The 65,058-nt window shown below is 36.0% G+C and overlaps 3 protein-coding genes across 7 annotated transcripts in view; all 3 read left to right on the forward strand.

The window, feature by feature from the left end:
• The window catches only part of LOC114167221, a 5,480-nt gene extending 5,199 nt beyond the window's left edge, over positions 1 to 281 (forward strand). The window contains exon 8 of the mRNA XM_028052245.1: positions 125 to 281. Within this exon, the coding sequence (XP_027908046.1) occupies positions 125 to 196 (72 nt within the window). The 3' untranslated portion in view covers positions 197 to 281. The remainder of the gene's footprint in view (positions 1 to 124) is intronic.
• A 32,190-nt stretch (positions 282 to 32,471) lies between these two features.
• On the forward strand, positions 32,472 to 36,318 carry LOC114171542 (probable transmembrane ascorbate ferrireductase 4). Its single transcript, XM_028056493.1, has 4 exons — positions 32,472 to 32,717; positions 32,802 to 32,853; positions 32,928 to 33,124; positions 35,849 to 36,318. The coding sequence occupies exons 1-4, from the start codon at positions 32,565 to 32,567 to the stop codon at positions 36,170 to 36,172; spliced, it is 726 nt and encodes a 241-aa protein (XP_027912294.1). The 5' UTR covers positions 32,472 to 32,564; the 3' UTR covers positions 36,173 to 36,318.
• Positions 36,319 to 52,764: 16,446 nt separating this feature from the next.
• On the forward strand, positions 52,765 to 58,264 carry LOC114173733. Of its 5 annotated transcripts, XR_003602553.1 has the most exons (12): positions 52,765 to 53,214; positions 53,280 to 53,363; positions 53,467 to 53,637; positions 54,123 to 54,211; positions 54,768 to 54,856; positions 54,968 to 55,071; positions 55,160 to 55,262; positions 55,336 to 55,411; positions 55,516 to 55,621; positions 56,073 to 56,604; positions 56,809 to 56,916; positions 57,658 to 58,264. XR_003602553.1 is itself a non-coding variant. In XM_028058302.1 (11 exons), exons 1-11 carry the CDS (start codon positions 53,010 to 53,012, stop codon positions 57,749 to 57,751), a joined length of 1,653 nt encoding a protein of 550 aa, XP_027914103.1. In that variant the 5' UTR covers positions 52,766 to 53,009; the 3' UTR covers positions 57,752 to 58,264. The 5 variants fall into 5 exon arrangements, 4 of the variants coding, with proteins under 4 accessions (XP_027914103.1, XP_027914104.1, XP_027914105.1 ...); XM_028058302.1 differs by lacking the exon at positions 56,809 to 56,916 and having other exon boundaries at positions 52,766 to 53,214; XM_028058303.1 differs by lacking the exon at positions 56,809 to 56,916 and having other exon boundaries at positions 52,766 to 53,214; positions 54,126 to 54,211.
• The last annotated feature ends 6,794 nt before the right edge of the window (positions 58,265 to 65,058 follow it).

Below are 65,058 nucleotides of genomic sequence, written 5' to 3' on the forward strand. Positions count from 1 at the left end.
AATAATCATGATTTTTGTGCAGGTCAATGATCTAGTAATAAACTATTTTAGTATATGCATGTTGATTTCATGATTTGAGGTTGACGTCCTTCTTGCAGCTAATATTTATCTTTTATAATTTCAGCAAACCGGTGATGCAAATGAGCCTGAGTCTTCTATGGGTACAAGAGGATCATCAGGTGGTAGCAACATTTAGGGTGTTGATGATGCTTTTTAGGATGAAACTATTTTAGTGTATTATGAACTTTGAGTAAGTATGGATTAAGTTGTAATTGTTTCAATTTAAATTGCTTTTATGTTAATATGTTGATTTTGAGAATCAAAAGTTCTAATGATATATATTTGAGCACTTTGGTTGAAGTATTTGATTGAAGTTTACAAAAAATATTGTTGATGTAAAAATATAAGTACCTCAAATTCTAATTACAAACAAAATATTGTTTTTTTATGAGATTTGAATAACGCAATAATAAATCTACAAATTAAATAATACAAACGAAACAGGTTAAAACTTTTACAGTATAATCCTCAAATTGAGGAGGGTATTAACCCCCACAAAAAAATTAAAAATAGGAATTTTGGAATTTTGGAATCAAATAGGTTTATGGAAATAAAGGAGGTTTTAAACCTCCAGAAAATAATAGTCATGAATAGGAGAGGTTATAACCCTCCATTAAAAAACTTCCACAAAATAAACTTGATACCAGGGGTTGTAGAAAACCTCCACAAATAACTTGTGGGGAACCTATCTATGGAGGTTTGAAAAACCCCTGCAAATTATTTTGTGGAGGGTAAAAACCCCCGCTAAACGAAATTAAAACCTCCGCAATTTAGGTTTTTTTTTGTAGTGTCTACTTCCCCTTACTTGGAACTCTAATGCTAATAAAATTTCGGAAGACCCCTTCCTGCTCTAGCCTTCTTCCTACGAAGTTTCTCTATGCTCAGAAAATTTTTGAACACAATTACCAAGCAAATGTACAACCGACAAGCCAATTCATGTTTCTTAGCATTTTATGTGCACAAGGCTTTATAATTTGGTATCTCACAACCATGCATGCATGCATGCAAAAAAAAAGTTTACACACTAATAGCATACACAAGACTCAAACCCACATCCTCCAACACCAATCCACACGCTCAACTACTTGAGCTACCATTGCTCATTATTAAATATCTCCACATGAATTACTATAAAGATCCCTTCAGTTTAATTTATATTAAAAAAAATTATTTTATTTATTTAATTTTCCCGAGTCTAACACACAAGGGTTAGTTGTAATGTATTCTTAACTCTTTGTGAATTACACTATTCAATATAATTTTTTTCCATCACTCTTGTGTTCTATTCTTGTTTTAATTGCATATTCTAGATTGATCGCATATGTGGGAGTACTTGTTGATTGAAAGATTGTTTGGGAAACCTGATTAGGATAGAACAATTAATAGATTTCACATGCTAGACATAGATATGGAACATTTAGTCATTCATATCATCATAAACTTGATCATTAATGAAAACTTATAGTAAAAATTGCTAGATATAGAGTTTTTATTATTCAAGTTTAGACTTGTCGGTAAGAAATTAAGGCTTGTTAGAAAAGGTGTGAATGCTAGAGAAGGAAGTAGAAGTATATTGTTTGGTGTTTCTGCTTTGCATTGAAAACTCAATCCCAATTAAGCTTTTATCATATATTTTATAAAATCAAATTAATTGTTTTTATTGTGTGAATTTTATTGTTCTTTTAGTTTTAAACTTATTTCTCATTCATCAATATATATGTTTCCTTGCTTGAAAATTCTTAACGTTCATTAGTAAATAAACATAATTTTCTTAAACCACATTAGTCCTTAGGAAATGATACTTGGAATTTCCACTTTATTACTTGTGTGATTTGGCAACTTGCCAATCCCGTAACAAGTTTTTGCCTCGTTGTTGGGGACTTGTGATCAAACACAAGGCTATTTGGGCATTTGTGTCTCTTTTAGATTTTGTTATGTGTTTTATTTTCTTGTGTTTTCTTTAATGTAGTTGGTCTATAGATGTTTATGATTTCTATTGATTTGGTTTGTGCTTAATGCTTGTCTCAGGGTATGCCTTAGAGCATGATTTAGTTGTTGGAAGGTCCTAGACATGGGATTTCAGTAGCCTAACTAATCAAATCAAACCAAATATTGCAATTCACCATAAATGAGTTTGTGTGTTTGGCCCCCATTGTTCTAGTTCTTAATGCAAATTTTGATGCATGCTTAGTCCAAGGGATTTGGTAAGGTATGTCAGACTTTGATAAGCATTATAAGAGATATATGTCTGTCTAATTTTATAGAACAAGGAAGGTAGTATTCATCATAAATGAGAGTACAAAGTAGTTTTGCAACAAGAGACATTTGAGTGAGGTCGCTTGGGAAATCTTTTTAATCCTTGTACATATTAGAATTATTGTTTGGTTGGTTTGCTTATGTTTTCCAATTTTCTTTCATTATTTTTATATTTTCACTTATTTCTTTGTTATTTTTATAAATTCTCAATTCTCAAATTTTCGTTTATATAAAAATTGGAATAACCTGTTTGTTTGAGTATCTTTTGTGTTCTTGTGAATGCAAGGTATTGATGAAAATGAAGGTAAGGCATAAAGAAGCATATATGGTATTGGTTCATAATGAATACCAGGTGTCAAGCTAAAAGACGTCAAACAAATGCTTGTTGGGAGGCAACCTAGTATTCTTAGCAATTTTTTCCTTTAAAATATGTTTTTATCAACATCAATTGTTAGGTGAATCATCTCGCCCAACGACTATATGGTCATGCATTTTCATTGGCTAGGCGAGTCTGTGTTAAGACTCTAGCAAGTGTACCAGGTCGCACAAGTAGTAACCGGTAAGACTAGGATATCGTTTCCGAAGAGACTCGTGTAATACTAATCAGTAGTGCAATTAATAACTAATTTAAACTAAAGAATGATTCCATAATTTTGAGTTTCATGTATGAAAGTAAATGTGTGAATAATTGATTAAAGATGAACTTTGGAAGTTAAAGGCACTTAGTGAATGGAAGAGATTAGAAATGATATGAATTGATATTGTCGGGGCTAGAATTCATCTACTTCGCTCTCATGCAAATACAATTTTACATCTTCTACATCAATATGCTAATGTTAACCCACAAATCTACTCAAACTCTAATTCCTTAGTGGAATGAGCCTAAATTTTCTTATTAAGAGTCAATCCCTTGAACTATTAATAACCAAATCTGCTTTATGCACTAGGGTTTAAGACAACCAATGGGTCAAGCCTCATTCCTAGATACAAGCTTCATTGAGTTTTCTTGTTACAATTCAAGGTTTCAAAAGATATTTTCACACCCAATGAACCAAATATCATGCAATGGATGACCAAATCAATGCAAGCATTAAGTGAAGAAATAAGAAGACTAACATTTAATGAAAGAGGCATATATATAATCAAAACATTTGCATTTACACAAGAGTTTTGTGGCTACATCTAACCCCAACAAAAAATGGGTTTAGCTCTTCATTGTCATGGAGAGTTGAGGCTTACAAATGGAAAAATGAAAGAGAAAGGAGATACAAAGAGGGAGAAGGAGTTGTTTCGACAAGCCCTAATAGACCTCCAAGCTCTCCAAAATATGTTCTTCGTGCCTCCCACATCCAAAGATGCCTTCTCCTCGAGCAAACTAGAAGAAATAGGTTAAATTTTGCCACATCATCAAAGGTGCCGCTTAATGCGAGAAGAATGGCGCTAAACCTTGACTTCTAGCACTCAGTGCTAAATGCAAGGTTCAGATCTTCAATTTTGGTTTTTTTCTTCTTTCTTATCTTGTTGACAATTTTTTCGTTTTAAGACAAAAGCTTCCTATCATTAAATTGGACACAAAAATGGGGATTAATGGTATAATTAGATCTATGTAACCCATATTGTATTTATTCACAAAAGCAAAGTAAAAGTGAGGATTAAGTGGGTTAAAGCTCAAGAGGAGTTGATTCTGTTAATAAAAGATAGCTAAGATAATGGTAAAACTCTACATTATCAGTCTGTTCTCTCAACAACTACTTGGCCATGCATTTTCACTCGTTAGGCGAGTCTGCTCGCCCAGCGAACACATCAATGCTCGCTTAATGAATTCTTTTTAGTTTGTGTGTGAACATGCTTAATTATTAAATTCTCTTTGAACTTGTTCTAATCATGTCCTCAAAATATATGAATTGATTGTTTGGATGGTCAACTCAGTTAGAATGTGTTTTAGCAATGATTTTCTAGTCTCATAATTGTGCATATAGTTAAGATAACTTGTGATATACATTCATTTTGAGATAGTTTGATATTTTTTATATTTAGTCAATCCAAGATTAGTGTGAGAGTATGACCAAATTTTTGGACATTTGGCTATGGAAATAATTAAGTGTTGAAAGCATATGAGTGTTGTGAGCTTGGGAGTATAGATTTGTAAGGAAAACAGTTATTGCCATGAAATTGATTTTTGCTTGATTCTTGTTAATATAACCACATAATTGGTTAGAAAGGATAAAGACATTTGTTTGATATGTTTAAGCTACTTAGCCAAGTTTGCTAACCCTAATATATGTTAATTGTATATTGTTACCTTTTTTCATGTAATAAATTTTTTGTTTGGTTTGAAAGATGAAGAAGGGGAATTTGGTCGCCTGTTTAGACATTAAGTCCCTATGTATAAGAAGAATCACATATAACCTTTGGCCATAATTAGGGATAATAAAAATATTCATATTTATGGATATTCGTGTAAATTATTACAAGTAGTGGATAATGGATAAATTAGTATCCCCTTATTAACATGTTGGAGGCATGTATTATACTATTTGTATCTGCGGGTATCCATTACCAGTTAAAAATTAAAATTACAAATTTTTCCTAAAGATTTTCTCATTGCAATTAAGTTTTTAGGTCATGTGAGTATCTTTCTCTACCATTGCTCAATTAGGTTTCCACACATTACAATTTTATCTTTAGATCTCGATTCTCACTCTTTTGAATCTGGGCGCAGTTTAATCCCTGCAAGTTCATCAACTGAATAATCATCTTTGGGATTGCATTCTTGATCCCAAGGTTAGACTTACGAATATTTTTTAAATGAGTACTCGACAAGTAACAAGGTTGCTAATGGGAAATATTTTTAGTGTGAGTTAGGTAGCGGGTAGGCAGTATTCATACCCAACCTGACAAGTTGTCATCCCTAGCCACAATTCTGAAAAAAAATGAATTTATCTTTATCTTTATCTTTATTATAATTTAACCGTGTATTTAGATTCAAATATTCACAATTTATAAGATATTCAAATATATTGTATTTAAATTGATTTTAATTTTAGTTATTTTATTTTTCAAATGTTTTATTTCGATAAAGCAATTTCAATTTATTGAATTTTAATTTTCTTGTTTGGATAAAATATTTCAATTTAGCAAGGTCAAACTCATGCAAAGTTGGGATTGGGTTAGTCCATGTCAAAATCAAGCAAAGCCCAAGTTAAGTCGATTCAATTTGGAACTAAATTAAGCCAAGTACGTCCATGCCTTGGCTAAGCTGCATTGGCTTACACCCGTATCGAGCTAAATTTGCACAAGTCCAAGTAGATATAAGTTGGCTCGGGCCCAGGTCGAGATAAGTTAGCCCGAACTAAGATCAAGTCAAGAATATCCAAAACCAAGTTGAGTCGATTCGGGCCTAGGTCGAACTGAGTCAATCTAAGCCTTAGTCAAACCAAGTTTTCCTGGTTCCAAGTCGAGCCAAGTTGGGCTAGGCCCAGGTAAATCCTAATTTGGTCAAGTTAGGTCGAGTCGAGTCTACCCACTTCAAGTCAAGTTGAGTCAACCTAAACCTCGTCAAGTTAAGTTGAGTCGAGTCGACCTAGGGCCTAGTCGAGTTGAATCACCATAGACCAACTTAGGGTAGATCCACATTCATTCAAGTTGGACCAAATCACATTCAACCGAGTTAGACTAGGCTAAGGTAGTCCCTAATCTAATCAAGATCAGTTTGGGCCTAACCCAATCAAGACCATGTCAAGTTAAGCCTAGGTTAACCCAAGTCGGTTTATCCTCAATTGAATTGAGCCAACCCAGGCTGGCGAAGCCGAGTTGGCTTGAGTCCAGGTCAAGCCAAGTTGACCCTAGCATAGGTCGAGTTGAGTCAACCCGATCCTAAGTCAAGTTGAGTTATCGAGTTGAGATGAGATCACATTTAGTCAAATCGAGTTAGCGCTATGTCAAGTAAAGTTCAATTGGATATAGGTTGGGTCTAGTTAGATCCAAGTGGGACCATGAAAAATTGGGCCAAATTTGACCAAGTTGAGTTGGGTTTGTGTTAGTCTTACGTCATATCAAGTAGAGCTTACTTGAATCGAAGTCAATTTGGATTGACCCCAATCCAGGTTAACCCAAACTAAAAATATAAAAATATGATTTTGAGAATATAAAGAATTTCAAATTTTTAATATTATGGTGAAATTTGGAATTATTTAATTTGATGTAATCTAATTACTCTAATGAAATTCTAGAATTTCAACTTCTTTCAAAATTCTTTATCCAAACAATATATTTTGTTGTAAATCACTTCAAATTCTCTAACAAAAATTAATTACCCTTTTAAAATGATTTATCCAAACATCCTATAAAATATGCTTGAGGAAAAAAGGGCACCCAACCGAAACCGAAATGTTCGAGAGAAAGAAAAGTTGAATGGTTGAGTATTTTCGAATTTGGGTAGTTATGAATAAATTAATGTGAATAAAAATGGGTATTAATGGTTGACTGCAGATTTTACATTAAAATTTTGTTTAAATTCGACTCGTCCCGGTATACATATTTTATTGTTATAATTTTTATATATGAAACCGTAAGTGTTGTTATTTTACATATGATGAAACCTTGTCTGTGCAATTGCCACAGTTTTATTTTTCACACACAACAAACTCTAACTTTTGCAAACACAACTTTTTCTTCGCTTTGTTACACTATAACTCTTTTCATTATTGTTTCAGGAATAGGGACTAAGCACCTACTAAGAATCACTTCAATTTTACTTCTTTCTCCTTTATGCTTCTTCTCCAAGTAATCTGTTGTAACCTCGTCAAACAATCTTCCTCCTCGTTTGATCGGTTGAACAAAAGATCGGGTACCTGTCTAAAAGGCTCTGATGCTTAAGTCAGTTGATGGACCGATCGGCGGATAATCGTAACTGCTGTAATAAATGCGAATTAAAGATCCTTACCAACCTACCTCTAGGCCCTATTTATAGTTTCCAGTGTGGGCCTATAATTAGGGTTCCTTAAGCACGACCCAATGATCCCTAAATTGTGATTACTGACTTGTTTAATTTTAATTAATCCAGCTGACTGGTTCAGATTCAGTTTGGCTGATTGACCGATGGTCGCTTGGCTAGGTGGGTTATCTCACGTAAATTTAACAACCTTAAGTGATATATTTAATCTAAATGGCCGATCTGTGGGGTCGATGGGCTGATAGTCCTTTGTAGGTTTGTGATCTGCTCGTGGGACCGATGGACGATGGTCCTTTGTAAGGTACTACGCGATTAACCTAGGGGAGCGATCGACCGGTGGACCTCGATAAGGTGACACGTGATTCATCTGTGGGGCCGATGAGCCGATAGTCCTTTGTAGGTTGCCGATCTGCTCGTGGGACCGATGGACTGATGGTCCTTTGTAAGGTACTACGCGATTAACCTAGGGGTCGATCGACCGACCTCTATAAGGTAATGCGTGATTCGTTTGTGAGGCCGATGGACCGATGGTCTTTTACAGGTTTATGACTTACCCGTGAGACCGATAGACCGATGGTCTTCTCTCATACGCTAGCCTTCCCAGCCTTGTTCGATAGACCGGTGGGTCACGCAATGCCGACGGTCCGATGGGCCATACAGTACACAAGCCCTCCCAGCCTTGAGCGATGGCGAAGGTGAAGCGAGAAGGGTTATGAAGACCGATGTGCCGTCGGGCCGAAAGGGTTGTCTGACAGTTATTTAGCCTCGTGGATCGTGCCTGTCAGTTGGGATGTGAAGCGTCGCGATACTTGGGTCGTTGATCGTCATGTGATCGCTTGGCCCAGGAGTTGCCACGTGTCCTGGCGACTTCCTATAAATAGAGGTGTGTGGCTGTCATTATTTTCACGCTTTCTTCTCTCTTTCCACACGAGTCATTGATCGTTCTTCTCTTTCTACAGGTAATAATGGCTTCTAGCGGGTCAAGCTCAGACGGATTCGGTAGGGCAGTCGAAGTCTCTAGGGGCGGCAAGTCGGTTTCCGTCCTGTTCAGCGAGTTCTCCAGTACATAGCAATAATGGCGGTATGGCCGAGGAGCTGGTCGACTTGGCGGCGGAGCAAGCCAACGCTCCAGCGAAAAGTGGGGACGTTATTAACATTGACGTTGCTGATGAGGGGGGTGAAGCTAACCTACCGGTCGTGCAGGGATATGACTGGGCGCCTTATGAGCCGCGTACCCATGAAACAAGGTTTCGATGGGGAAACGATCTTGGGGATTTGGTGGAGCGGACCAAGATCTTTGGGGATGAGGTTGAGGATGGGTTCCTTCGGGTAAAGGTTTGCGCGGGCAATGAAAGGGTGTGCCACGGGAAGGGGGAAGCGAAGCTACATTTTTTCTATGTCTACGATTGCTTCTTCCACGACCTGGACCTGACCGTGTCGTTCGCCAATTGGCAAATGGCTATGCTTCGGGAGATCAGATGCGCCCCCACGTAGATACACCCGAACGCCTGGACGTCGATGCAAGCGTTCGACGTTCTTTGCTGAGCGGCCGGTCTGACTGCCACCATGCCGCTTTTCTTGCACTTCTACAAGACCCGTCCCACTGCCTCCAAAGGTTGGGTGTCATTGTTGGGGGCGAACAAGTATTTGTTCAACCTTTACCTTGCCTCATACAAGGGTTTTAAGACCGGTTTTGATGGCTTCTTCTTGTCTCCATTGAAGCTTGCATGAAGAATGGAGGCTCCATGGATGGTGTTGGATGCGGAAGCATGAAGGAAAGGAGCTTAAGGTGTTTGGTTTGGTGTAGGTGAAAGGATTCTTAAGAGAGGTGAGGCCAACTCCTAAGGAAAAAGACTAGAGTAAACTAGAGAAGAGTTTACTCTAAGGTGAGCTCAAAAGAGATTTGTGCACAAATTTGGGCAGCAATTCATTACTCAATTTCAAGCTCAAAAATACATCTCCTAAGCCTTCTATTTATAGTCTAAAATGAGACCAAGGGGTCTCCAAAAAGTGGAGGGAAAAAGGAGTCTAGAAAGTTGAATTTTGGAGCCAAAAAGGAGCATGTGGGAGGTGTGACTTGCCACCTAAGAAAGTCACACTTGTCTTGCCATGGGAAGCTAACTCTCATCCTTGGAGAGCAAGTTTGAGAAGCTTCTAGGCTTTTCTAGAGTAGACACACTACTCTTGGACCATTTGGCCCAATTCCCCTTTTTGGTCCAAAATTACTTCTAAAGCCCAATTTCCTCTAAGGCCCAATACATGGCCCAAAGAAAAATCCTATTCTACAAGGCCCAAAATACAAAGCCCAAAATAAAATCCTAATCTAGTATTTACAAACAAAATGTCCTAGGCTAGGTCTTGACATCTTCCTTGGCCCATGTGAAGTTCATCTTGGGCCTTGCATGCGCATTTAAGGCCCATTCCTCTTGTATTCTCCTAGCCATGGCTCTTGTTGTAGGTCCCTTGGCCCGAGGCTTCTCATCAGGTTTTTTCAAGGTCTCAATTCCCGATCGAGGCAAGAAGTTTATTTTTGATGAAGAGGATCGGCCGAAGTTCCCCCTCTACTAGACACGAATGCCTCCACCCGTCGATCCTTGGGCAGAGGACCGACTGACCCCTTCCAAGCGGGCCGACCTCGCCGTTCTCAAGCTCTCCCTGATAAAATCCCACCGAGACCGCTGATCCAACGTCTCCGCTCCCCAGACCTACCTGGGGCGGTTTATGGTTAGTTGTTCTGATCTTCCCAATCATCTTAGAGGCGCTATTAACTTATCTAAATTTTGTTTACTTGCAGATATCATCGCTCGAACAACGATGTCAAACGCTGAGTTCATGGCCCGGGCGAAGACTCGGCGCAGGGCCGAGGACTCAGCTGACGATGTCGCGGTCCAGTAGAATGTCCAGTGCGGTCCTTCGACGGCTCCCTCTCCTATAACCAATGCGCTGACGGGGGCCTCAGTTGTTGGGACTAGGCCTCGGATATTCATCATCCCCCCATCATTATCGTTCCTGCTACTGCAGGGGACAAGGGGAAGAAGACAAAAGCGGCTGACTCCCCCGCAGGCCGCTTGTCTAAGAAAAGCAAGAGGACCGAAGCTTCAGGGTCGTTGGCCACTGCCTTCCTCAGCAGCGAAGTTCGGCTTGATTAAGAGGTCTCCTTCCACTTGGGCCCTCACATCAAGGAGATGCTGAAAGATGTATCGGAAGAGGAGGCGCTGCGGACGGCCGGGGAACTAAGCCTAAGGTTGTCTGCAATCTGCACCAATTTTCCCCAAGTCGATCGGAGTAGAGTCGAGAGCCTGGAGAAGGAGCTCGCAGCGGCCAAGGTGGAGCTTCAAGAGGTGAAGGCCTCTGCCTCAGACTAGAAGGCCGAGTTTGATCGGCTGAACATCATGAAGTCTGAGCATGCTAAATGCGTTGGTTTACTCAAGGCGGCGGACGACCGTGCGAGGGAGGAGCAGCTGAAGACCAAGGAGGCGACTGACGAACTGCGCAAGCTTCAACGCCGCTTTGATGACTTGTCGTTGGAGCATGCGGCTTCCGTCCGATCGGCTGAGGGTTGGCGGAAGAAGGCGGAGGAGTTCGAGTCTGAGTTGCGTATTGCCGACGAGCAAGTCTATACTCAATATGAGTTAGGCTTCCAGAATGTCGTCGATCAGGCCGTTTATCACTATCGCTGCCCCACCGACCAGTTCGACGTCCACTTGGGGGTGGTCGAGGGTAAGTTGAAGAAGGTCTATGAGAGGCTCGATGAAGTGAACGTCCCCGCTCAGACGTCTGCCCCTCCTACGGCCGATTCCTGACCACTATCTTAGGCTTTTTTATATTTAATTGTATATTTTGACATAACCGATCGAGTTCGATCGGCCTTACGGTCGAACGCGCTCGATCAGTTATTAGGCCATTTTTTGTTGAACAATTATACGTATATGGCAAGCATGTTTTCCTTTTGCTCTATCAGATTTATCTTCGTTTATTGTTGTTGGTGGCGACCAGCCTCGTATGAATGTTCAAGCGATCGGCGTTATCTACCCTTATACTGCTCGCGTTAAATGCTTAAGGCGATTGACCCATTTTGTTTTGGTTACACTTTCGCCAATATGCGGGGCTATCGGCCTTTTTCTTTTTAGCTAATTGTTGGGGCGGTCGGCCCCTTTTGACGTTTAAAATTGTTAGGCGGTCGGCCCATGATTACCTTTATGCTTGATCTTAACTGCTTTTCATTTTCGTTGGTTCGGTGTGCTTGAATCTTAGCTTAATTGTTGCACTTAAGGCCCGAGCGATCAGGCTTTATTCTTATGCATTCAATTTTAACTAGTTTGGATCGTTGGCGTTGTGCCTTGATCGTAGTCGACAGCTCGTGTCACTTATTTTACCCGTGGGGTTAGTTAGATCGCTTGGATCGATGCTGACCGAGCGGGACTTCCTTCTGGAAGTTCGCACCTTGATCGGTTAGGCTTGTGCTCGGCTCCCGTAGGGAGCCCCGTTGGTTAGTTAATTGAAGTTGCTTGAAACGCTCGTTTTATTCATGGTGGTATCAACTGTAATACATTTTCAAATGCGAAGCTTCCATGTGTTTGGTATTTCCTTTTCGCTCAGGTACTCCAGTCGATAGGCTTCGTTCTGTAGGCTTTCGGTCACGCGGAACGGTCTTTCCCAGTTTGGTGCTAGCTTTCCTTGTTCTGATTTCTTGCGCGCTTCATTGGTCTTCCTCCACACCAGGTCTCCTCGGATGAAACTTCTTGGTTTTACTTTGGCATTATACATTTTAGCCACCATCCTCTTGCATGCTTCAGCTCGCACGGCTGCTCTTTCTCATCGCTCGGTCGTCCAGTCCAACTCTTCTCGCATGTGCCCGCAATTTACGTCAAGGTTTTGCATTTTCCGTCGGAGAGTCGGTTCTGTAAGACCCGTAGGATTTAATTAATTAATTAAATAATTAATTAATAAATGCGGGTGGGGAAATGATTATGACATTAAATTATGGTTGGTATGACGTGGAAAAGTGCTAGTTCATGTGGTTGAGAGTACTTTGGTTGTGTGAGGGGACTTGGGTTCGAGTCCTATGTATGCTAACTTTTGGTGTTATTGTTTTATTATTTAAATCTATGTAATCATGTTCTGGTATAATATGATAATTGAATTATGATTGTTAGCATGAAATATGAGTTGGTTAAATGGCTTGATATTGATTTGGCAATTGCATGGTTATGGGTTCAAGTCTTGGGAAACTTAAATTAAACTTTATTTTTCTTTTGCTAATGTTAATTTTGGATGGAATTGGAAGGGGTAAAGGAAACCTAACTGGAATCAGCAGCTAAGGTGGCTGTAACCACAATTCATAATGAGAAATGAATGGCCATTAAAAGATAATAAGGTGCATTTTCATTTTTGATTCTTGGGTTAGCCTAAAGCATTAGTTTAAAAGGCAAAAGTGAAGGTTTAGGCAAGGTTTTACAAGGCTGAACATAGACCTAGAAAACAGAGACGAAAAGTGAGTGTGAGAGGACTGGCGAGAGTGAATTTTGAGACTGAGTTGAGGAGAATCAAGAGTGGCCATTGGTGACCAAAGGAGGAGCTTGAGAATTTCTAGTGTAGCAAAGGAAATCAGGTTAGGGGAGCTGGACTCTGCTCTTCTTGCTTCAAATAATATTATGATGTGATGTATGGTAATTTGGGTGCCTATATGCTGTTAAAATCTCGAAATTCTGCGTTTATGGGAAATTTCCAGAAACCGCTTGGCGGGTGATGAACCACTGCTAGGCGACTCATCTATTTTGTGCTGTTTTGGGGTTCTGGGAAGGGAATCGCCTGGCGGCACACTCTCGGCTGCTAGGCGACGCTTGGGATTTACACTAGTTTCTGGGCTTGCTGATGAAGTGCCTGGCGGGACTGGTTGAACCGCCAGGCAGCACGGGGCAATCTGTCTTGTTTTTGGTTTTCTGGAATTCTTGCTTAAATCTGATCGATGGGAAAGCTATTCGTGGTCATTAATAGATGAATTCGATTTGTGTGATGTGTATTTTTACACATTAGTAGGTATAAGTGAATGAAACAGTGATTAAATATCAAGGGGAGGAAAGCGGGGTACAATTAGGGTGTAATTATTACGATTCTTTCTTGGTACAGTGGTATTGAGATTGGAGGGCTATAATTATTGGATTGGTTATGCCAAAATGGGAGAGATTGTATTGAGATAGGTGATAGGGAGTGAACGGGAAGGTTATCAGGGGCGAAAGAAATCAGAATTGTTCCCAGGTCTGATACACCGCTTGGCAGGAGACAAGTTACCGCCAGGCGGCAGCATTACAGCAAGGGCAGGCTGGAGTTCTTGGTGGGACTGGTTCGGACTGAATGTGGGGTAATTCGTGCAGTGGGTGTAATAGTCTTGGGCGTGAAGAAATTTGGAGACGAGATGAATTGGATAATTAGAAGAGTGGAGACTTAAGTATGGTTAATGAGATGGGGTGAATTATAGGGTGGATAGTGAGAAGAGAACTCTGACAAATAAGTTTTAGGGTTGAAATATACTTGTAGTGGGGTGAGTGCTCTTTGGTCAGATTGGGTACCAAAATAGGGGGGATGTTTTGTGAGCTTAATGGAAGAATTAATCATACTATGCTCAGACTATGGAATAAAATGTATATGGGTGATAATTGGTTGTTGGGGGATTGCTAAATAATCTTAATTATTGTAACTCACAGGCAAGATAGGATGAGAGGGCTCATACTGATATAAACCAATCTTGGTGTTGTCATATTCAACAAAAACGAGTGTTTCGGATAGTACAAATACATGTATGGAGACTAACAGTGGAGTGGAGTGTAGATAAATCAGCACCTGACGAGGTTCTGTTATGGCGCCTGGCGACGGGGTCCAACCCGGCAGGCGATAGCAGTAGTACAGGGGATCTGTATAGCGGGAGGCGCCTGGCGGTGAGAGGTATTCCGCCAGGCGGTAATGAGAACAGCAGTAGGATCTGGAACGGTAGCGCCTAGCGGTGGGGACTAACCTGCCAGGCGGTAGCAGCTAAGTCTGCATGATTTGAGGCGCTTTGCGCCTGGCGGTACGCGACACCCGCTAGGCGGTCTGGAAGTTGGCAGCGCCTGGCGGCACGTGTCCCCTGCCGGGCGAATTGCACTGTTGCAACTTGGAATTGTGATTTCGCATAGGTGATCTACGAGGCGTCTAGTGTAGCTTTAAAGGTGGGATTGCTGGTGTTCCTTGAGTTGTGGCTCGGAACATATCCATTGAGTTATGGCTTGGGATAGGGGTTAAGCATGTGGTATTCCTTGAGTTGTGGCTCGGAATAGCATCTCTTGAGTTGTGGCTCAGGATGGCGGATGAACACGAGGAACACTTGAGTTGTGGCTTGGGTTGGCGAGTGTTGCCGATGTGACTGTGCTGGTTGTGGCCAGTACGGATGGGTCCAGATAGATTGCCCTCCTCAGTTGTTGCGGACGAGTTTGGTAGTCTTGGGACGATACGAACTATGTTCGTATATGGGAACTCTACCTGACGTTACGGTGTATGATCCGTAGCATGGTTTCCCGCACGTGCTCTATCAGTTGTGGCCGATAGGTATGGCAGCAAGTCACCTTGAAGTAATCATTAGACGATGTAGAACACGAATGATATGATTGGGGGTCAGATGGTAGGAATAAAAGTATAGAACAATGTGGGATGTTAAGTTATGTACTGTGATGTGTGTGTATGTAGATCTATATGTCTGTAACATTATATATGATTTATCTGCTAAGCTCACCCTATCTGCGTGTGTTTGGCGATGATCGTGTACGCAGTACATGGGAGCAGATGTTGTTGATGTAGGTGGCTCAGGTGAAGCTTAGTCGCGGAGAGGGGTTCAACTTGGGGAACTCTTATGTTTTCTTTATAGCTTTTGGAAACAGTTGTAAACCCTGATGGGTGATTTTATAACATTGTTCTTTTCGTTTTTAGAACGTATAGTTATGAACTTTATTTGCTCATTTAATAAATTTTAAATTTTCCCGCGTTTTGGGAAAATGAGGTATTATTAAATGTACTGTTATTTGATTATTTCTTTTATTTTATTTAAAAATCTGTAATATCCTAACGGGATGTTACAGGTTCTCCTACTTCCACTGGCAGCATAGCATCCGTTCTGTATGTCAGGTTGAAGGGGGATACTCAAGTCGTCCCATGCGGGGTTCATCCACCTATGCTCCCTTAGCTTCTCCTAGTCTTTTCTTCAGCTCGGCCACTATGACCTTGTTCATAGCTTCGGCTTGGCCATTGGTTTGAGGATGCTCGACTGAGCTAGTTAGGTGGCGTATCCCTACCTGCTTATAGAAGTCCCTCAGCTTTTTATCGATGAACTGTCAGCCGTTGTCGGTGATGATGGTATGGGGCAGGCCAAAACGGCAGACGATGTTCTGCCAAACGAACGAATGGACCTGCCGAGCGGTGATGTTGGCCAGGGCCTCTGCTTTGACCCACTTGGGGAAGTAATCCACGGCGACTACTATGAACTTTTTTTGCGCTCTGCCGATGGGGAATGGCCTGACGATGTCCATACCCCATTGTGCGAACGGCTAGGGGGTCGTTAGGCTGTGCAGCTCGGTAGGGGCTCTCCTGACGTCGTTCCTGTGCGCCTGACAACCCTCACATTTTCGTATCATCACTTCACAGTCCTGCTCCATGGTTGGCCAGTAGTACCCTGCCCGGAGTATCCGAGCCTTCATCGTTCTTCGGCCGGTATGCATCCCACAAACGCCATTGTGGACCTCATTCATGACGTAGCCTGCTTTGTCCTCCGACAGGCATTTGAGGAGCGGCGCGGTGAACCCTCGCTTGTCTAAGTCTTCTCCGATTATGACGATTCGGAGCACCCGGCGCCGCTCGATCGGCTTCATATCTTCCCCGGCGACGCTTCTCCTCAGGAGCTCCCGCACTTCGCTTCTCCAGTCCGTCGGTCAGTCAATGGTTGAGCATTCTCCCGCTGAGGATTTCATCAAGGTTTGCCTGATGATGGTCTTGAGCTGACCCTTCTCTTTCCCTTCCGCCAGTTTGGATAGCCTATCAGCTCTGGCATTCTCCACCCGAGGTATATGATGAACGGTTACTTCGTCGAACTCTTTCATAGCCTCTATCACCTTGTGGTAATATTGTAGCAGTAGACCGTCCTTCACCTGGTATTCCCCTTGCACCTGCCCGACCACTAGCCGTGAGTTGGTATTGCATCTTAGTCTTCGTGCCCCCAGGTCCTTCGCTAGTCTGAGACCCGCGATCAGCGCTTCGTATTTCACCTGATTGTTCGATGCCTTGAACTTGAACTGCAAGGAGTGATCTACCGTGAAGTCGCCTGGTCCTTCGATGACTATCCCCGCTCCTGCGTTGCGCTTATCTGACGAGTCATCGACAAGAACACCCACGTCTGTTCTGGAGGGGAGGCCGGCCCGTGGAGTTCTGCCGCAAAATCTGCGAAGTGCTGCCCCTTGATGGATCCCCTCGGCTCGTACTTGAGACCAAACTCGGATAGCTCTACCGACCAGGCAATCATCCTCCCAGCCAGGTCGGGCTTCCTGAGTATCTTGGCTATGGGATGATCGATTCGGACGATTACTTGATGGCTCTGGAAGTATTGGTGTAATCGACACGCGGCTGTCAATAGCGCCAGGGCTATCTTTTCTACTAGCTGGTACTTGGTCTCTACGCTCTGCAATACCCAGCTGATGAAGTATACGGGTCGCTGCTCCAGATTTTCCTGTACCAGAGCTGCGTTGATCATGTCATCCGTGACAGACAGGTATAACTGCAAAGGTAGTTCCTCTACCGGTCGGCTCATTATCAGGGGGCTACTGATCATCACCTTTATCTGCTGAAACGCCTCTTCACACCGGTCGTCCCACTTGTCGGCGATCTTCTTCTTCATGATCTTGGGGATCGGCTTGAACCTCTCTGTTAACTTGGGCAGAAAGCGTGCAAGAGACGTCAGACGACCGACCAACCGTTGGATCTCCTTGAGGTTTTTGGGACTCCTCATCTCAGCAATGGCTATGCACTTGTCAGGATTAGCTTCTATTCCTCAGTCTATTCCTCGGGCGGTTAGCATAAAGCCTAGGAATTTACCGGCCGGTACTCCAAACACGCATTTCTCCAGATTAAGACGCATGTTGTACTTGCGTACTTGGTGGAAGACCGCCTTGAGGTCGCGAACATGATCCTCAACTGTCTGCAATTTTACAACCATGTCCTCCACGTACACCTCCATGGTCCGACCAATTTGCTCTCTGAAGATGCGATCCATCAGACGTTGGTACGTCGCCTTAGCGTTTTTGAGGCCGAACGGCACGACCTCATAACAGTAGTTAGCCCGGTCGATGATGAACGTCATCTTGGGTCTGTCTGGACCGTACATAGGGATTTGATTGTACCCTGAGTACGCGTCCAGAAAGCTCAAGAAATTATGCCCAGACGCTCCGTCGACCCGTCGATCGATGCTGGGTAAGGGGTATGCGTCCTTCAGGCACACTTTATTGAGGTCCGTGAAGTCTGTGCACATTCTCCACTTCCCGCTCGCCTTCTTCACCATCACCACGTTCGCCAGCCACGTGGTGTACTTTATCTCCTTCATGAATCCCGCTCCCACTAGTTTTTTCACTTCCTCTTCGACCGCTTGCCTCCGCTCCTCCCCCATCTTCCTCTTCTTCTGCGCAACCGGTCGGGCTTCCTTGAAGATTGCCAGCTTATGAGATATAATGTCAGGGTGGATGCCCGACATGTCGGCTGACGACCAGGCAAAGAGATCTCAGTTCTCGAAGATGACCGCACCCAACAGCTCCTCCTCATCCGACTTCAGAGTGCCACCTATCTTGGTGACTTGGCATTGTTGCATCCCAATCAGGATTTCCTTGGTGTCTCTGCCAGGCTGAATTCGATCCTCCATGTTCGTTCGAGGGTCCAGATCAGTCATGGCGACTTCCGATCGGTGCTGTTTTCTGGGGCGGCTGTAAGGGGCGATCCTTAACCCAGGTGCATAGCACTGCCTCTCGATCTCCTGATCCGCATGCACGGTGCATATCGTCTCCTTGTCCGACGGCAACTTCATGGCCAGGTGTAGGGTGGAGACGATCGCTCTGAAGGCGTTCAAGCAAGGTCTTCCTAGCAAGACATTGTAGGAAGTGTTAGCTTCGACCAAAAGGAATCTAACCCTTACCTCCTGACCGTCCCTCCGCGAGCCGATCCTGGTGCGGAGGTCCAGGTAGCCCCTCGTGTCTACCTGATCGCCCGAGAATCTGACGATCTATTCGTTGTAGGGGACGATCAGGTCTTCGGACAAGTTCATCCTCTAGAACGTTTTCTAGTATAAAATGTTGACAAAGCTTCCTTGGTCTACCAGAACCTTTCCGATCCCACACTCCGCTACTTCGATGGAGATGACCATTGGGTCATCATGATCGGGGTCGGGAGCTTTGAAGTCCTCATCGGTGAAGGTGATGGGGGGCATCGATCGCACCTTCTTCTCCACTAGGTGGACTGACTTAAGCGCCCGAACATGTCTCTTTCGAGCAGACGAGCTCGATCCTCCTCCAGCGAATCCTCCTGAAATAGTATTGATGTAACCCCTTAAGGGTTTGTCTTTGCTTCGACTACGACTCCTCATTGGGCTTTGATGTGCTCTGGACAAATCCCTCCTTTGCCTATCGAGCTCCCGCTCTCGCCGTTTCTCCCACTTCGTTGGGGCCTGTCTTCGCGCCTGGCTTCTGTTCCTGACCGGGCTTCATTGGGGGTGATCCTGCTGGATATATTTCTTGAGGTGCCCTTGGCGAATCAACTTCTCAATCTTATCGCGGAGCGTATGGAACTCTTCCGTGGTGTGGCCGATTGTCCGATGGTACTGACAGTGCTTGCTGCCATCGGCGTCGGGAGGTGGAGGTTTCTTCCTGGACGCTGAAAATGAGTCGCACTGAAAGCTTCCTGTAAGATCTTCGCCCGTGGAACGGCCAAGGGGGTATACGTGCTAAACTTGGGCTTTTTCTTCTCGTTGGGCCGAGCAAGGGGTTTGCTCGGTCAGGGGTGCTTTTATGTGAAGCTGTATCTTCATTTTCCCTCTTCTTCACCCTAAACTCCTGCATGTCTTCCATCTGGATGAATTTGGCTGCCCGCTCCCTCATCTCCTCCATTATCTTTGGCTTTTTGCGGCTTATCTTATCCGCGAACACGCCCGGCTGCAGTTCGTATGAAAAGTGATGCCGAGCGATTTCATCGCTAAGGTCTTTTATCTTGACCGACATACGATTATACCGATCGAGATAACTCCTCAGCGACTCTCCATCCTCCTGGCGGATGTTGACTAAGTTATCTACCGTCAGTATGGCCGGCCTTAGGGGGCGAACTACGTGCTGAACCTGGCCTTCAGAGTGGCGAAGGAATCGATGTTGTTGGCCGGCAGCTCGGAGAACCACTCCAACGCCTCTCCCGTCAGGGAAGTTAAGAACACACGACACCAGATCGGGTCACTCACCGCATGGAACATCATCTGGTGGGTGAACACCCGCATGTGATTGTCGGGGTTTGTCGTGCCGTCATACTTTCGAAGGTCAGCATCTTCCACCTCTCGAGCAGGGGGGTTTCCAGTATGAAGTGGGTGAAGGGGAAATTGCCCGAACTCCGATGCTTAAGTCAGTTGATGGACCGATCGGCGGATAATCGTAACAGTTGTAATAAATGCGAATTAAAGATCCTTACCAACCTACCTCTGGGCCCTATTTATAGTTTCCGGTGTGGGCCTATAATTAGGGTTCCTTAAGCACGGCCCAATGATCCCTTAATCGTGATTACTGACTTGTTTAATTTTAATTAATCCAGCTGACTGGTTCAGATTCTGTTTGGCCGATCGACCGATGGTCGCTTGGCTAGGTGGGTTATCTCACGTAAATTTAACAACCTTAAGTGATATATTTAATCTAAATGGCCGATTTGTAGGGCCGATGGGCCGATAGTCCTTTGTAGGTTTGTGATCTGCTCGTGGGACCGATGGACCGATGGTCCTTTATAAGGTACTACGCGATTAACCTAGGGGCCGATTGACCGATGAACCTCTATAAAGTAACGCGCGATTTGTTTGTGGGGCCAATGGACCGATGGTCTTTTGCAGGTTTGTGACTTACCCGTGAGACCGATAGACCGATGGTCTTCTCTCATACGCTAGCCTTCCCAATCTTGTTCGATAGATCGGTGGGTCAGGCAATGCCGACGGTCCGATGGGCCATACAGTACAATTATATATCTTTATCTACTAGCGCAAGATTTTTGTTGTTGAAAGGGAAATTTTTCTTCGTGGTAAAAAGGAGATTGTTAGACTATAACTCTTTTCATTATATATCTTTATATTCTTTGTGTGGTTTCTCTAGGTGTATGATATTCATCAAAAGCTCTCACATGTAGTGTTGGGGATCAAGTTTGGTAGAGATGCTTGACAAGGAAGTTGTCATCCATGCTGTTTTGAAGGAAGTTGTGGATTTAGTACTGAACAGACCAACTCATACCTCTGTTTCTTTCTTCTTTATTCACAAAATTGCTTGAACTTTGTGAACTATTTATCATTGCTTGAACTTTGTGAACTATTATTGATTTTGTAGTCTTTTTAGTAGTTTTTAAAGGAAAAAAATATGGGGTTGATAGGTGTTTTATGGGTTTTGTTTTGTTGTTTCTGGAGTTGGGAGTTTCACGTTTTGTTTTGTTTGGTAAATTTCCACTGTTTTAGTTTAGATTTTTATTGTTTTCAACTTTATTTATTTATTGTTACATTTGGTTGATTAGTTTTTTTAGGAAAACGTGTTACTTGAATAAGTTTTCTAGATTTTGAGGTGTGATTCAAATGGACTTACACCAAAGTAGTAGTTATTGCAAGCGGAATGGGGTTGTATAGGTGATTCTTCAATTATTTTTTCATTACGTGAGTGCTATTGTTTTAAATTTGAATAATTGCTCGTATTTAACTGTATTAGAAATTATCCATATCCAAATAAATTGAAAAATAAAATGATTAGATTGGATTTTAAAATGTTAAATTTTGATTATGTTGGATTGGTCAGGTTAGACCCAAACCCAACCCAACCCGACCACTGCTTAGCCTTATTATTAAAAGTATTTTATGGATGAGTGTGTATTCCTTTCTCTAAGGATTTCATATCTTTTAATCAAATTTTCAAGTGATTAACCCCATTTTGTCCATATCTTTTTGAAACAGACACCTATTACCATTCCAACCTCCATCCAAAGCACTCAAGCCAAACCAAATCCATGATTATACAATATTACAAGGCTTTCTACATCTTGAACTTCAAGAGATAGTTTATTGTAAGCTTTCACGCCCATCCCCAACACGCACCATTAAAGTCTCAGAGAATTTCAAGAGAGTTCTAAAGCCTCCATCGACAATGTTCATAGTATAGTGAGATTCGTGTTAACTTTTTGAAAAATGTACCAATTTATTGCACGTAGTAAATGGATAAAAGTCCAAGTATCAAATACATACATAATTGTTATATAATTATTGAATATAAAGAAAATTGGAGTTGTTCGGAATTTGAAATTAACAATTTCATAAAATAAGTACTTGATTTACATAATGTCATAATCGAGGTCATGACAAGACGAAGAAAGTCAATTTAAAATCAATAAGGTCACCATCCATATCTATGCAACTTAAATATATTAAAAAAAAAACTTTCTAATAAAAATATGGTTTGTAAAAGAATCATGACCTTCCTTCCTTATTTTTGTCCTTCCAACTAGGAGAGTGAAATAGAATAACTCATACTCATGTTCTCTTTTATTGTTAATCCTCCTTAGAAGTTTGATATACTCAATTCTCATCAACCTCATCACTTCTTCCAAACTTTCCACCAAGGGTTCTTCATATGTCATGATATTCCTCTATAATTGGTTCCTCCATATGAGAGAATAATCAACAAATTCAATTTCTAGAAATTTTATCATTTGCTCTTCTTTATACCCATTTAAAGAAAATACATGTTTTAGTTTTAGTTCCCACTCCAGGTAAGCTTTTGGATCACTCTTCCTTTTGAATTTACGGATATTTAACTTGATTGTATCAAATCTAGATTGTCTTTGTTATCACTTGTTCTCTCTTCTTCTCCTTTTATCCCCCCTCTGTTACCATGATTTTCTTATGCTTGCTCCATTTGATTCAACCCGTCATTGATCCCATCACTTCGTTATTTTATTCGTCTTTCCAAATTTTGAGTTAAGGCTTGCATTTGCATTTGTGAAAGCTTAGCAATTGATATTTCAACATAAGAAAAAAAAAATTAGAATTAACATAAGCTTAGGTCTTGTAACACTTTTTTATGTGATTACACTTAATATTCTAATTTCAAACAATAAGTGGTGGAAACATCCTTTAAGCTCTCCAGATGAAGTGCAAGAACACAGAAGAAAACTCAAACTTTTCCTAGGTTTCTAAATTGAAACTTAACAAGTAAGACCCTAACTTCCAAGGAGGCTCCTTTACGGTGAGCTTAAGATCAATACTCTCATTTAAATGATTTTAAAGAACAAGAAGACAAGAAAAATAGCATAGTCAATTCAAGTTCAATTAAAAGTGAAGATTACAAGGGGACAAATGCTCTGTATGTAGATGGGAGAACCTCTTGCACTTAGTGATGTAGAAGATTTAGGACTAAAACATGAAATACTTCAATTGCACTATTTTAGGCACCACTTATCAGGATTAAGTCTCACATCACTCAATACTTACTCTCTTCAAGCCTTTATAAATGGTTTAACTTGTATACATGACGTGCACCAGCATAAAGGTGGGGTGCTACTTGTGTGGATTCTAGGGATGGCAACGGGGCGGGGCGGGGTAGGCATGGGTTTCGCTATCCCATACCCATCCCCGTAAAAAAATTCATCCACATACCCAAATTCAACGGGTATCAAACTTTTGTCTCATCCCCATCCCTACCGGGTAACGGGTATAATCTCATACCCATACCCATTTTCTTACTACTTCAATATTAATTTTAATTAATTTTTAGAAAATAATAAAAAATTATGGTAAATGAAACATAATATTATCAAATATTCAATATTAGAAGGATGGTTGTTTCTTTGATATCAAATACTTTAAAATAAATTATAATTGTTTACATTTTAGATTATAATACCAAATAAAATTTCATGAGAACCAAAATAATTATTAAATTTGCAAATATTAATGAAACATAGTTGATAAAATTTAAAAATATTTTCTAAAACATATAAAAGGAAAACAAATATTCAAATTAAAATATATTTTAAATGTTTGTTTACTTCAAACTTTTAAATTCTAATGAATCTATTTTTTATACACTAATAAAAGTTATAATACATCATTTGATCAAAATGATACAAAGACCAAATATTAATCATAATAATAGTTTAAAATAAATTATAATTGTTTACATTTTAGATTATAATACCAAATAAAATTTCATGACAACAAACACATTTATTAAATTTGCAAACATTGACTTAAGAAGTGGGTACAATCAAATTAGCCACGACCACTCACGGAACCACCACCAAACCCTAATTGCGGAAAGGAAAACTGATTTGGGAAGAGAGAGACTGCTCCGACACGTGGCAGCCTCTAGTTGGGTTGTCAAAAAGTCAAGACTGGTCAACCAGTCAACTCTGAGCAAGGATTTGGTCAACAGTAGTCAAATTATCTATTTTATGCTATATCTGGCAGGTGGTTCCTCTATAGGAACCCTAAATTGGCCTAGGAAGGAAAAGATAGTCTGGCGGCAGTTCACCACCAACCAGACTAATTCTGGAAATTTCCCAGAATCACAATCTTTAAAAATGGAATATACAAATCCTACATAATCATACCAAATTCAGCATACCAATCAGAATTAAATTAATCAACGCATGAATTACCCTATTTAGCATGCCATTCAAATTAAAAATAGAGTTAACGCGTAAAAGCTCCCCTAACCTGGTTCCTTAGCTTAAATTAGACAATTGATGAAGCTCTCCCTTGATCACCAATGGCCACCTTTGGTTTCCCTCAATTCTGCCTTCAACTCCCTCACGTCAGCCCCTCTCACTCACCCTTGCCTCTGTTTTTCTAAGTCTAGGTTCAGCCTTGCCAAAACCTTGCCTAAACTCTAACTTTTTCCTTTTAAACTAGTACTTTAGGTTACTTAAAAATATTAAAACGAATTTAATTTCATTTACCTTTTAATAACCCTCCATCTCTCATCATGAATGAGAATGCAGCCCCCCCTTGGCCGTACTGCTTCCCATTGCCTTTGTTAACCTTTCCCATTTCCCTCTAAAGTCACCATTAGCAAAATAAAAATAAGCATAATTTCCATTTAGCCTTTCCAAGGTTTGAACCCATGACCCCATTGTTACCACTCAAGTGCATAACCATTTCAACCAATCATGTTTCATGCTAACCATCACAATTCAAGTATCATAACATACAAGAACATGTTTTCATAAATTTAAATAACAAACCATAACATCAAAAGTTAGCATACATAGGACTCGAACCCAAGTCCTCTTGCACAATCAAAGTGCTCTCAACCATATGAGCTAGCACTTTTCCACGTCTTACCAATCATAATTTAATGTCATAATTATTACCCCTCCAGTATTTATTAATTAATTATTTATTTAATTAATTAAATTCTACAGGTCTTACAGTTACCCTTAAAAAATTGAGTGAGGTTAGGAGCTTTCATGGCCTAACTAGTTTCTACAGGAGATTTGTAAATAATTTTAGCACTTTGGCAGTCCCTTTAAATGATATTGTTAAAATGAATGTTGGGTTTAAATGGGAAGAAAAACAAGAAAAATCCTTTGGTACCCTTATGCATGAATTGACTAATGCCCTCATTCTTGCATTACCAAAATTTGCAAAATATTTTGAAATCAAATGTGATGTATGTAATGTGTAACACCCCATTTAAATAATATCCTTAATTTAAATGAAATGTCACACAGATAGAAAATAAGAAACAAGTCCTAGATTATAATCGCTACTCCTTACAATATCCAGAAAAGCTAGAAGAAACCAAGGCACACCACGATGCCGGATACAAAATAAAGTAAGAGATTGATAGTAAATCAATGAAAGCCCAAGATAAGATGATACATGGGCCTTAGCCCAAAAATGAAAATCAGATAAGCAGCATCCAACCCAGATAGTTACACGGTAGAATCGCCATTTCTGTGTTGACCACGAGTATTTCTCGCATCTGCTCATATCAACAAGTTGATAATCATCGCAAAAAGAGAAAAACCATACATACAGAACACACAACAAACAAACAGAAGGGTAAGCTAGAGTAGAAATCAGTTTATCATGCGGTCACATGTCATTTTACAGTCCAAGCAGTATATGTCATCCAAACATGTTATGACTTCTCAAACAATACACTAAGACTCAGACTCGACTCATCCGGATACATATAATTTAGTCGGATTCAGCGGATGCTTGCACTTGTGGTAGATTTCTCTGCTCACCCTTTAGCTGCTCACCCCCGAGCTAAGTGTTACAATGTCTTAATTCCCCACACACAAGGTTAGCCCTTAATGAGTTTTAGGCCTCTTGCTACTCTCACCACAAGAGTTAGTTCGCTCTATGTGAGACTAACTGACTCCTCAGAGCGTCAGGATGCAACCTTACCTTGAATCCTTACTAAATTATATAGATGGGGCACCACCATGAACTCCCACTAACAGGGGTCATGGAATTACATCCCGACCAACTAAGGCACCACCCTGAAATCTCACCTAGAGATTTCAAGGAATTACATCCTAACCACATACAATTCATGTTTAACCATCCAATAGGTATTGGCCATGCATATGAATCTCATGCCAACATTTATAACCAACCTCCAATAAATTTCCATTCCAAAACCATGTCACAATCCACCATCTTTAGCCCATGAATCATTCCATACATACATCATAGTCAAATCATGTTAAACTCATAAGCCACAAACCATAATTCATCATATTCACACAAAGTCACTCAATTCATAATTTAAAAGGCATAATCAGTCCAAACATATGATCAATATCCAAAAACAAAGAAACCAAAGAGCAAACATACCCCCCGCTCAGCCCCTCGCTCAAGCAGAAGGGCCTCGCTCAGACGAGAGTTTTCCCTCGCTCAGGCAAGCTCCCTTTGCCTAGGCGAGGGCTTGAATCAGGAACAGTGGCGCTATCGCGCCCATTCGCTTAGGTGAGATCTCCTCGCCTAAGCGAGATGGGCTCTCGCTAAAAATAGGAGCTCGTCACCTGAGCAATAGCTTGCGTAAGTAGCCTGGGCGAGTTGCTGCTAATCTCGCCTAGGCGAGATGTACTCGCTTGGGCGAGAAAACCAAAACTCGCCACTGTTCACGCAGGCACATGCATCCAATCGGACCAAACCATGTTTTTAACAGCTCCCAAACAATTTTAATGGCACCCAAACATCAAACTCACGAAACAAAACCAAAGTAGGTGGGAAAACGCAATAAAACAGTAAACCCTAACTTTCCCTTACTTGGAAAGGGCTAGAAGAAGAGTTTGACTCCAACAGCGGAACACAATAGCTCCAGGGACAGATTAACGAGCTGGAAAAGAATAGTGGAGCGAGTTTTAACATAAGCCTACGACAAAACCCTAACTAGAAATATGAACATACAAACGGAAAAGCGAGGTATGAGTTGTAGAATACTTACACGAAGCTAGAAGATGAAACTGAGCTTACTAAATCGAGATTGGGATTAAACCCTAGCAGAGCTCTGTGAGGAGAAATGGAGAGGAGTAAGGGCACTGATCTTTGCAAATGAATTCATAATGGAAGGGTTAGGTTGCTTTAGGGGCCTTGGACACCCTATGGGCTAGCCCTTAGGCCCATTAGATGTTTAGGGCAGCCCTTAAACATTGGGGTTGAAAAAGAGGGCCTTACATAATGTGGGTATATGGATTATTTTGATTCAAGAAGGTCATCCAATTGCTTATTTTAGTGAGAAGTTAAATGAGATTGTATGCCTTAGTCAGAGCATTACACACTTGACAACATTATCTTTTATCTAAAGAATTTGTGATTCATAGTGATCATGAGTCTTTATAGTACTTAAAGGGCCAAGGAAAATTAAACAAAAAAGCATGCTAAATGGATTGAATATTTAGAATAATTTTCATAGGTCATAAAGCATAAAAATGGAAAAGGAAATGTTGTGACTAATGCTTTTCTCGAAGATATATGTTGCTTTCTACTCTTGAAATAAAATTATTTGGTATTGAGTTTTTGAATGAAATGTATCAACATGATTGTGAATTTGCTGAAATTTTTATTTCTTGTACAAATGTTAGCACCAATAGGTACTGTAGGCACAATGATTATTTGTTTCAAGAGAAAAGATTGTGTGTGCCTAAATGTTCTATTAAGGATCTTTTAGTAAGAAAAGCATATGAGGAAGGGTTAATGGGACACTTTGAGGTTCAAAAGACATTAGAAACTTTGCATGAACATTTTTATTGACCCCACATGAGACATCATGTGTAAAAATTTTGTGAAAATTGCATTACTTGTGAAAGAGCCAAATCAAAAGTGAAACCACATGCTTTATATAGTCCTTTGCCTATTCCTGATAGTCCTTGGTTTGATATTTCAATGGAATTTGTATTGGTTTGCCATGGACTCAAAGAGGGAAAGATTCTATTTTTGTTTTTATTGATAGAATTTCCACAATGGCTTAATTTATTCCTTGTAAAAAGATTGATAATGTTTACCATGTAGTTGACTTGTTTTTCAGGGAAGTAGTAAGACTTCATGGACTGTCAAGAAGTATTGTGAGTGATAAGGATATGAAATTCCTAAGTCACTTTTAGAAGACATTATGGGTTAAGCTAGGTATCGAACTTTTGTTTTCTACTACTTGTCATCCCCAAATAGGTGGGCATTCATAGATAGTGAATAGAACTTTGGGTACCTCACTTAGAACTATTTTGAAGAAAAACTTAAAATCTTGGGCAAAATGTTGATCTCATGTTGAATTTTCTTACAATAGGGTTGTCCATAGCACAACTAATTATTTTCTATTTGAAATTTTTTATGGACTAAACCCTTTAACTCCATTATATTGTTACATATGCCTAACATTTATGTTTTAAAGCATAAAGATGCACGAGTTAAGGATGACTTTGTGAGAAAGCTACATGAAAGTGTCAAAGCATAAATTGAATGGAAAGTTGAAGGTTATTCCAAGCAAACTAACAAAGGAAGACAAAAAGTAATATTTGAAACCTGGAAATTGAGTATGGGTAGACTTGAGAAAAGAAAGGTTTTCGAAACAGAGAAAATCTATGCTCCAACCTAGAAGGGATGAACCCTTCCAAGTGTTAGAAAAAATCAATGGCAATGCCTACAAGATTGATTTTCCAAGTAAGTATAAAGTGAGTAATACTTTAAACATATCTGATTTATCCATTTTCAGTGTAAATGATGAAGCTTTGGAAATGACTTCAAATCTTTCTCAAGAGAGGGGGAATGATAAGGACATCAAAGGCTAATGACATGATAAGGATCATTAAGACCTGGATCACGACCTAATTTAAGACTCAGGTTGACCTATGATGAGAGGAAGGCTTAGAAAGACCCAAGAACATTACAACACAAGGTGACTCATCTTTTGGAGGCCTAGTTGAAGATCACATACCTTGAAGAGACCAAGCTCTGATTACATGTTATATGGTTGGAGTATTAAATTAAAAATTTGAACAATATGGTTGTAGTTAAGATTTAAACCCATGACCATTTAGAATGTGTCAACATGACCACTAGGAAAAGTTATCTTTTCTTTGAATGTAAGGATTATAATTTGCTTTATTTATTTACGAATGAGGCAAAAGCTATAATTAAGTTTGTATATATAAACCTTTTAGAATTTAGAATCGGTCTAAATACTTTTGCTAAAAATAATTGTGAGGTTATTTTTGCTAGGGTTTTCCTTACATTTTGTGATCTTATCAAGAATTCTCCAATTCTTGTAATCGTCATCATTAGCCTTATCAAACCTTAGTTTGTGACGCCTCCTTTTATCCAAATTTTCTCTATTTTGTTTTCGGTCCCCAATTTTTGTTCTTGATTGATTTCAATCCCTAAATATTTGCGTTTGTTCTATTTGGAATTTTGTCAAACTACTCATGGACGCTCATTTCTGCAAGACGTTCAACATCACTAAAGTGCAAGAGAAAATTTCCAAACTTGATTTCAAACAAGAAGGAAGATTGTACCATCACCACAAATATAATTTGCTACATGTTGATCCCAATGATAGGTTTGATTGTTCTTCAAAAAGTTCAAATGAATAAAGAATGAGTAAGAATTCATGCATTAGACACTATTAATCTAGTCAAAGTTTTTTGATCCTAAACAACCTCCAAAGTATCAAAGGACTCATGCATTAGACACTATTAATCTAGTCAAAGTTTTTGATCCTAAACAACCTCCAAAGTATCAAAGGACTCAAGGACTTCCAAGACTTCAATGTCTTATCAAGCCACAAACTCTGCAACAATGACAACAACAGTCACAATAGTTGCTTGCTCAAGTGTCTCCATAATAAAAGTTCAAGAAAGACATTCTTCCCTACAAGCCCCTTCAATCGATTGTTCAACTTGAAAATAGTCAATGGACTCAGAAAACCATTTATCCTTGATTCAAAAGAGGTCACTACATCAAGGGTGAGCTTGAACTAAGAAAGTGATAAAAGTTAACCCCATGGTTGTTGCATTCACATTAGCAAAAGCTACTCTCCCATAACTTTGTACTTTTGATATCATTTTCACATGTTATCAAGAAAAGTAATGTTGAGTTGTGTAACGTAATAATTATTTTGTTTCATAATATTACTTATTTGTCTACGTGTACTAAGGTATTATAGTTAATATAAAAGAATATTAGGACTAATATACAATGATAAATAATCTTTATTGTTTTTATTGAAAATATGTTAAATAACCAAAACTTTGCTAATAAATTTAATGTTATTCTTGACTAAAAAAATTATGTTTCTCATGTGAGACCCCTTTTCTTTTTACACCCTGTTCTGTAAAAGGGTTGGGCCTGGCCTTTTCGAGGGTCCAAGTTCAGCCCACTTTTAGACCCCCAAGACCCCCCTTACAGCCACTTACTCTTCACTCTGTCACTTTTTACAGAAAACAGTTCCCTCTCCTCCTTCCAACTCTTGAGCAACGACTCTACTAGGGCTTGCACGAGTAACTAGATTCCAACAGTTGAAACCTCCTTCTAACACGTAAGTTTATCCCTCTTCTTGTTTCCTTTCTTTTTCAGCTCTTAAGCTCTGGTCCCACCTTAATCTCCATCTACTTTAAGTTTTTTTCGTACTCGTACGTCTTTTGTTTCAACATTTTAAGCTGCTATTGAGATGTGGTGAGCTTTTGTTAGGGCTCTTTTTCTATTTGCTAATCTCTATCCAGGTAAAAGAAGTTAGGGTTTATGCTTTTAAAGTTATTCTGCCGATTTTTAATCTATTTGTATGGTTATGATGCTTGAATAAGGTTGTTGGTCGAATAAAAAATGTATGATGTGTGTATGTTTGGTTGAACGAGAAGTTGCATGTGCGAACAGGTGAGAACCTACTGATCTCGCCCAAGCGGGTGGCCCTCGCCTAAGCGAGAGTAGCAGGAACTCACCCCTGGTTCCAGCTCGAGTTGTCACCTAGGCGACTGGTTTTCTTTTGAGCGAAAAGTAGTCTCGATTGGGCAAGACATTTTCACTTGAGCGAGAACTCGTTGGAACCTTGCAGTACCCACTATCGAGCTCTCGCCTAGGCGAGGAGGGCTCCCCTAAGTGAGGGAACTTCTCTCACCTGAGCGAGGACCTCTAAGCTTGGGCGAAACTTGGGCAGAAGGCGTTGTGTTGGCTGTTTATTATTCCATGATTGTTTTCTCTACTTTTCCTTGCTCAATATTTGTGCTCATGCCTGTTTGTATGCTTTAATGAGACTAAAAATAATAATGTTGGTATGGAAAGCATGACTTGTTTTAGTTGGTGGTGGATTGGCATGAGAATTGAATGGTTGAGATGGCATGTGGAATTTGTTGGTTAAAGAGTCTCAAGAGAAATTCTTGGTGATGGTGGTTAATGTATACCTTGATATAGGAGATGTCTAGATAAAGGAAGGTATCTTGAACTCTAATAATCGCTCATGCTCACATAAAGCAGAACGATTTATGTGGTGAGAGTGGCAAGAGGTCCTAGTCTTGGGACGTATTGGGCCCAAGACATTAGAGGATTAACCTTGTGTGTGGTTAGGTGATAACCCCTTGCGTCTAGACTCTACAGCGTTTAGAAACCAGCACATACTCATACTTCCTTTAGAATTCTATATCAAGAGTATGATCCGAATATTGAGTCTAAGAGTTTTGTGTTTGTTTGCTTTTACATGATTTGGGTGCCTACTGTTTTGCTTGTTTGTAACATGTTTCGTCATTTGCTTGCTCAATAACATGTTAAAAATATTTTACTCTAGCTTAACCTTTTTGTTTGGTGTATGTTTCTTGTTTGGCTTTTCCTTTTTGCAATGATCACCAACACTATTGGTGTGAGCAGAGGTTGAAACTCCCGGTGGTCGTTCAGGTGATGAAGATGCAGTTGTCTAGGCTTGATCTTGTCCTTTTCATGCTTTTTTGTTGCTGTGAGACTTTTGTGTATTGTTAGTTTGTAATTCCCTGCTTTAGGAGAATTCTGTTGGACAACTGTTCCATTTTAATTTCACTTTTATGGCATCATGGTGTGCATAAACTTTCTCCTCAATATGTTTATGGATAATATTATTAGTGAATCCTCATACTTTTTGTCTGATGCTCTATTTTATATTATAATTATGTGATGTTTAAATTTCAATAGATTTATTCTATTAAAAAGGATATCACATCTCACGTCGGAAAAGTTTCACATTATTAACATAATTGTTATTTAAAATAATAAAATTTAATAACATATATTTAACTAAAATCTTAAATAATAAAAATAATATACATTAAAAATATCAAATTTATTTAAGTATATGAAACTTAATTAAATCTCTTAAAAATAAACCGTAATAAAGAAAAAAAAAGAGGATTAAATCAAGTGAAGGAAGACATTTGTTTTGAGTAGAAATACTTTTGTAACTGTTGTTGTAGTGATACCCGGTTCACCCGAATGTAGTTTTTAAAAATGAAAAAGGTGTAGTGTCGGCAAGGGCGAGTGTTGTGAGTTGGTATGGGCACTGTGTATTCTCCCTCACTCCTCCCTCTCCTCTTCTTGGCTAGAGTTGCAGGTCTTGCAGTGGCAGTGCTTGTTCTCATCTGGGCCCTTGCCTTCAAATCTAGCTTCCTCACTCCCTCACTCGACCAACAAGACCTTCTCTATGCAGTACACACACACACACAACTCTTCTTTCTTCCTCCATCAACACTTCCAAAAATGCTACTCAATTTCCTTTTTCTCTCTTTGTAGGTTCTTCACCCTCTCCTCATGGTCATTGGCTTCATTCTGCTAAGTGGAGAAGGTACACCTTTGCTTAATTTATTTTCATTTCTTTTAATTTTTTAGAGTGTTAAGTTTGTGTGTTTTGTTGCGCAGCAATTTTGGTTCACAGGTGGTTACCTGGATCAAGGGGGTTCAAGAAATTGGTGCATTTGTGGCTTCAAGGGGTGGCTTTGGCTTGTGGGATCTTTGGCATTTGGACAAGGTTTCAGGGAAAAGATGGGATTGTTGCAAATTTCTATACCCTACATTCATGGATGGGTTTGGTTTGTGTTTCCCTCTTTGCGGCCCAGGTATTTGCATTTACTACTTCCTCTTTCAACATTTCGTACATATAAATTTTACTGCTCTATTTTCTTTCATATTCTTGTTTTAGTTTAAAGCTTTTTACAATCTTTTTTTCTAACTTTTTTTGGATAATTTTTAAATGTTATTATCCTTGGCATTAAGCAGGTGATAACATAAGTGGTGGTTGAAAATTAATGGCATTGTGGTCCTACTCTCTTTTGAGTCTTTTCAGAAGAGAGGAAGAGATGTTGCGTTTCAATTTGAGTGCTTTCTTTCTATTTTTTTTTTTTTCATTTTTCTTTCCAAAGCATGTGAGGTTGTGTTTCTAAAAAGTTTTTAGTGAAAACAAAGAAGATACTTTTGCATTTTACGTTTTCCTTTTTGGGTAAAATAAATTCATCGGAGGATACTTCACAGGAAATAAATAAAAAAAAGTCGTCACTTATGAAATGGTATCTTATTTTTCACTTTGTTCTTAGTGAAATTTAAAAATGAAACTCCATTGAAATTTTATAATTGTTGTAAAAAGTAATAACTTCAAACCTCTTTAATTTATCAAACTCTGATATTTGGGTACGTTAGCATATTCTAGTAAGGTAATGCATTATAAAAGTTAAATAATTTGTATTTAAATATACATACTTCAACAGTAATAATCACTATTTTTTTTTGTCACGTGAATCTACTATCTTATTATGATTTAAAAGTTAGCAAATAATAGCTCCTTTGATGGTGGTAACGTTGAAGCACACAGGATAGTGAATTATTATAATGTTAGGGAAGAGAACACATGCACATACACCTATGAATATGTCGGAAAACGTTGTCGAGCAATTATGAGTTTCAATTTGTTTACATTTCCAAGGTAGGCTTTCTTCTCTTTTGTTGAGTTTTGGTAACAAGTGATTGGACTTTATGGTGCTAAGTAGTAGTAACGATTAGGCAATTTTTTTTTTCACCTCTGTGCCAGTTTATTGTAATAGAATAATAAAACCAATCTTTTAAATTTTTGCCTTGGTTGGATAAGGAATATGACAATTTTCAATAATTTTAAATATGTTTGAATTGTTTCTATTTTAAATTGTTTAATTTTTTCGGTTTTTGTTAAACCAAAATAGTTTAAATTGATTGAGTTTTAGCTTTCTTTTTGTTTCCATAGACTTTTTCAGTTATCATCAAATAATAATAGTGATGTTGATAGGAAAAATAATTCTTCTAAACATTAACAAAGAGTAATAATCATTAAAAGAAATAATTGAGATAATTCAATACAGTAAAAAAAAAACTAAAAAGTAAAAAAAAAAAAAAAACTATTGATAAATACTTTTTCTGTTGCCACTTTTCTACATTTCTAATTCCTCATAAACCTTTACTACTGCAAAGTGGGGAAGAAAATGTTAAATTTTCCTCTTTTTGTAGGCAACTTAGATGTCACTTTCTACTTTTCTTCATTTACATAATCACGGCATTAAAATATTATACATAAGATTAGGATTCTTTTGGAAAGAAAATTCTGCATAAGCCCTTTCGAAAGAGAGAAATAAATGTAAAATAAGTGTTTCTACAAACTAAAATTTAGTTTATCTGTATAAGTTGAAAAAAAATTGAAAAGTTAATAAAAAATAACCTTTAAAAATTAAATTAGGTCGAGGTCAAATTTAATTTATATTTTTTTTTTTGGTTTTTCTCTCCTAAAAGTGTTTTTATAAGAACTTTATCCAAAGAATTTTTTTTAATGTTTTTAAAAAGGTTTATCCAAAACAATTTTTTCAATGCTTTTATTGCTTTTTAATGGGAAATTGGCGCATACATCTTGCTTAATCATTTAATATTTAAATTAAAAACATTCCAATAAAATTTTGTTACACAACTATCAATCACGCATGTTTAACTTTTGTAATAGTTATGCATGGAAAATTATATTACCATCTAATAATTCTAAATATTTTATTTTCAATTTCTTTTGGCTTATACTCCTATTTACTTGGTCAAACAAGTATTGAGTACTTTTTTATATTTTAAAGATACATAATACACTTTTCATACTTTTTATAAAATAGAAAGGTAATAATATGGAAGTACATATTACTTGATTTTTTTTTAATGAAAAGTCTTAATTAAATGAGTTTTAGGTCAAATGTGGATCTTTTAAATGATATATATATATATATATATATATATATATATATATATATATATATATATATATATATATATATATATATATATATATATATATATATATATATATATATCAGTGCTTTATTTGATGCAAGGAATGACTTACAATGGTATTACTAATAGATAAATTTGTCTTCACCATTTGATGAAGTTTTAGATTCATAGGCTTTTGATAACCAAAAAAAAAAAGTTACAAGTTATTAGTCCTTCGAGTTAGAATTAAAGTTGCTACTCTTCATAACTAACTCCGTAAGTCTCCTTTAAATTTATACAGTACAACTGATAGTATAATAGATTTAAATCTCTATTATACTATGTTAAGATAATAAATTTAAATCTAATTGAATCTTACAGCTGACTCAATAAAATTAGGTTTGTGTCTTTTTTATATAGTATAATTTAGTTTTATTTCTAACTGATATAAGATTTTTAATTACATGAATTATTATTGTATAAATTTCAGTTGAGAAATTAAATTACTAGTTATATATAATATCTATGTATATTTTATTGTAATAGATGTTTTATTATTTGTTGTCCACACACAGTGGGTGATTGGGTTCTTGAACTTTTGGCACCGAGGAGAAGGGCGCAGGGTAAGGATAAGAGTGTTACCATGGCATGTGTTCCTTGGCCTATACACCTATGCATTGGCAATAGCAACAGCAGAAACTGGTTTGTTAGAGAAGGTAACATTCTTACAAACGATGAGAAATGTGTCCAAGCACAGCACTGAGTCCATGATGGTTAATGGTTTAGGTTTGGTTCTTGCCCTCCTCAGTGCCTTTGTTATTTTGGCGGCTGTTTCACCTAAGTATCAAACCATTCAGACCAAACATTTGTACTCGGATACCACTAGTTTCTCATCTTAATAAACTGCATTACACACCAATGTTTAAAGCTCTTGCAGGAACCAAGTTTCTTACACAAAAAATTGTAAATAGATAGGTTTTATGGGATATCAGAACTGTTTCTTCAGAATTATCAATATTTTGAATCGATTATTTGTTGGGTAATATGGAAGATGTGAAAGACAGTAACGTGCTAAAAATTTTGTTTTTGTAAAGTAATTTTGAATCATTGAGACCGTGTTTGATTCACCGTTGGAGAATTGAACCCAGAAGTAAGAATTAGTTGTTTCTCATTCAACGTGAATTTTTTACCCTTTAATTGATTTTGAAAATCGAACATATACTGATTCTACATTAAAAAATCAATTCTACATCAATTTGACACAAAATCAAACACATACTGTGTTTAGTAAAAACGAGTAGAAGAAACTTTTGATCGTATCGATGACCAAAATTAAATATCATAACGCTAGTTGTTAAATAAGACTTAACTAGGGTTTTTACGTAGATACTACAAAGTTATTTCAAGAAATATTGTCATAACTTTTTAACTATCATATACTTTATGTGATAATTAATTGTTTATATCATTATTGTTATAACTTTTTAACTATCATATACTTTATATGATAATTAATTGTTTAAATCATTATTTAAAAAAAGTTAATTATTAAACAAATCTAAGATTTGAAAAGTTGTACATGTGGCCTTAATTAACTTAAGAGATGGTGAATTAAGTTAACAAATTTTTCTACCTTTCTAATTTTATTATTTAATTTCTATATGAAACAACTTAGTTAAATTTCTTCTTAAGATGGACAAAGTAATGTATGAAGAATGATTATTAATAAGTAATTTAAAAAATAAACATATAAAGGATAGGGAAGAAGAAGTGCAAACTCATTTTATACTGATTTGGCCAAATATTTGCCTATATCCAATCCTAAGTCACTCACTTGAGATTTTTTTACTATCTTTGTAAATGCTTTACAAATGATGAACACCCAATCACCTTAGGAACCATTTCCTTTGTGTTTGAGTTTCTTTTACACATAGAGATAACCTCTCTTGTTTGCAAAACAACTTTCGCATAGATAAACTCTCTTTAAGAGTGGATAATATAAGTTGAAGAGTGTATAAGAATTCTCAATAATTTTGTGAGTGTTTTAGCCAAGAGATTTTGTGAGTAATATATTTTACAATATAAAAACCTTATTTGTTCTGAAGTTAGAATTTATATTGGACTACCCTGTTGGCACAAGCAAGCTTGAAACAAATATTTGATAAAGCCAACTGCATGAAGATCACATGTGTTTGATGAAGATTGATGGAGATCCACTTGAGGATTATATTTCTAGTGTATTAAATTTGGAAATAATGTGTTAAATGTAATGATTAGGTGTTATATCATATTGATAGGCTATATGACATAGGTTAGATGTCTTGTTAGTCTTAGTGTGTCTCTTTTAATTTGTTAAATGAGATTTAACAGGTTGAAAGACTTGCAGTATAGTTTCTGATGTGAATGTATTCAATTAGTTGAATTATTTTTCAATCAACTTATTTCACTTAAGTTAAGTGAAATCATCTAACTGTACGAAAAATTCAATTGAATGATTTCACTTAAACCAAACTATATATGATGTGTTTTCGAGAGCAAAGGTACAATTATGAGGTTTTGAGCGTGAAATCTTTTCATTCATCATTGGAAAACTCTTTCTCTCTCTGCAATACACAGTTGCAACGTGTTGACTGAAGATCTTGGTTGATCTTGGAGGCATTTTGGCTTGTGAGTAGCTTGAAGAACACATGTATGGTTGGCTAGGGAGAGCCACCATTAGGTTTGGTTGTTCTTGTGCCTCTGGTTGTTTGTCTGATGTGATTTCAGGTATGTAAGTGTGATTCTTGTAAGGTGTTAGTCTTGATTTTTGCATGAGTCAAAAATCTTGTGAGTTTCTTTGTTCAAAAGTGTAATCTTGGTGTGTGATTTGTAAACCTTTTGAATATAGTGGAAACTAGGCTTAAGTTGTCCTGGTAAATTGGATGTAGCTTTATGATTGAGTGAACCAGTATAAAAACAACTGTGTAATTCTCTTTTCTTCATCTCACTCACTTTAAATCACTCTAAAAACTCAAGAAAACCAAGTAATCCACTTTTGTTGTGCTTTAATGCGTTCTTGTGTAATCTGAGATTGTATACCTGTTAGAAATATTGTTTGGAATAACCGACTGATTTGTCATTCGACTGTTTCATAGCTCAAGAAAAAATTAGTTTGTTGTTTTATTTTTTGACCGATTGAAAGTGTACTGTTCTACAACTTATACATTCTAATTCTCCAGTCTATTTGATTCAATAAAAGGGATTTTATGCTTTCGAAAAAAATTTAAACAACCAATTCAACCCCCCTTTTTGGCTTAAATCACCATTTCAAACTACACTAAGTTCCTATATATGTTTTTGAATGAAATCTGCATGAAATACAGGGGGGTCTGCCCCTTAATTTATAGAAAAATATGGGATAGTTGTAGCTCCAATCATGGTGGTCAAGCTTATAAGCTTTCCTTCCCTAGAGGATTTCCTTAAAGCTTGAGTGTTGGTACAAACGTTTGATCACAAAGCTTTCTTCAATGGTGGGTTTCCTCCATGGTTGATCTCCAAAACTTGGTGCTTGAGGTTACTTCATGATTAAGTTTTCTTCGTGTGACTTAAGCATCATATCCTATACTTGAGTTGTGGAGGCAAAATTTAAATACTCTTGAAACTGTCTTACAATTGATTAAGTTATGATTTTGCAGCTCAAGCTATTCGTTTCTTCAAATATTGTAGAAATTCATCAAAATTACATTAAGTTGCCACACATGATTATTTCCAAATGCTTTTATACAATTCTAGAAAAAAGGGAGTAAAATCCTTAAGATATTCAATGAAATCAAACTAGATAAGTACTAAATTGCATGTGTCAAATAGGTAAAGTGAGCACTTATCACATGTGTTATAAAATAAATTGGAATTCCTCCTAATTTAATTATCATTATTACATAGAATTCTAAAAAAGTTTAAGGGGCCACAACATCCCCCAACCCTTTAAATCTTGTCATTGACTATAATAAAATCACCACTTGTTATTACCTTATATAGACACAATTATATAGACACAAGGGAGTTTGTCTTAATGAAACATATACTTTAACATAAAGAAAGGAATGTTAGCATCAATACTTGATCACTTTTTATTTTTTGACAAAAATGAAACTAAAGTTGATATCTAAAATGCAAACAAGCAATGCATCGAATTGGGAAAACTCGTTATTAAGACCCTAGATGGTCTAATCCTTATAACTCCACCAAATGGCCTAACACAAGTAGACCATCCAGTGATTTTGATGATAACAAACATTTTAAGTGTTAAATGTTTTATATTATCTAAACATTCTAACATGGTTTTTTTTTTTGTGATAATTGAAAGGTACATTGGATCTTCCAAAGTTTATATTGATGATCAATAACATTAGTAAATGGCCTAATGCCCTCATGTATATGATCTTGTGTTTGCTTAATATGTTTCTAACAAAGCCATAATGATAAAATACTTTCTAGATATAACTAAGTTATGAAGAAGTTTTTGTCAACGGGCATAAGATATATACTTAAACTTGTTTGATGAAGCAACATTTTAGTGATTTTCTCTTTCAGGAAAGAAATGTACTTGTGTGAGGATGTTTAACTGTAATTAATTATGATATTTGCATATATTATTTGAATTCTTTTTCTTCATTAGAAATAACAAAAAGAATAGTTAAAAGAAATAAAAGTATATCTTTCCTTTTCAAGCATCTAAGATATTAAAGATGAAGATATGCTTTGAAGTTTACATGAAATTCTTGTAGAATCCAAACCTAGTTAATTCAAGCTAAAATGATCATCTTTAAGAAAACTATAAAAAGATATCAAGTTGAAGATGAAGAACGCACATCTACTACAAGCATTTTCTAAGTCTTATAGTGATTGTGTTCTTCGTAGGTTGTGAAATACTTTTTAAATTCTTCACACTATGAAATTATTCCTTATGACCTTAAAATGTACTCTCTATTAGTCTGCTTTCCTTTCTGTTTGAAAGTTCTTAATCTTTGGGAGGATTAAGAAGGTTGACCAAGATTGGTTTGTGTACTTTGTAATTATGAGTGGTTTATATACTTGACTTGTAACAATTTATAAATTGATTAGTGAAACTTCTTAAGCTGGTAAGATGTAAGAGAAGCGTTTAGCCAAGAAGAGGGGTTGAATTGACTATTTCTAATAATTAGGTTCAGTTTTACACTTTTAAAAATATTTAGTTTTGATCTAATTGACCAAGATTTTAGCAATCTATCACTTCTAAAACATGCATTTTAATCGATTAAAAACAGAATCAACATATTAAAATCACTAACAAAGAGTCACACATATAGATCAAAATAATTCAACAGATTGAGAAATAAGATCAACAGGTTGAAATACTGAAAATTATACAGAAAACTCAATTAATGCATGACTTCAAATTACCAATCAAGTTAATTCCAATTGATAGCAGAAGCATTGTTTGAACACTAATTTACATTAAAGCACCAAAATTACACAAAAGATTGATTGAAGTGATTTTGTAGAAGATTTTATCAAGGAATAATTAAGAATAAACAAATCAATCAAATGTTCACATATATTTTATACTAGTTCACTTGTAACTGAGTTACATCCAGTTTGTTAAAGAAATCTTAGCTTGACTTTCAACTATTTCAAAATTTTTACAAAATCCTTACAAGATTATGTTAGTTTTAAAATGGTGATTTAAGACAAGAAGGGGCATAGGGTGAATTGGCTATTCAAATCTTTTTTGAAAGCTTAAAACTCTTTTCAATTGAATCAAATAGACTCAAACGTTAGGATGTAAAAGCTGCAGATCAGTGCACTTTCAGTCGGTCAAAAAATAAAACAGCATACTAATTTGTTCTTGAGCTATGAAATAGTCGATTAAAATGACAAATCAGTCAATTAAAATACTAGGAATTTATGCAGAATACAAAATTCATAGATTTAACTCAAACACAAATCTTTTACATACAAGACTTGTTCCAATAAATATTTCTAACTATTATACAACCTAAAATTACACAAGAACACATTAAAACACAACAAAGAGTGGATTACTTGATTTTCTTTAGATTTTAAAGTGATTCAAAGTGAGTGAGATGAGGGAAAGAGAATTGCACAATTGTTTTTATACTGGTTTACTCAATCACAAAGCTACATCCAGTTTACCAAGACAACCTGAGCCTGGTTTTCACTATATTCAAAAGTTTTACAAATCAAACACCAAGATTAGACTTTTGAACAAAGAACCACACAATATTTTTGACTCACAAAATTCTAGACAACTATCCTCCAAGAATCACACTTATAGACCTGAAATCACATCAGGCAAACAACTAGAGGTACAAGAACATCCAAACCAAATGGTGGCTCTCCCTAGCCAACCATACATGTGTTCTTTAAGCTACTCACAAGCCAAAATTCCTTCAAGAACAACAAAGATCTTCAAACTTCATGTTGCAATTGTGTATTGCAAAGAGAGAGTTTTTCTAGAGAAGAATGACAAGATTTTGGCCTCAAAATCTCAAAAACTTAGCTCTGCTCTCGAAAACACAACATATATAGTCTGGTTTAAGTGAAATCAATCGATTGAATTTTTCGTACAATCAGCTGACATATTGAATAAGTTGAAATTTTTGTTCAATCTATTGATTTCACTTGACTTAAGTTAAATCGACTGATTGAATACTATTTCAATTGATCAAATATGTTACTTGCAAAACTATAACAATAAGTCAATTAACCTATTAAAAACCATGTTAACAAACTAAAGGACTGCAAATAGACACTAGACACAGTTTATGTCAAATAGTCTTCAGGTTAAGCTTCAATCTTCAAGCTTTAAGATCTTCACATGCAGTCAAATTAAGCATAGTTCAAGCTTGATCAACACAACCAATCTTTCACATCTTCATCACTTTATCAAGTATTCATCATGTCTTTATCAATCATTCATATCCTCATCAAGTCTCTATGCAATATCTTTATCAAATTTTTATTCATCAAAGTCATTTATGCCAACAAAGCTAACTTTTTTAGAGGAATTGGACATAGACCTAGAATTTAGGTTGAACCAATACAAAATATAAGTGTTGCTTAATTAGTTTCTTTACTAAATGGTCTAGTATAGTCTTGTGAGAAAGACCTCTAGTACTATCTGTTATTTTTCAATAACTCTCTTCTATTTTGTATTCTTTATCTCACAACTCTTGCTATTCTCTTCTGTATTTTTCCTTTTATAATTTACTATCATCAATGTTAATGTCACTCCTTTTTTATCTCGTCTGATCTTTAGGTTAGAATGTTGTACCCGTCTACAATGGAATGAGTCATTTTTTGTGTAAGAACAAATTGGTCTTATTAATATAACAAAACTAAAATCGCAATTTTGTTTTAAAAACATTAACTATTTTTTTTTAAAAATAATATTTAAAAGAAGAATTTTTTTTTTTAAATTTCACATTTTTCTCGAAAGTAAACATTTTGATAAAAATTATATCTTTCCATTTTTTTCATCTCTCTTTTATTAATTTTACTATTTTAAGTTTTTTAACTTTTCCAAATTAATGCTAGTTTATTTAATTAAAATTGGGTGTTGATAGTGTGCAATTAGTTTATGTGGGAGTGCGAGAAACTTTTACATTTTTTTCTTTTGAAGTGACTCACTTGTCATTTCCTCTCTTTAAGAGTTATTTTCCTGTGATAAACCTTTCTTTGTATTGTAGTTAGAAGTGACAATTAAAATACTTGAGTTCATAATCTTAAACGGAGATTAAGTAGTGGTTTATGTAATAATGATACCAGAAGTTACTTGTATACTCACTTGTTAATCAAATTTTAATTAGTGAAATCTCTTAACTTTTGACTTAAAGAATAACCATACGTAATTCAAAGGTTGTGGATGAATCAATATATACTTGTTTTGGTCTTCTATAATGATGCATGATATGATTAGATTATCTAACAATCTACGAAAAAAATTATTCACACTTTATTCAAGTTGTCCTTTTATTAAAACCAACCTCTAAGAGTTAGTTATTGGCAAAATGAAAGGCGTAAACCTACAAACAATCCACCTTTGTTTAAAGGTGTGAAGTTTGAATCTTGGAAGTTGATAATGTTTTTATTTTTTAGTCATGACATATGGACATGGTAGATGTTGTTGATAATGAAAAATGTATTCTAATATATGATAAGAAAGAGCTTATTCTTAAATATAAGTGGAGTCAAGACCAAAAAGCATTATTATCAGACAAATACAAGAGCTCACAATGCTCTCTTGTTGTCATTTTTCAAAATGAGTGCACAAATATTCACTCATTTAAGTGTGTAAAAAAGATATGGGACAAGTTAACTATCACATATGAAGATTATAAGGAAGTCAAGAGGAATAACCTTGGTATCTCGAATCACCAATACAAATTGTTTAGCATGGAGGAGAATGAAAGCATACAATCCATGTTTTGCAAGTGTTAGATCATTGTTTCATTCCTTGGAAAGAGCTCGCAATGCTCCTATATGGAGGAGAATGAAAGCATCCAAGCCATGTTTATACTATGTTTGTAGAGAATGTTCTCTCATTTGACCACTAAGAGAATCTCACAAGAAACATCAACATCAAAATATCTCTTGAAGAGTATGGCAAAGTTGCTTTATTTCAATAACTTTAAAAAACAATCAATATTTCACCCCTACATAGCTCATCAACCTCATATAATCCATACTTTTTGTCCAAAAAAGTTAAATGTATCTTACTTGTAAGACACGGGAAAAATTATAATAATGAGAAATACATGGAAAAAAATAATGACTTGATTAAAATTGTTGATTTATTTTAATTTAATTATGATATATGAAGTAGTTATTTAATATTAAAGTTATTGCTGAATTTATTTTAATTATTTTATTTAATTATGATTTATGGAAATTGAGTGTTTATAAATTTATAATGCACATAAAATCATGAGAAAGTATTTGGCTTAGTGATTAGAGAATGTGTATGATGTATGTACATGGGTTTGACTTGGCTCATTTGCATCTTTTGTTTTTCTCTCTCTTCCTTTTTATCAAATGTGGTCAAGTGCATTGTTTTAATACATTCTCTTTACGTTGCCATTTTGATGTAGCATAGATAAATTTTGTTGGGTTTTTTTCCTTTTTGGCACACTTTTCCATAAAATATACCAATATAGCACATTGTACGTAATATTTATAGAACTAGCACACTTTTCAATTTTAGGTCAGAATTCAGTCTCCAAGTAGCCGAATTCTGACCTTTGCTACCTTTTTTTTTAGCATTTTACCAGTTGAAATTCAGTTCCTGAGAAACTGAATTCCGTACTGGTTTTTTATTTTATTTTATTTTTCTTTTATTTTTTAAATTGAATATTAAAATGGTAAAAAATTTAATTTGATTAATTTAGTTTGATTTTTTATATTGTAATAATTTATGTTGTAGTAATTTATAATGTAGAAATGGTTTTTGAAAACAAATAAATTCCAAAAAATGGATATCAATATTTTGAAGTAAAATACTTTTAGAAAATAATTGTTAATAATAATTACTAATATATTAGTTAATCAATATTTATAACTTTAAATATATAGTTAGTAGTTATGTTTTCATAAATACTAATAAATAATAGATTCTAAAATAATATATTACTTAAAATTATTGACTTAATTTTTATTGTTAATATCCTATTGTATAATGAATCAATAGTTTTAATAATGAATTTAAAAAAAATGTATGCAAAAATATTTTTTAATTAGTCAACATATGAAGGTATGTAGAAAATTATGAGAGAAGTTTTAAAAAATGAATGTAACGTAGTGATGGCTGATGTAGTAATTTATAATGCATCAATTAGTTTAATTTAATGAAAGAAATTAATATTGAATAATTTAGAAATAAATTTTTTAAATAAATAAATTATGTTATTATTTGATATGGAATATATAGATATTTAAAAATGATTTAATTAATTGATTCAAAAATGTTTAAACAATTTTTTTTGAAAATGAAGACAACGAATATTCACTAGATTTATTAAATAATAGTTCAAAAGAAAAATTTAGAAGTATATTCAATACAATTGAAAAAATTATACAAACAAAAAGGAGATGTCAAAGTAAAAAAGAAAAAGTATAAGTATATTTAATAAAATTTAATTATGAAAGAAGTACAAAAGAAATCATCAAAATTTGTCAAAAATAATTAAAAACTTATGAAATTTAGTAAAGAGCAGTAGTATATTATATTAATATTATTTTATAGTATTTAAATTTAATATATTTTGTTCTGTTTGGTTTAGGTAAAATAAATAAATGTTAGGTGGATACAATGAAAGGTAATAATAAAAGATGTATCATTGAATATAATGAAGGCTAAATTCATTGAATACAATTAAAGCTACAAGATACACTTAGTAGTTGGATGTGGATCCTCTAAGTCTAAGGTTGTTATAATAATGATTTCTTGTGTGTCTTTCTGTTTTATAGTACGAACATTTTTGTGATTGTCGTCCTTCTCTAATGTCCATCTCAATCCTTATTTTATTTGATTTAGGTTGTACCCTTTCGCTCCTTTTTGTGGTCGGATGAGGTCAGACCTGTGGCCCTTGATATGGTGACCAATATTCTTCATGCCTTAACTCACCAAACAAATTGTCATATACTTTCATGAAAACATCCATCCTATAATGGGGACTGATGTACATGCTAAAATCGTGATGTGCATGTTTGCAAGCTAATATAACATGAGAACAAGGTAGATGGATTTTTTGAAACTTCCCACAATCACACCAACTTTCATCTAATATGACCACAAATTTTCTTGGAGGACGTACTTCTCTCAGGTTCACCATCTCATCCACTCTAAATCTTATTGTATTTCTATCAAATTCAACCACCCTGTGGGTATTTGATTTGGAGTCTACATCTTGTAGGACCTTGGTCACATATTCAGAGTACACATGACCAACATTCACCATTGCATTTATTTGCTTGCCTCTTTTGGTGAAGTAGGTGTTGCACCTGGTGTACGTGGCCAATACTATGGAAGAGATTGACAAATTCCTTGTCTTTTTCATGACAAAATTTATTGTTTCAGCCATATTTGTTGTTAAGTGATCCCACCTTCTTCCTTGATCATGTGTAAGACACCACTACTCTCTTGAAATTTGGTCAACCAATGTTGCTGCTTCTGGATTGTCTTCCTTAATGATGTTGTAGTAATAGTTGCAACGTGGCTCACATTGCATATGCTGCAAATATAATTTTAAAAACAAATTAGTTAGTAATAATGAGGATGAATAATGAATAGCAAAAAATAGGAAAAAACAAATATTTATATGTAAGAACTTACCCATGTTGATGAGGTCCTTTTTCAGGGTTGTATTCTTCAATCTTACTGTAAAATTATATGCAATGTGTTGAATACAAAACACATGCACGCAATTTCCTTTAGTTTAGCCACTAGTGGGTTTGTTGAATGTTGTACTGATTGAGCTATGGCAGTAAGACATTAAGCATAAATTATGTTGAGGCGTAACATGCCTCCTTAGGTTTTTAAGGAAAAAAAACCAAGCTTTTGTCGTTTCACCCTCTACTATAGCAAATGCAATGGGGAATGTAACATCCTAGCCGGATATTACTAGTTTTATAAAGAAAATACAATATTAAAAAAATATCAGACCTCATTTATTAAAAAAAATACTTTCCCAAAGCGAGGGAAAAATTTAAATCCTATTATACGTTGTGTAGAATTCCCCATCGCAATCTAACTTTGCACATGAAATCGCCTGGCGCAATTCCCGCATTGCTAGGCGAAATTGCACTCCAAACCGCTTGGTAGCCACCACACGCCGCCAGACGCCACACTTTCCAGTGGCCTCTGCTTTGGCCGCTATGGCCTGGTAGAACCCTCCTTGCCGCCAGGCGCTGCCTGTCTAGTGACTTCCTTAGTTCTCCTTTATCGCCTAGCAGCTCACCCCAAATCGTCTGGTGTCATACCAGTAACGTCACTACTACTGAATTTTTTTTTTTTTTTGACATTTTAGAACTAGTTCTAAGAACCCAGTCACCCCACATGAAATCCAAAACATCTCATAGTGCATCCAACATTATCATGGCAATACCAAATCACACATCAATGCCTCATTTTTGATAACCACGTACATACTCAATCAATACCGTATAATTCAATTACACAACCACACATTACATTTGCATAAGTTCCATTTATATAAGTATACATTGACTCACCAATAAAGCTAATCAACCTTTAATTATTATTTTTATATGCCTTAGGAATTAAATTAATGCCCCAACCGAAAGTAATTTTATAAAAGATAAAACTACTAATGAACCAATATATTATTCAATTAAATAAAATGTCCTAATTGCTTACACCCTAAAATAATTCACGGTAAATGCAAAACTCCTGAAAACTTAAATCACGTATATGTATATTTTGTCACTACTTCACACCAATTTTAATACACATAAAATAATAACTCTTCATCCCATGAACACCATAGTGTATCAAATATTTCTTTATGCCCGCAAAATAATTTCCATAATAATAATATTGAAATCAAAACCTTTTACCATATTATATATAATATACTAATCATTTATATCTACAACCTTTAAAAAAATACTCACACTACAAATCACTAAATGCATGCTCTAGGCATTAAAGTTTTCAAACCATTTAACTTCATAAAAGTTCTACATCAATTTATACTAAAATAAAAAATAAAGCAAGATATCAAACTCAAACACCAATGATTTTAACCTTTATATATCATATACTATGCCTATCACAAAACCACAATTACATAAATAAAATAAACCATTTCCAACTTGAAAAGATAAAAACTATTCTAGCTTTATCCACTTAAAACATTGATGCATAAGATAAAAAAAAAAAATTACTCTGCACTGTCATATATAAAACACCACGCACATCAAATTTCCAACACAAAAACCGCAATTGTTTTAACACTACCAAAAAACACTAAATTATATTATATATAATTATAATTTCATTATTCCATTTATATAATATTAGCATTTCAAAAGTTCAATCATATCAAGTGTCATTTGTTGCTTTTTACGTAAGAAAAAAAACATGCAATAATCATTAAACCCACCATTCTAAAATTCACTTGTGCATCAACAAGCCCATACATAATAAAACACCTTTTTTTCTTTCGGTACTTAACGAATTTCATAGAGAAACCAACTTCCACCCTGAACCGTTAAAAGCAAATTCCAAAACTTCATCCTAAATAACTAAGCTACCAACACAATTGTATCATAAATAAGGAACTTGTTCACATCAAAGTTTGCCACCCCGCTTGTCCATGGTCCAACGAATGACCAAACACAAGAAACACAAAATTACACCATGAAACCCACCAAAGAGACAACATACAAACAAATATAAACACAAAAATACAGCTCCCCTTACCTAGAATTCTCGTTACAATTGTTCCACTAGCGTTCTACTTTGCCCCAACTTTGATCTCCACCCTTGAGACCTTCTCCCAGCCTTCTAACACTCTCTTAACTGAACTCTTTAGGGTTCTAAACTACCTTGTTGTGAACCACACAAAAATATGATGTTCTCTTCACTTCTGCAGTCTTAAAACTACTTTAATTAAAATAAAAACGAATTTAATTAATATTTAATTTGGTCATTAATGTCTAATTAAGTCCAATTAACACCTTGTATGCGTCCAAGGTTCATAGAACTTACCTCCAGCTCTTCACCTACCTAAGATCGTCACCAAGGCAAAAAATAAATATTATGATTTTGCTATAAACAAGGCTTGAACATACCACCATCCAATTACCAAGCCAATGCACAACCAACAAGCCAACTCATGTTTCTTGGTAATTTATACTTATCTATGCTTTTATCCTCTTGCTCTGTGATCAAGCATACATGCAAAACAATAAAACAATTAAATTAACACACTAATGGCCTACACAAGTCTCAAACCCAAGTCTGCCCATAATAGCTAAGTATTCTCCACCACTTGAACTAGTACTATTCCTTGTCTCTCTCTGCATTAATTAACTTGGTGATTCTTGCCCTCACATTAATTAAATAAACTTTTATTTATTTATTTTATTTCCCCGGGTCTTACAAGGAAAATGTTGTTTCTCCCATCTTGTGCAACAACCACTAGAAGGGTGCCCCTATATCTTCCTTATAGGAAAGTTCCATCCACTTGCACTATTGGTTTGCAATATGGAAATCCATCAATGCAGGGTTTGAAGGTCCAGTAAAATTTTCTAAAGTGTTGTTAGTTTTCCAAGTGATAACACTGTTATGAAGCGATCAAATTAATACTATTTATCTATAAAAACTTCAGTATTGTTAAGAAAGTAGCCAAAAAATTAGTATGGGTAAAGTCAACCCTTAGTCATCTCCCAACGAACACATAATTGATTTCTAACAAATTAGTTCTTATAAAAACTATAGAAAAGGAGTTAGTTAAACAAAATAAGAAATAAAAAGTTGGGAAAAATAACATAAGAAGATAAAGATAAAAAGATAAAAAAAACAATGATAAAGAAAATAGATTGATTACATTGTTTTTTCAAAATAGATCCATCATCAGTTATCTAAAGATTATTGCTCAATTAATTATTGTTGTAGATTTGCAAATCAATCAATGTAAAGTCTCAATTAATTTGTTGGCGTTCTCACTTTTAACTAAAGTACAATCACAATTAAAAGTGAGAACTTTTAGATTATCGACGCCGCTAACATGTTCTAAAGAAATAATATATGAAGAAACACCCCTTTCAAGTACACGGATACACATCAACCACGACTCTAATAATTGGGACCATTTAAACAAGGAGTATTGAGTTCGCACATCTCGAGCCACCCACCCATATCTACCTCTCGCTAGCAAACTACTTTTAGCCACCCCCTTCACTAGATGTAGAGCCACTCGACTCGCTTGCAGATTCGCTACCCCTACTACCCATACCCAAAGCAGAGTCACTATCAGACATACCTTAATATAAGAAGATGACGTCACTAAGAGAATCTGTCAGACAACTTTAAACAAGAGCAATGCAGTTTTTTTACAAACACGCAAATGAACAAGTAAGCACACACCTCTAGCCATAACTCCTATTTATAAGAGCATATTTCAACCCAAATGTTTTCCCGCCAAACACCACGATAACAAAAAAGTGAAAACGTCCATCAAACCATTAATTATAGTGACTTTTCAACTTCTCCTAACACAACCTCTGACCTTTTGTTTCATCTCTAACATAACCTCGCGTCGTTTCCACTCCTCGAGGTTGGGGGACAACCATACCCTAGGGAGATACCAAAAAAAAGAGGATTTTTTTTCTTGCAAACATGCTTAGAAAACCTTTGGCATAACAAAGCTCTGCCAAAGTGGGACTAATGTACTATACGGAACTCGAACAAGACCAGCATGAAATAATACTCAAACTTAGTCATTAACTAATATTGCTGCAAGCATAAATCAAGTATAAATAACACATGCTTAGCGACTAAAGTGCATCAATATTGTAACCCCTCTAGTCAGAAAAGGCCGCTTACTCAGAAAAAGGCCACTTACCCAGAAAAAGGCCGCCTACTGTAGCTTGGAATAAAACAGCTAAGCTACCCAAACCCATCTGCCAAACCTGAAGCTTGGACCTTAAACAAGGCCTATACGAACCCAGATAAGGGCCCAACCCATAAATAAGGTAAATTATAATTAATGCTCTATAAATACAGGTGGATCCCAACAATTAAAGTTACACAATTCATTAATACTAAAAACTTAGATTTGACTTTGAGAGCTCTTGCTGACTTGATCGTTGGAGTCCTTTCTACAACTAACCTCCAAAATGTCCCATTCGGCAACATGATATGAAGACATACCAAACAAGACCGAAGAGTACCCGTTTAAGAGATTCCAAGATTGAGTAAGACAATATTTATGTCTCATGATAATTTGTTATTGTTTTCGCATCAACAAGTACTGATGTTTAGGGTTAATTATGTTTTTTGTTCCTTAACTTTCAATGAAAATTGGAATAAGCCCCTCTTCTAAACTTTGGTCCAACTTAGTCCCCTAACTTTAGACCAATGTGAATTTAGTCATTTTAACCTAATTTTGTTAAATTTATTTAATGTTTGAAATGCGTTTCAACTAGGGACTAAATTAGGTCAAAGTTTCGGAGAGGGACTATAAGTCATGAATAACAAAACATGGGTTAACATGTATATAAATAGTAAATTTGGTCTTAAATTTTAGAGAGAGACTATGAGACACAGTTGTACCACGTGTCAAAATGACACTCAATTTTGGTCCCTATATTTGTTTTTAGTTTCAATTTAGTTTCAATTTGTAAAAAGGAAGTAATATTGTCCCTCCTTAAATTACACTTAATTTACTTTTTTATAAATCTTATGGTGATATTCTTACTAAAATTAACGTTTTTATTAAATATTTCTATAAATATTTTAAATTAACTTTAAATTCTATACAAAACATTAGACTTTGGTTTTGTTTTGAACTTGAAATTTCGTTTATAAACTTATGAGTGACAAGTTATTTGATTTTTAATCTCCACTAAGTTTGTATAATAAGATACACTTGATGCCTTTATATATGATGACAAAATTGTTAATTTTTGAAATTAAGTTTGGGGTTTAACTTTGTTTAATAATAAAACTAAAAAAAAAATTTGTTTAAAAATATTTTTACAAATATTTAATAAAAAAGTCAATTTTATTAAGAATATCATCATAAGATTTATTAAAAAATTAAATTGAGTGTCAATTTAAGGCAGGACAATATTACTTCATTCTTTACAAAAATTGGAACTAAATTGAAACTAAAAACAAATACAAGATCAAATTGAGTCGTTTTGAGACGTGACACAACTATGGGATGACACGTATAAAAAAATTAAAAAAAATTAAAAAATTAAATCTATAACAACATATAAAGGGGATTCCTCTTTTTGTGTCCACATTTCAAAATATCAAGTTTATCCTTTAAATATAATAATTTATTAAAATTTTAAAAATTGACTGTTACTTTTACAAGTTTTTTATAAAATCTTCTGATTATTTTCCTTTATTTTTAATAAATATAAGTTTAGTTTATATATTAACTTAATAACATTACAATATTATCACCTACTAATATAATATCACACATATTTAAAAATGCATACATGCATACGCTTGTGTTTACACTAGTAACAAATAAAAAAAATTCATAAAAATCAAAAATTGGCATGGTGTTGACTTTAATACCGTTTGGTCAAAATTAACGGTAAAAACCAAATTAAATTATTTTTAAGAGAATGAAAACCATATTGAGACAAAGAACAAATTTGAAGACCAAACTGATATTGCTTGAACGGATCATGATAGTAATTTAACCTTAAAAAAAAAAAAACTATTCTTATAAAAAAAGAGACAACAAAAATATTACCTAACATTTTTGAAAGGTGAGAGTGTCGTTCATGACCATTGGGTTTAGCTAGCGGCGGTGTCACAGTTGTGGGTTACCTCCGCCACCGTGTTCATTCTTTGGTTGCCCCGTCTTGCTTCTTCCACTCTCACTCTTCCCTTCACCCAAACGCACCGTTTCAAACTTCCCCCTCGATCGCATCTCCCTCATCAGTTAACACCCACCCTAACCCTAATTCTTCGTTCCCACCAAAATGTGGTTCGCAACATCCTCCCCTTCCTTCGTTCTCTTCCTTCCAACCACTATCCCTTCTCTTCCCCATTCCCTCCGCCCCCTCTCCTCCCTCCATCGCCGCCCCCTCGCCGCCTCCCTCTCTTGGGCCCCTCCGTCCCCCGACCAGTCCGATGACTTCCGCGGTTGGGCCCTCCCGGAGGCCCCTGCTCAAACCGACAACAAAGGTAGGTTAAGTTACGTTAGGTTCTCTTTCTACGTTTCATGTGATGCGAACTTGTGTTGCGTGCAGTTGCAGTGTTTCCTTCTTATGCAGTTGTGGGCGTCGGTACTTCACTCGCTCTTCTACTCGCTGTTTTTGCTGTTTCCAGGAAAGGTAGCTTGCGCTCTCGTTTAACCTTCGGCTTCGGGATGTATCGTTTTTCGTCTCAGTTTTTTTTTTTTCTGTTCCCCTTTTTACGAATGTGATGTGCGGTTAGGTTTTGATTTTCGACTCGCGAGGCCGTTGCAAGGGATGTGCGGTGACGTGGAGACTCGGCGTTGTCTAAACGACACCCCGGACTTTGATGTTTCTGGTGGGAGCAAGTCAACGGTGTCCGAGGCCCGCACGGAGGACGTGTCTGATACCCTTACGGAAACTGGTAAATATGGTAATGTTTGGTTTTCTATTTTGTGTTTAATCGTAGTGTTTAGGATTTTTGGTGATTTATGGTCCGAATTCGAATTAGTCTTTGAAATTATGAACTCCGATTTGGTTTTGAAATTACGAAAGTATCATACTAATTATGGAAATTATCAAACTATTAGAAACGGAATGATTAAAATGATCAACGGTAGGTAATTTGATAAACTTTTTTTTTGTGTGTAAATCGGGATATCTTGTTTTTAAGGTTGGAGTTTATGGGCATGGATTGATTTGTTTTTGAAATTACACAAACGTCACTGTAGTTTCTGAAATTACCAAACTAGTTACATCATTTTGGTCCTTGACATTACAACCATAATGACTATAACTGACAACGATTGATATCTCAGGACTAAAACTGAATGGTACATGCAGACTCAGGGACTAATTTGGTGTATTAGCTGAATGTTTCTATAACCATTTCCTTTTTTTTTTTTCTTGTCATATCAGTAGCTGTAGAAAAACCTGAACGAGTTGTGATCGCGGTTTCTGTGGATTCTACCCAAGAAGAAGCATTGTCAGTCTTAAAGTCACTGAAGGTTTGTTTTCAGAAGCAAGCAAGGTTTTCAAAAATGAATTAGAGACCAGTAGTATCTGCCCATGTGGTGTTAAACTGTTGATGGTCTGTAGAACTTTAATTTCAATATCACCTTTTCTTGGATCACTGTTAATGGGAAACCTAGATACATTTGACTTATGACGTTAGCTCTCTACCTTATTCAGTTCAATCTACTTAGCACTTAGGAAAAAATGCTCCATCATTTGCTTTAATTTTAAGTTTGTCTAACAGCATAAACCACAGATAAAGCTGTCAAGAACCTAGATCAAGTAACAGAGAAATGATAATGTGGATAAATGATTATGATGATAAAAGTTTATTTATTTTGCCTCTTGGAATTGGAAATTGTACATTTACTCTGTTACATTATGTTTTGGCGTACTTAATTTCTGCTGGTTTTGTGGAATTCATTCTTGTTTGGTGCCTAACATGTGTGTTCTGTTGTGTAATGCGGCACTGAAACAATGTGCTATTTTTTATGCTTTGGTTGAGTTTTATTAGGCTTGAATTTGTGTTTTTTTTTATGACATGTCTAGATAATTGAAGATGATGCGGAAGCCAATGAACTGTGTACCAGAAGAGAATTTGCTAGATGGCTAGTTAAATTGAATTCATCCTTGGAAAGGTTAGTAGTTCCTGATTCATCATGCATGCAAATTTGCAGTCAGAAATAATCTAAAATTTGTAGCTCTGCCTGGGTTCCATTCCATTGGAAACGGATTTCCCTGTCTTCCAGGAATCCTAAACACAGGATTGCTCCTATAGTATCACTTTCTGGGTCTGTAGTCACTGCATTTGATGATATTGGTGTTGATGACCAGGACTTTAGATCCATACAAGGTAAAATGTTGCAACTTTACTTCAACCCATAATGTTTCACTTATGTGCAGAAATTTGAATGTTTGCTTTTCCATTTGAGAAAAAAAAGTTTTAGCTGAAGCCGGTGTGATCCCCAGCAAATTATCTTGGAACAACAGTTTCAATTATAGTGGATCTGGCAGTCTTGAAAACATGCACTTTTTTCCTGATAGGTATATTTGTCCTCTATCCTTCAATGCTGCAGAATCAAATTTTGTTTTACTGAATTGAATATGTGCACTGCAGATTCATCTCACGACAAGATCTAATAGACTGGAGAGCTCAGTTGGAGTATGATCTTTTTACTGGGCTAACTGACCAGGTATGCTGTTTTCAAAAGTTTGGTATTTGGATAGTTTTGAATGAATGTTAATGATTAAAACTTCACCTTGTGGTAGCACTGATACCTTCTTTTTTACAGTCCAGATATCAATTAAAAAAGCAGGTTATATGGATGTGAAGCAGGTCACTTCTCCAGTAGTTTATGTGGACATGTTGGCAGGGGATAGGAGTATACTTAGAACAGTGTTTGGTATCACCTCTCGGGCTTTTCCACCATGCTTTGACATTTATTTTTGTTTTGTTGATCACATCGGGTTTCTTTACATGTTTCTAACTGCAATGTCTTGTTTTCAAGGACGTAAAACTTCTATAGTTTGAGATATGATAATGAGAAATATTTCATTTAATTAATTTAGGTAATGGGGTAGGGGAACAAATTAAAACAGGTTACGTTGGTTATTCTATGTTTAAATGATGAAGAAAAGCTGAGAAGCATAATGAAATTAGAAACAAAATCAGACTCTATATTCAGTACCTGCTACCTGTTTTATGCTTGCACCTTGACCAGTAGGCCAAATTAATGCATGAATAGTAAAGTTGTTATATATTTTATTTAAGTCTCAGATTATCACCATGTTTCTAAGAGTGCCATGATGAAGAATGATCATAGGAGGAATCTGCTGTGAACTTATTGTTAACAGGACAGAGCAAGCGATTTCAGCCAAACAAGCCTTCCACAATAGCACAAGCGGCAGTGGCTCTGACAAGTGGTAGGATGAAGGCAGCAATATCGGCTGAACTGTTGAGAATAGAAGCCGAACATTCTGCCAGGCAGGCTGAGGCAGAAGAAATCAGATCTGAGTTGCTCAGTCGAGGAAACATGCAGAGGTTTTGGGATGAGAAGCTTAATGATGAGAAAAACCGTGGTTTAGATGTAGAGAAGCTTTATCATATGGAAGTAAAGAATTTGGAAGAAGAGGAGATCAATCAAGATAAGTTATATACTGAGTATTTGAAAGAAAAGTCAGCTATGGATTGTCAGAAGCAGTTGCTTCTTAGCTTGAAGAAAGAAGTTGATGAGATATCAGAAAAAGTTGCATCTGAGAGAGTCATATATGTGGATGAAAGGCTTGTAGTACAAAATTTGCTCAAAGATTTAGAATTCAAGCTTGAAGAATTGCTTGACACCAAATCTACTCTGGAAGCTGAAAAAGAAGCTCTTCAGATTCTTAGGTAATTTCTGACTTAGACTTATAAGCGTCAAACACAGGTATCTATTTTTATTTATGACTTTCCAAATGACAATTTCAAAATTTGGAGGATTCTAAAACCAGGTTTGGGAGTTAAACATTCGGCATGTTAACCCATTTGTTTGATATCACTTGATTTAGTGTCAACACATGTATCCATTGTGATCTATGGCTTTCCAAATGACAGCTTCAAACTTTAGCGGCTTCTATAACCTGAAGAGGGGGAAGGTTTGGGAATAAGTTACTTGGTGTCAACACATTGCTGTGTGATAAACGCGTTCCTTGTAGCTCAATGGTTAGAATGTTTTCTTTTGTGAAAGTCAATGTGGAACCCAGTAATTTGAAGCTAAATATTTGAAAATTTAATTTACTATGTTTCTGTTTGAACCATATATTTTAAGATTTATTGATGGTTCTCAGTCACGATTTAGGAGGACATTTAGGTCTAAACTTATTCAATTTATGGGGTTGTGTATGACGTCTATACGTCCCTGCCTTGATCATATCTTAGGAATTCCACTTAAGTGACCCGTGATTTTCTTTTTAAGTCGGTAACCATAGATGGCATTGTGCCGCGTAGGTTAGCTACCCATGGGTCAATTCCATCATGTTCTTATGAGAGCCAAAAAGTGCTGTTTAATTATTTCTTTGGAAGTTTTATTTAATTCTACCTGCGCATCTCAATTGTTTGCTTTTGGTTCAATCATGTTCCTGGTGGGTATTTCTCTTAAGTAATTCTTGTCTTTGGTTCCATTTATATGCATTATCTAGCATAAAAGGTTCTGGAGTATTGCTAATGGCGAAGATTTTGAAGGGAACTAGTTATCTTTCTGGGAAAAAATTAGTCATCTAGTAGTACTTGGTTGGTCCTCTGGTGTTAGAAGCATGGCCTGCAGCGTTTAGAAAATAAATGATTTGACGCACAAACTAGTAAAATTACTTTCACCTGGTGAACCTGCTAGTAAAATTACAAACTAGTAAAATCTTGATTGTATTTGGAATGAGGTGAGTCTGATGAATAATTCAAATGTTGCAGATCTTGGGTGGAGGACGAGGCAAGGAGAAGCCAAGCTCGGGCAGCTGTTCTCGAGGAGGTAGGGCGAAGATGGAAATGGGGTGACCAAGCTTGATTGGGGACACGTCCTACAAAATGTAAATTAACATATCTACATATACACTAATAGCATAAATCCTTTAGGCTACCATGCTCTGTATGGTATTATGGTCTCTTGTGAGAGAGGAAAGGGTTAAGGTTGATGACGAGCTTCATTCTTCGGTGTTATGTACACATTCAAAAAGGAAAATTGTTGATGTGAGTTGTTTTAATTCCCGTGGTCCTGAAAGATTTTCCATCCCTCTCATGAGTCGGATTGGGAGGGAGGGGGATCACAGCCAGTCTTGTTATCTACTCAAAATTTTGTGTGGATCCTGATTAGCTAGCTATTTTTATGTTTTTGAAGCTTTAAGTGGAATAACTCCATAATGTCGGTCATCTATATAGGAGATACCATTCCAGTGGACTGAGTGTGCTTTCAATTTATGTTTTTGTCATAATAATGTGATGAAATAGACGAAACCATGATCTGTTCTATGGTTAACCTTAAATTAGAATGAGATATATATGACAACTTTTATACGTTTTATATTGTTGGAAGACTTCTATCAATTTGACTGTGCTTGGTTTTACTCAATTTTTGTGTATCTTATACGGAGATTGTGCCATAGGAAACAATACTAATCAAGATTCTAATTTTTAGTATATCATAGTAATTAGACTTGTATGAGATCTGCAGATAGTTAATTTTAAATCATTAATAAACCAATTCAGTTTGAAATCTTGTCTAATATGTGTTTTTCTAGTTTGATTATTATTCAGTATTAATAGTCAACTAAAAATGGATTGTTATTTTTATCATTGTGAGTGGTTATAGAAGTCTAAGATAACATGTTCCTTACAGTATGAATTACTTTCAATTCATTCAATTTCTCATTTTACATGATTTTTAATGCATACTATTTCCCATATTTTACATCATTTGTTTGGACGTTGCTCTTCAATGAACTTCTCTCAATTTGATGTAAAACATTGTGTTCTTAATACCTCAGTACAAAATCTTTTTACTGACCTTCACGTTTTACTTTCAGTAAGAATATTTGATGTCTAATGTTGATATTTTTGTAAAGTTATTCTTAGCTACATTGGTTTATGGTTTTGTTGATAACTTCTGTTAAATAAAAAAATTAACGAAAATACACGGGCTAACAATGTCACTGTGTAACAGAAAAGCGAAGAAAACGTACACACAGTTGACAGCATTGTAGCAGAAGTGATTGACGATCTGAAACTCAGTCTTTAGTGACATGAGGTCAAACTCTGGGTCTTACGAGATGAGTTGAAGACACCATTCCAGAATCCTCAAAAAAATATAATGATCATTTCAACCTAGTCTCTTCCATGCGTGTAGCTGAATCTCGTCCATCCCATGACAATCAATCCATAAACAAAGATGACTCAATGACCCTGCAATGCAAATCCAGCATAATGCAGAGCATTTGTATGTGATGATGATACTTCTATTCATTTTTACAATATTTTATTTTAGTTTTTTTAGTGTATTTGAGATTAAATCACTTTTTTAATAAGAATTTTATTTAATATAGATTATCTAAATTTCAACTAAAATCATTAATTAAAATAACTAATTAGTCTTAATAATATATTATACGCTCTTATGATAGTATATATGTTGAATTTTGATGATAATTGATTTATATGTTTGAACGTATATATGTCCTGTGAACGATCTAATATGTGTATCGTACTGTTAAAGAAAATTTGAAACTTTTATAGTGATAGATAATTTAGTGGACTTTTGAATGCACTTATCGTTTATTTGAATTGAATGATTTTATTTAAGAAATATGCAAAATTCAATTATGGGAAAGAATAATTTGATCAATTGTAATTTGTAATCATATATGTGATATAATTTGATTTGTTTCCTTTAGAAAAAAAAGATGAAATATGTTTTTTAATATAATATAAAAAATTTCATATAGTTGTTTAATGTCAAAAAGATGAAGATACATGTATGATGATGTGGATTATGCAAAATTAAATGTTAGGTGATTTAGAGGTGTAGAAATTATATTCAAAAGGGTCACATTAAGAGATATAATAACTTTAGAGACACACCACACTCTATAATCCCATTATTGTTTTTTCTATTTTCTTATTTGCAATTTTTGTTCTCTTCCTCATGAAAGATTAAACCTTTTTGGATTGATTCTTTAGTGATTTCATAGTCAAAGGCTTTATACAATTCAAGTTTATTCTTTATTTTCGATAATAGAGTGTCCCTATATTGTATGTCTTTTCGAGTTCTAGTTGATGATCTTGAGATTGTTTTTGATCACTTGTTAATGATTTAATCTTGTTCTTTAATGGGACTTTTCAATTTTCTTAATTCTAACATTGCGTTGATTAACTCTAATGATGTCATTTCAATGGACTTGAGGTTAAAACATCGGTGCTATATGTGAGGATGAGAAAAAGGTCAAAGATGGAATGAGAAAGTGATTTTAAAGATGATTCATCATTCCTTTAGCCCTCAATGGGGATGAATAAGAAAGTAGTTCCAAAGATGAACTTCATTTTCCTTAAATCTCAACTAAGGAACTTATTTCATTATGTTCAATGGTCTCATATAGCTTAAGTCAAAACCAAAGATAATTTAGAGACGTTTTTTCAACTTTATTCTTAGATGCACCATTTAAGGACAAAACCATAACATAATTAAGAGTTTTAAAGTAGCTAATACCTCATATACATAATTGATTCCCTAATCATGTTATATAAACCAATTTGAAGTCATAATAATAAAGTTTGTAAAAAAAATTGGTACACAAAAATGATGAAGAAAAGATTACTATAATTATAGTTGTTAATTTCGCTTAACCCACAGGTTTAGACCTTGAACCATGTTGGTTGGAGTCAAAAAAACCCACAATTACAAAAATTCCCAAATTAAAAAAAGCCCACAAAAGTCCTGTGGGTTAAGACCAATTCAAGAACTTCCTTTCTAAACATGAGAAATATATTATTAAGTCCTTTCTCGATAATCGACCTTGACCCATCCATCAAATCCCTTTATAGTAGTCAACCCTGCCCATGCCGACCTCACTCGACCGTCAACTTAGGTTGGCTTGTCTCGACCGATGATTAGCTATCGGCTCGGGTCAGCTTGTCTTAGTTGTCAGCTAAAGTCAGCCTATCTCAATCTTCAACCTGGGCCAACCAATTTCGATTGTGGGGGCATGCTTATCAATCTCGGTCGTCGACACGGGTAGGCACGTCTCGGTCGTTGGTGCAAGTTGACCGGTCTTGGTTGTCCGCCTGGCCCGACCCTTCTTAATTATGGGTCGAGCTAACCATTCTCGATTGTAGGCCCAGACCAACTTGTCTCTATCGTGGGCCAGAGCTGGCCTATCTTGACCGTTGGGCTAGGTCAATCCATCTCGGTTGTCGACCCTTCTCGGTCGACTGCCCGACCCGATCCTTATCGATCGTGGGCCCGAGCTGACATGTATCGACAATTGGCACGCATAGGTTCATATTGGCCGTTGGCACGGTCTTACCTGTCTCAACCGTCGAAGCGGGCCGACCCGTCTGGGTCATGTGCTTGGGTTGTCCCTTCTCAACTATGAGCCTAGGCTGGCTCGTCTCGGTCGTGGGCTAGGGCCAACCCGTCTTGGCTATCGGCTGGGGTTTGCCTGTCTCGATCGTCGGCCTCTGTTGGCCTGTCTCAATCATGGGCTCAGGTTGACCTGTCTCGACCATTAGCATGAGGCTGGCCTATATTGGTCATCGACCCGACCCGACCCGACCCGACCCTTCTCGACCGTGGGCTCGTGGAAGTCCGTATCGACCGTGGGTTTAAACAAATCTGTCTTGTCCGTGGGCCTAGGCTGACCTAACCCAGCTTGGTCGTCCAATCTTGACCTTCGATTTGGATCGATCCAAGATAACTCAACTTAATCTTTGACTCAAACTCAAAATATTGTTTTCAAGAATTAGTTAAAGTATTTTAGTTGGTTAAACCCATCTTGCCCTTGACCCTAACCCACTTGAGAGGAAGCTTTAGGGGTTGGGATTTTTTTTTGCCCCCTCGTTTGGGAGTCCCCTCTAAGGGAGGCTTAACAAATAGTTGTTAGGACTCACCCATGAACCATTAGCCAAATTAACACCTCTAACTATAATTACACTTAAAAGCAATTTGGATAAAGATCAACTATAAAGATTTTAGTGTAGATAAGAATTATAAAATGCAACAGAATATTAATAAATTTAAATGGATATAGAAACGTAAAAGCAAAAGAAGAAATTATTTTGAAAACATTAAAAACATGCATATGAAATATAAAAAATTATCGTAGAGGAATAATAGTAATATCTTTTTGCCATTTCCCTTTTTCGCTTTTAAATACTATGAACACATGGTATTTTATCATATCTAAAAAGATTACATTTAATATTTATACAGACGACTTTCCATGATTTTTTTTTACGTAACACTTGCGCTATACTGTATTGAAGGTTTACTCTTCAACCATATAGAAAAAGACATATTCATTAGTTTGTAGCTTCTTTCACATGCCCTTTTCAATTAAGTTAATTGTATAAACAAACATATAACTTCTCCAAATTTACTAATAAATAACTTTTGGACATTCTTAATCATACATGGAAAATGATATTCTCATTCATCTTCAAATTTTCATTAGATTTTGGTATTGAAATAAATAAATAGTTAAATGCAGGATAAGTTATATAAATAAAATTATTAAAAGCTTTAGAATCTCAGGATTTATTATATAGAAACAAATCAATAATAACATTACACAACTCCTGAATAGAAAATATTAACCCGGAATAACAAACACTTTCCAATAGACATGTCATTTAATTAATTTAAAGCAGATTCCAACCTAAATTTTGTCTTTATTAAGAAGTAGATTTTAAAATTATTTCAACTTTCCAAAATCAACTTCTTAAAGTTTACACCCATTTTATTTTAATATTTTGTGTAGTTTTTAGAAATTAAATTCTTGTCTCTCTCTTTGGTGCATCAAGGCTTGTGGAACATAATATAAATTCTAAAGTGAAATTTCTAGTTTTGTAATCGATGCATCGTGTACGTAAGAATCTTTATACCAAAGGAACGAGGAACACAATGCAATCTTGTGGCCTATGTTTGGTTTTGGATGGTATTTTGGCCACAAATGGTTGTAGAACCAACCAAATTAATGTACACGATTATGACATTTTTCTTCCCTTCCATGTGTGCTTCTTCTATTGTATATTATGTATTGGTTCTCGTTCCATAAATTTCTTCTGTAAACATTTTCAGAGGATAAGAAAAATAAAACAAAATTGTTTTAATTTATGTATAAATATAGAATAAATTTTAATAAATGATATGAATTAGTTTATATATTTAATTTTATAAATTTTTTTATTTTTTCTTTTAAAATTAATTATGAAAAAACTTGTTACAACAGACTTATATTCTACATATACTACGCATTATTCTTTGTGAAGATCGTCTCTTATGATGGCAGCTATACGATCATTGCCTTATGTTTGTTATAGTTTTTATTTTTATTTTATGTATTGAATTTAAATTATTAAATTATGCTCTTTTTTATATTATTTTTAGTTAATTTGTTAATATTTTTACATAGTTATATATATTATTTGAGAATTTTCATCACTCATTAAAAAATATAGGGAAACATAGTTTAAATTAAAGAAAACACTAAGAGAATTATAAAAATTAAACTTCATACAATAATATTTTGAAAAAAATAATAGTAATAAGACCCACTTATATAAGGCCCACTATTTGTTTCTGCCCTAATTTCTAAAGGGTTGCCCTAAATCAGTTGGGCCTAACCCACTATTTGTTTATGCCCTAATTTCTAAAGGGCTGCCCCAAATCAGTTGGGCCTAGGGCTGGCTCATAGAGAGCCAAAGACCCTAATCTGCCCTAACACCCTTATTCCTCTCACTTTTAGAAAATCAGTCTCCCTCATTTCCTCCTAGAGCAGTTGCAACTCTTTGCTAGGGTTTTGGACCCCGTTTGTTCTCAAGTTCATTCAACCATTTTCTGCTCCACGTAAGTTGTCCCTTAACTCATACTCTTTCTTCTTCAGTTGGCCTTCGTAGTTCCTATTGGAGGTTCACAGTAATAACCTCGTTTCCATTCCGTGTCACTGTTCGCAGCTCTTAAAACTGCTCTCAAAGTTGTTGTACTCGTGGGCTTAAGTGTCGAAGTCCCTTATTAGCTTATTTCCAAGTAAGGGAAGTTAGGGTTCACTTGTTTAGTTCGTTTTCTGCTTGCTTTGCTGCTATAGTATGATTTTATGGTTTGTATGCTACTGTGAGTTGATGAAAATGCCTTTTGAGTCGTTGGGATTGCGTCTGTGTGACTGTTGCACGAGAGAACAATGGTGAGCATTGTTTTCTCGCCCAAGCGAGCGTGTCTCGCCTAGGTGAGATTAACAGAGGCTCGCCCAGGCCTTTTGCGCGAGTTGTCGCTCAAGCGACCAACCCTGGTTTTGAGCAAGGGAATGTCTCACTCAGGCGAGGGGGTCTCGAGGTATCTTATCTTAATATCCCCATGTGATCAAGAACTCACAATTATAATTAAATGATCTCACGTAAGAGAGTTACAATAACACTCATATAGTTCACTTCACATAATGAAGGATTTACAATGGTTTTGTTCAACCTAATATCACTCTCTAAAAAAAATGTATATGACGATATAAGTGCACAAACTATTCTCTCTTTCTCTTTTCTCTTTTCTCTTCAAGATTGGATTTGACAGAGTTTCAACATGTTTGATTCTTTTCTTTTTCTCTCTTGTGTCTTGTCTTCTTCATCTAGATCTTGATGTATAGTTATGCTTATGCCATTTGACCACTAATGCAAAATATCTTCATATATTCAAATATCTTTGTCGTTCTTTACTTTGGAAGTTCTTGATAATCAATTAGAGTGTATTTCTTCCTGTGAATTATCAATTCTTTCCTTTTTAGCCATTCAACAATTTGAATTTTAAATATTGTAATGTTATGGATGTAATCATCAAAATATACTCTTACAATCTTCAATTTGTAGAGTCTATTTCTTGTCTCGTGATTGATTAATATTCATATGACAATATTTAGAGTTATCCATCAGAGAGGAATTCAAAATATGTCCTTATATGAATAATTTAATATTCAATTCAGATTTCTGGATTTTTTCAAATATATCTTCAATTATTATTTGTTCCCATAATCAAATCTTCTGTTAGAATATCTTCAAATAATGTTGAGACTTGTTGTGCAATTCTCTTTCTCAACATGACCATCAATTCCAATGTTCAAA

Source organism: Vigna unguiculata, chromosome 2, assembly GCF_004118075.2.
Source record: "Vigna unguiculata cultivar IT97K-499-35 chromosome 2, ASM411807v1, whole genome shotgun sequence".
Lineage (NCBI taxonomy): Eukaryota > Viridiplantae > Streptophyta > Magnoliopsida > Fabales > Fabaceae > Vigna > Vigna unguiculata.

What these genes read in the sequence shown, in the direction of transcription:
- LOC114171542 (XM_028056493.1), top strand. Translation starts at nt 32,565, where the DNA reads ATGGGCACTGTGTATTCTCCCTCACTCCTCCCTCTCCTCTTCTTGGCT. An exon ending in AACAAGACCTTCTCTATGCA is followed by an intron (nt 32,718 to 32,801) that starts GTACACACACAC and finishes CTCTCTTTGTAG; the next exon opens with GTTCTTCACCCTCTCCTCAT. An exon ending in TTTCCCTCTTTGCGGCCCAG is followed by an intron (nt 33,125 to 35,848) that starts GTATTTGCATTT and finishes GTCCACACACAG; the next exon opens with TGGGTGATTGGGTTCTTGAA.
- LOC114173733 (XM_028058302.1), top strand. Translation starts at nt 53,010, where the DNA reads ATGTGGTTCGCAACATCCTCCCCTTCCTTCGTTCTCTTCCTTCCAACC. An exon ending in TACGGAAACTGGTAAATATG is followed by an intron (nt 53,638 to 54,122) that starts GTAATGTTTGGT and finishes TTGTCATATCAG; the next exon opens with TAGCTGTAGAAAAACCTGAA. An exon ending in ATGCACTTTTTTCCTGATAG is followed by an intron (nt 55,263 to 55,335) that starts GTATATTTGTCC and finishes TGTGCACTGCAG; the next exon opens with ATTCATCTCACGACAAGATC.